Here is a 72,089-nt window from a genome sequence, read left to right as displayed (position 1 = left end):
AGATAAAAAAATTAAACCTAAACTTCATACTGGAATTGTTTTTAGAAAAATGAGTGTTGAATTTTACCTGTTACAATTAGTAATGAATTATTAGTACTTTAGGCTTTATCATTAAACTCCTGCTATTCTTCAAGTACTTGCACCTTGACTGTGATGGATGGAAGAGAAGTGATAAGGAAAAGGAATCTTGAACTAAGAACTCCATGAACGACCACCATTTTGTACAGGCAAGCATATCTGTTTAATGTAATTGCACTGATGCAGGTTTGTATGATGATAATCTTATTTTCTAGTGGTCAGACTCTGACTCTTGGGAGATAGTCAGATGTATAAGCTTAATTGTGATAACCACAAATACTACAAAAATAAATATTTGGACAAATAGCAAAGACCTTGGTGTATAAAGTGAAAGCAAAGCATTTTTCCATTAATTTTTCATAGAACACTTTTGAAGCAAAAATATCAGTAGTGTGACTTAGGAATAATATAGTTATTTGAGGGAGAAACATCTTTTAAATTCTTATTATTCCATGTTTGTTCATCTATACATAATTTTTCAAAAAGTGAGACATCACAATGAAAGATCTGAAAATAAATGACGATAATTTGCATCAACCAGTTACTTCAGTTTCTAGCAACCTGCATTTATCCATGTGGTCTCACATATACTAATTCAAATATTTCACAATCACTGCCAGCATTAGAAACGTTATATAGTAGCTCAGGCAAAAATACAATAAAGACTTTTTAGTTAGTTTTGGTGGTTGCGGTACTGGAGTTCTAAAATGAATAGATATGATTTTGGACAGGAGAGATCTCTTCCATTTCTCTTTTATTCTTCTACTTCATTATCTTCAAAGTGTGAACTATACTATCTTATTTTATATTAAATAATATTTTTAAGATATACTGTTCAATAAGAATGTATTCCTGTATTTTGACAAGAGTAGTAAGGTCTTCACTTAGTATCCATATGGGATTGATTCTAAGATCCCCACGGTTGCCATGGTTGTGGGTGCTCAAGTCCCTTATATAAAATGGCTTTGTATTTCCACAGAACTTCTGTAGACACTCCTATATACTCTAAAGTGTCTCTAGATTACTTATAATGTGTAATGCAGTGTAAATGCCATGTAAATAGCTTGCTGTACTGTACTGTTTAGAGAATAATAATAATTTGTAACTTTTTACTACAAATTTTTTTTTAAACATTTTTATCCACAGGTGGTGAATCCATGAAGGAGGAACATGCAGATGGCAAAGTTATAAATTCTATGCAAAGAATTTTCAATCCAGCTTAAAGTACGCAATGTTATATCCACCAGTTAATTTTAAAAAGGCACGCATATTATATTTAAGAAGTCCTAGAAGTTATTAAATCTCTTCCTTGACTTTAGAAATAAAAGTACTTTGGGTTTTATTGAAACCAAACATTCCTGCCTTCGCACAGCAAAAATACAACCTGAAACAATCGTCTTCTGCTCATTGCAATATTCTGCGTCAGTGTGATGTGGTCCCACCGCAGACATTTCAGTCCTTACATGGGTGGGTGTATTTGGTGTCAACTTCAGCACTAGGTACAGTTAATGATTTCTACTTAAAACCCTTAATACACTGCTACATTCAGAGTGGACATCTATGTAATGGTGTCTCTATAATTCTTGAAAGGTTGAAATGTAGAAAACAGTCAATATGCTGGAGATTTCTTCTATTTGAAGAATATCCACAGAACTGGTATGATCATGACACAAATTTCAATTTCAATTTCATATCTGCTTAACTCGATATGTATTTGCACTAACTTCATTTTTAAAAGCCATGATTATGTGACCAAGTCTACATAAAGTAACTTGAAGGAATTAACTTAAAATAGATTTTCCATTCTTCTTTATTCCTTCATCATTGTTATAATTATTATTTTCACACCAAATACTAAGTATTTAGTCACATTACCTTCTTATATACCTGCATTAAGGAACAGTAAAAGGTGGAATTAGTTCTCATGGAAACTTTAAAATTAGATAAAGTATATATATATTTTTGCCCTTTACCAAAGGGCTTCAAATTTTTCCTAAGGGCTGTATCTGAGATGTTTATATCAAAAGATCTCTTCCAAAGATATGCGGAAGTGAATTGAGTACCAGAGTTTACAATGTCATATTAGAGATATATATTTCCATTATTTGGTAAGATTAATAAAATATTTCACTGGAGAATACATAGTCCCTTTTGTTAAATTCTATGGCCTAGTTCATCAGTTCATAGCTCACTGCGGTCCTCCCCCACTATGAAAACCTCCCCTCCCTCCTTCGGCTATCCTTTACAGCACCCAAAGTGAAGACAGACATGTTTGTTGCAACGAACTGTTACAGATGGAACAGTTTTAACTGTACTGTGATCAGTTGTTAATATTTCAGGAAAGTTTTTATGCTTTCTGAAATAAACTGCATGTTTAAATCTTTCAGATTGCTGCACATTACATTAATTTACTTCAGTTCTTATCTTGTGTGACGATTGTACTGAAGTTTAAAATTTAGGCTATGCTTTTAATTAATTACCGAAGGTAAGAAATGTTAGGAGGAAAGCAGGAATGTTATGATTATGGTTATCTTTTTATGATCTGAAACATATGAATTGAGGTATCTCATTATTATTTTTCAAAGTAAAAGCGGTCTATGATTAACAAGGTCTACATTTCAATTTTTCACATCAGTAAGCACTTATTTATATAATATTTTTCTAATTTCTCATCACTTCCCTCTTCCTCTTAAAATTAAAAAAAAATTACTAGTAACTGGAAATAGGGCGCACATATCCAGGAAATGTAATTTGGCAATAAATGCTGTTTTGAAATACTCTGCATGGTTTGTGGATAAATATTTCTTTAATGTGTGTAATTACTGGATCAGCAGAATAAATGTGGTCATGTCCTTGTAATTAATACATTGTCAAAAGTTCATTTAAGTATAATAATTTTACTGGGAAAATGCTGTCTATGTGCTTCCTGCAATAATTTGTTAAATTAAGTGCAATAAATATAAAATTACCCTTAAGAATATATTTTTTCAAGTTCTCAATGCATGTTAAATAATGCTTTTAAGAAACTTGTGTGTGCAACTCTGTTATCTTAGGCCTTACTTCAATTAAAATTACTCAGTGATGTATATGGATATATACTGCTTCTATATATTACAATATGACTTTTCTAGAAATTTAACTTTGGGTTTAAAATACAATATAATATATGTTAGAAATCATGCTAATAAACAGCCAGGATTTTTGCAAACCGCCATGTGCTTGCCTTTAATGCAGGAAAGTATGACCATCTCCTTCTGTGGGAAGCTGAGCATTTATCCATGGAGAATGAAATCAAAGCAACAAGGATTTTAGAAGTGGAAGTGATCACCTCATGCCAACCCTTCATTTTATAGTCTTCTCTTACACAGCTCCAAGGTCTCACAGAAAGATGCTGGACGTTGTTATCTAAAACAGCTGTGGGTGTTCAAGGAGGACACTGATAAATTAAAGGTGCTTTGTTTATGATCTTCTGGTCAAACACCTATAGAGAATGTGGTTTACATTTACCTGTGAGGAGGATGTAGCTGAAAATTCTGTAAGTAAAGGGCAACGAGGAAATAAGAGACGTTCAACAGGGTTGGAAGCAAAATGCAGTGAGTGGTAGACAATGCTTGGAGTAAGCTAGGAAGTCTTTTCTTCCTTGTTCAACTAAATAACAGGTGAGGGATAAAAATAAATATAAATGGGGTAAAATGTGAAATAAAAGAGAAAATGGACATTTGCTAAATCAATAAGCATATGTTGCTGTATGATGTCAGATTTGATGGTATCTTCATGTCCTCTTTGCTTAGATTTTTTTGATAGAAAATAATATTGACAACCTGCAGCAATAAAAGCAGCAATTCATGTACACGCTATGTAGTCTCAGGCAGTTTCCCCAAGCATTTTAATGATCCTTTGTAATCAGCTTGTCAGTCCAAGATCTCTTCAGCTTTAGAAGAGGTGGTTGCTTTGCACTTAAATCCACATCTTACTATTCTATTGGTCCATTTTGACCCACAATGGATCCCATGTCCTCTTTAGCTTTTCCAAAGTATCACCAGATCAAACTTATTCAGTGTTGAGTGAAAAACTGTTGAATATAAAGGAGTTACTTAAACATCTTGGGGTGAAAAAGATTCTGAAATGAAATATTAGGCATTACTACACCTAGAAATACATCTACTGTTTTTCACCTAGTAAAACAGAGGTCTGTAGAACACTAGCCACTTCATGAAAAACTAGAGCTCTGCATTCTCATTCAGTGTCTGCATTTCTTTTACTCTTTTTTTTCTGTCTTGGGCTGCTTTTTCTCCTGTAATTATGCAGAACTACTCAGGTATTTGCTATTTACTAACTTCATGGGTCAATGGGTCAGTTTTAAACACCCAAGAAGCTTCCAAATGTCACGTCCCACTTCATAAGTTATACAATTCCCTAGGTATACAAAAATACCAAAGAATTTTTATTAATCTATTTCAGATATAACAAAATGTCTGAAGCAGGGTGTGTGTGAAGTAAAGAGGTTTGTTTGACTCGTAGTTTCAGAGACTGAAAGTCCAAGATCCAGATGAGGGTCAAATGATAGATGGCATTGTGGTGAAAGCTTGTGAAACAGGGAGGTCACAGGATAAGGACCTGGAGGGATTCGGGGACCAGGCTTGCACTAGTGTTACAGCTTGCTCCCTTGAGACTTGTTCCATGAAACCCACACTAACACCTGTGAAGGTCAGTTCCCCAGGGACCTACCTGCCTTACAATAGATGCTTTCTCTGAAAAGTTCGATAAATACCACCACACGTGGGGCAAACTTATAATGCAGGATCCTTTGGGGAATAGTAACATTCATGTACTAATGAAGAATTTAGATGCTAACTTAGAACTTTCTGGGAAGGTTTTGTATATGGTCACAGAACTTTGATATGAGTTAATAGAGTGTTGTACTATAGACCTAATGAAGTAGGCAAGTTAAAGTCAATGCTAATCAAGCTAAGCTTTCAGGTTCTTTCTTTCATGGGTCACTGGTGCTGACAGGTAGTAACCTTGGCAATGTGCTCGTGTAGTCATTTATTTGTTATATGATCATACAGTTTTGAATGTAAAATATTTTAACTGTAACAGATTAAAATGGTTCCCACTTCTCTAACTTCTTCTCCATTTCCTTCATACGAGGTCACATTATGCTATAGTTGCTGTAACCCAGGCAGGAATGTTGCTCTGAGGAATTTTATTTGGTGTACATTAACTTGGGTTTGGTGGTCTATAATCCTGTGTTTTATAGCCACTTATGTGAGGCTGTCAGATAACATTGTGGACATCAGTTAAATGTGAATTTCAAATGAGAAAAATGGGTAAAATTTTTAGTGTGTGTTTAAAAATTATATTTTTCATTTGAAATTCAAATTTAACTAGGCTTCCTTTATTTTTGTTTGCTAAATTTTAACCACCATGCAGTCCTATGTTTGCTTTCTGCCTGTAATTCTGATGAAGGGTATTTCAGATATCCTTCCTGGTAGTGGGTGGGATATCTCCACTAGCTACTATTGTCTACTTTTCATCTATGAAGACCCACCCAGAGATATAAGCTCAGAGGTCATGTTGCAAAATACCCAGGGCTGATGTTGCCCTGACATGAAAAGAATGTAAGTAGTGGAAGAGAAACATGGTTAAAATTTCCCAAATTAGAAGTTGTGCTGAGAAAACCTTTTCTAAATCTTGCAGCTCATATGTTAAGCAATGAAAAATAAAAATATCTGTGGTCATAGATTGCCTGTGCTCAATTCAGAACCCATTCTATTTCTATCATTTTTACCATAAAATTGTCTTTTTACCTCAGTGGAAAAAATAAGTTTGTTGTTAGAACTAAATGCTATAGCACGTGTAATAGAGTCTGCAAAAAACTGACAATAAATTTTTGGGAATAATAGTAATAATATATTGGGAATAACAGTATTACTATTATTACTGATGCTTTCATTAGGACACAAATGTACCTGATATCATTCAACAAATATAAATGAGAGTTTGTGAGTCTCAAAATGTCATGGATCAACTCAGAGTTGTTTTGTGAATGTCTGCATAAAGATAATAAGTTTTGTTCATGCCCCTCAGAGAAGAGTGCATAACTTCCAGTGTCTCTTATGGTACATGATAATTGTCTACTATTTCTTCAGTCTTCTCGATCTTGGGTTCTTTTCAAGTTTAAGAACAATAATGATTTAGAGTCAGTTACTAACTGCTTGATTTCAGCAGGCAGAGGGTCTGTGAAGGAAATTTTCAATTTAAAGAACTAAAGAAAGGCATACCTATGTCTTCTTCCTTTAAACTATAAAAACAATTCAAATAAACTAATTCCTTTTAAGACCACATTTATCAGGCTACCCTAACACTGCATACACAGTCTAGCCAGCTAATCCAATTATTCCTCATCAGAAGAAAACAGAAGTTCACAATTGGTCTGGAAGATTATGGGAAAGTTACATCTGAATTTATGAGAACCAAATACTAACTAACCCAGAAAATTGTTTATCAACTTCTCTGACACTCCTTAATTCAGCATAAAGATTTGGTGATCAAGCTTTCAAGGAAATGTGAGAAAAAAGTAGTCATCTCACAAACAAATGAAATCATCAGTGGACAAAAATGGAATAGATTATCCTGAGAGAAAAGATACGTTATGAAGGGAAAATCTGTGTTCCTGTACATTTGATATGTTGAACTCTTATCCCTCAAAAATACAGTGGTTAAAGTTGGGACTCTGGGGAGAAAATTTAGTTTAGAAGGGTCTACAAGGGTAGGAAGCATGGACTACAGGAAGTTCCATCAGTGAATATTTTCTACCATAGTCTTTATTTCACTTTAATTCTCAGCCAGAGCCGGTCCCAGTGCGTATGAAAAGAGAGCAGACTTCTTTACTCCCTTGCAAGCATCATCAGCACCGGGGCAAATGCTTAGCTAAGCTTCACATCGATCATTCTAGTTGGTGCGTATGGTAATTTTCTCTAAATTGGCTGGTTTTCGCAGGCTACTGTATCATCCTGAGATATTAAGTTTTTAAATCGGCTCTTCCCACCTCTTTTAAAGTTAGATGGCTGATTGCTGTCACATAATTTAATGATCTAGTCCAATCTATACAATGACTTGTAACATGGGCAAGATAATTGTAGATGAATTGCGTGCCATTAATCAGTTGGCTTTTTGTTCTTACGTGTCCCGTTGCTTATCATTCAAGGAAGAAAATTGTCTTTTGACACGGGTCCCGTCGCAGCCCTTTTACTGTCCAATAACATCAAGGCTGAGATTGCAAAAGATAAATGAGGATGATATAAGTGGGGTGGAACTTGGTTAAAAGGCTTGTTTTCATATGAATTGTTTGTGAAGAAATTAGAAATGTAGCTCTGTTATTGAGGAATGGGTTGTAGGAGTTTTACATATTTTAAAACATCAAAATAATTTTTAAAATAAATGCTCTCCTTGGAGGTACACCGATTTGTTTAAGAGAGCACCGATTATTGTAAAAAAAAAAAAGTAAAACACCAAAATTCTCTTCTCAGTGAGAATCCTCCGTTCCTGAGTCCCCAGTAAACAATGGCGGCGCTGACTAAGAAAGAGAATTTTCGTCAAGAGACAGCCGAGGCACGCTGCTCAGGACCGCGGTCTTCACAGGTGGGAGCCACGTCCTAATCTGTGCACTCCCACAGCTTGTCTCCACACTTAACATTCGTTACATGCTCTGATAGTGTCTCTTGAACTAAACCAGTCCATTCTGATCTGGTGAGTTTAACTACAATGAAAGAGTTATTGCTAGGAAAATAAATCAGTGTAAGACTTCTGGAGGGAGGGATAGTAGAGAAGAGAATGGTAACATTTCCAGTCGTGTAAGTTGAGCAATAGGCAGTCTGAATGCAAGGTAAAGGTAAAGGAGTAGTTCACGCCCTTGTTGAAGATAACAAAAATGTGGTATTTAAAACTGATACGATTATTAAATATTTGATTCACATAATTATGCTTTTATATATGCACACACCTGTGTATGCAAGGTTATGTATGTGTTTTTTCACTTTTTAATTTTAAGCTTCCTAGTTAGACTTCTGAAGGAACAATGTACAGTAATTTATTTCACTAATTCATCTCAGTACAGGGTGATGAAGGGAAACAGAGTTTTCTTCTCTCATTGGCTGACTTTCTTCATACTGTTTCAGATGTTCTTGTGTTCCTCTCTCCTGAATGTTTCCCCTGGTTTCCCCTGGGATGAAAATGTTTCCATGGGAATGCCTGTGAGTAGGGAAAGTGTGTTTCTGGATAATAACTTCATAGAGAACACTTAACCACTGGGAATAGACAGAGGGCTTCAAGAGTCATAGAAACAAAGCTGAAAAGAGGGAAATATTATTATGGGCTAATCCAAGAGAAAATAAAACATTGTTTACTTCTGACAGAAAAGTTTGAATATATGATATGTTACGAGTTTGAAATTTGTTAGTTTAAAACAAGTGTCTTCAGTAGAAACATCAACAAGCAAAGTTGAAAGCGTTGCCCCTAGTCTCCTCCGGTTGGATCCAAACCCTTAGAAACCTTTGCCTACTCACGCCTCCCACTGTGTTCCTTTAAACCCGCATTCTTCTGTCATCCTAAGATGGCGCCTCCTGACAAAAACCAGGTGATTATGCTGCTTCTTTTTCTTTTTATCGGTGCTTGGGTTTTTCAGTATGATGCATAACGTTACCCTGTTTAATAAGCAAAAACACAGTCATGCACTTAAATGAAAAGCAGGGCAGCAAGGCTAGCACACAGACATACAAGGAGCACTTCATCAAACACCAGGACATATGAATGTGTGAGAACGAATGATCAGGAGTAGGCTTTAAATCAATTTTATCTTCACTCTTTTAACATCCAGAAGAGTTGTTAGTTTTAAGCCAATTGTTATGCAACTTAATGAACTAATTAGGAAAATCAGTTGCAATAATATTATTGGTACAAACTGATCTGAATATAAAAAGTAGAATTAGAATTCTAATACTAAACTTTTCCAAGGAAACAGGCTCCATAATAATGCTATTATGAGGTTTGTTCCTTGTAAAATTAATCCAAGGTGGTTCTTCATTTACTGTGCTTGATTTGCAATCCATTCTTTTGTAACTGTGCTACACCACACAGATCTCCATGGGATATTTCTGCTGTGTGCATGTGTGTTTTGAGGTCTTCCAGATTAATTAATTTTTCCACCAACCCCATATAAACTGGCTCCAGTATCATTTTTCTAATTCTTTTGTCTCATCCCACTAATGAAAAGCTGACATCCAGAGATACAAAATACCAAGACCTCTGATCAGAGACCACTTCTCCTTCCAAGAGTACTACTGTCTGCGTGCATCATAGACAGAGTTAGGACACAGTGGGACAAATCCACAAATAATACAAAATGCGATCTAAATACAAAGGCGGGTCATAAATTCCGGAAGATATATGCTGGTTGTCATTCCTATCTTTCGTTCCCTATTTTTAGTATGAATGAAATCTTCTCTTCAGAGGTGACTGGGTAATTGTTTTGATATTTACATAATATAACCTTAGTTGTGAAATATTTATGCATGCAACTCAAGTTATCTCTTATAAAAGGAAACTGTTTAACCATACTGGACTAAGAGTATATAGGGTAAATGGGTGTCAAAGTGAAATTTATTTTATCTTCCAAGTACTGCTTTCTGTGATAAAATACAATTTGTATGATTGTGAAGTAGCATTGTTTATTTTTCCAGTCAAAAAGTCACTGTCAAAAGTATGTTTGGGGAGGGAAAAATAGCCTTAAAACAAATGTATCACAGAGAATATCTAAGTTGTTTTTAAAAAAACCTAGGGCAGCATGTTAAAAATGAACATTTCCAATACAATTTGTCACCCATGCATAAATCTTGCTGACATTTTCAGTCACTTTAATAGCCTGCCCATTTTATAAATCAGTATGAACTTGCACAGTTGCAAGAAGTGTGTATTTTGAACATCTCATTTGCATACTTTACCAAAAGCCAATGAGGCAGGGGGAACAGCACTGGTGATCATAATACGTGTTTGGGGAAAGGCAGAGAGATCACTAATGGCTTTGCCTTTAGGGATTTCTGTACTCCATAGGGGACGAAAATGAGAAATATTTTTCAAACAGCAGGGGTAAAGGTTTTAAAACTAGAAACACATGGGGTGATAAAGATGTTAGTGCCACAGGGCGCATAGCAGGAAAAATTTACAATGTAAAAACTGTAATTTCAGCATTAGGAAGTAATAATCGTGTTTCATCATTGTTATTAAAGCATGACCCTTAAAGTCACATAAATTAGATATAAGTTTCAAGAGAAGTTTATTAATCTTCAGCAGGAAAATATTAGGAAAGTTTATTATCAGATAAGATTTTCAGGGAGAGACGCATTGGTTTGATTGCATAGAGTGTGTGTGTGTGTGTGTGTGTGTGTGTGTGTGTGTGTGTGTATTCTTAAGGAAGTCTATCATTTTAAAAAGTAAGTAAAACTTTATCACTATGAACCAATGGGTATACACAGCACACACAGGTAGTAGTATTTTTTTTAATTAACAGTTTGAGGAGGGATTATGAGACACAGAGCCTGAGTACTGACCCATTCAGAGAAGTATACTTTTATGGAATAAAATATTACATGGAAACTAAAACTCATTTTAAACAAGACATTGCTCCGAAGGCATTCATGGAAAACTAGTGCTCCCAATATAACCATTAAATTAGTAATAGGTTTGGGCTGCTTCGAATATTGCAAAATATATCACTAAAGCATGAGGATTTATTAGTAGCTCCGTAGTAAAATTAATGAATAGTCACAACTTTGAGGAAGACAAGAGCCAGCAATTATCAGTAAGCATTAGTGATGGAGAACTCTTCATGTAAACAAAGTCATTTATTTGGGGCGAGATATACTGATTTGAAAACAGGTAGTTGATAAGAGAAATATTATCCTTTACCAACTTATAGTTCTTCCAAAAGTACATATTTAGAACTCATGAACTTAACCCATGTCTTTGTATTAGTAGGTAGAATATAATCTTGGTAAGCTAAATAGAAAAAAATGCTCCTAGACTGACTGCGCAATTCTCTTCAAGTATTTGATTTAATATTGATGGAATAGGGTGATTTTCATTAAAAAATTTGTAAGAGCAAATATCAAAATGGCAAATCTATTTTATCTTCCAAGAAAATTTTTTTTCTAATATTGCAAAATCAGAAGTATATATTTTGGTATACAAGTAAAACTTGTTTTGGGAAAACATGGAAAAAATATAAAACAAATATCAAAGTCATTTTGTTTTCTAGAGCACAAATATAGCCACTGTTAACATTCTTCTATGTACTAACCCACAACCCTTTCAATAATACATGTATATCCAAATATAACTTTCATTCTACACATATTATTGCATATAACTTTAAAAATATATGGCAATAGCATTATTTTCTGGCACATAAAACAAATGATCTATAGATCAGGAAAGTGTGGCCAAGTAGAAAGCACACAGATTTTGATAGAATGAAAATTCAGGATCATTTAGAATTAGATTAATTAAATGCAAAGGACTTCCAATAAGATATTAAGCTTGTGTAATAGACCTCATCTTAATAATTCCTTCTCCTGATTTATTCAATAACTCCTTCTCGCTCACAGATATTGCTTATATTGTTCTGTTATGAGTAATGATTTTAAACATTCTGTGATACATAGAAGTCTTCCACCCGGACTAAAGTGATATTCATCCGCTTTAAAAAGCAATGGCCATCTATAGCAGGGAGTTGACTGCTACTCCATACTCCACTGCAGAATCAGAAAGTAAATGATTTTTATTGCATTTTTTAATTTGCTGAAAAAAAAAAAAAAACTAGAAAGACTGTGGTAGGAAACTCATGAGACAACATAGAGATGCTGCCAGGACTGAGGCAATAAACTCTTAACTAAAAGCCTTAGTGCCAGAGACTTTCCTATTCCCAAGGAACTAAATTATAAGGGAAAGGAATACAGTGAGACAAGGTTGTTGAGTTTGCAGGAGGAAAGGACATGGAGTAGTCTATCACACAACACGGTCAGAGTGAGAAGAAGAAGAATCATGAAGCATAGTCATCGAATTGAGGGAACTATGCTAAGTACTTGAAAAAATTAATTAGAGTAAAATCTTCATACGTGGAGAAGATTGACAGTATGTAAACAGCAAAGAGATTAAATTTGCAATTTATCATCTTTATGGCTCACAGAACTTGAAAATCAACAGAAATAATGACAAAGGCATTGTATGCTTTAAGAAGAAATGATTAGGATTACTCTTTCTTCAAAAATCTTTCTTTATATACTTTTTCATTAGTCATATCTCCTCTGCTAATGCATATCAAATTTTTGTTTCAAGAAAATCTTCATTCTGTTCAGCAGAGTGATATCTTAAGTGTTGATGATTTATGCCCCCTGAGAAATTCACATTGCAGAATTTGACTACACATCAAGAAAACCATCCTACAGAGTGAAACCTGTATGGGAATATTCTGGGGACAATAATACAATTTTTTACATCTGTACGAAGAATTCTAAAATTTGTTACACTGCTGAGCTTTGAAATAAAAGCACCAAAGTAGAACTCTGTTTGTCTGTTGCTCTTGTGTCTGATACTTTAAATTAGATTTTCCGAATAGTTTTATTCTCTTTGTAAGATGAGGTAGGAGAAGTTGGGAATTGCAGTAGAGTCCTGAAGATCAGTGGTAATAATTTTATCAACAAAGCAGTTGGACAAGGAAAATCAACAGAGCACCAAGAGGGCAGGGAGGCTTCGAAGGCTTACTTTGTTCTCAGTGGGAATCTTTGTCAAAAAAAGAGGAGCTGGTAATGTATTTGGTGTAGTCTGATAGTTTTCAAAGATAATCTGTGCTCTGTTTTCTTCCACGGTGATCGAGCTGTGCATGGGATGTAACTGCCTAGGCAGACCGTTCAATTTCCAGCCACCTCTTCAGTTAAACCTGGCCACATGACTAAGCTTTCTTTAAGGGTGTATGAGTATGGCATTTGCTGCTCTTTAACAAATTACCGTGTGTCTCCTTTCGCACCCCCCTACCTCTTGCATTAGGAGGGAGAGCACTGATCATTTTGCCACTGACAACTCCATGTTGCAGGTGAAGGAGTTATTGTCAGTCTGTGTCTATAAGTGTGACAGAATCTCTGCTATCCCCAAATTCTACCTGGAGCTCCTTCCCTCTGCTTTGCAGCATGAACAGGAAGAAAAGTTTTTAGTGTTTCAGCCACTACAGATGGGGCCCATTCATTACAGTGATTTACTTTTCCTAATAGCACTCCTTTCCCAATAAATTTTCTCCTCTGTCATCAGAGGTATTTTCTATAAAGCACGTCTTTTCTCTCCCTGCTCAAAAATCTTCCCTGAACTTCTGTTGCTTACAGAATAAAATTAAAACGCTTTACTGTTCCTTTCACAAGATGTATCAAATGTTTTACATTTCTGCCACTTTCCTGCTATGCATTTTATAAATCACAAAGGTTTGTTTGGTTTCTATACGTTATCCTTTTTGTGCCTTTTGTGACTTTGATCATCCTACTTTCCCCCTCTAACCCTGCTGGTTCTTTATCTCTGACATATCCTGCATACATTGTTCTCAGAATCAAAACATGAAGAATTATTTACTAAAAATACACATAAAAAACAATATTTTTAAAAAATCTCAGGAGAACTGTGCTTCTGTATCAATTAGCATCTTCAGAGGAAACAGATGTCACCATCAAATTATGATTATTCAATTAATTAATAAACAGATTAATTCAAAGGACCAGTAGAGTTTAAGTAATTCCCCAAGGGACGGCAGATAAGTTGAAGTTCATAAGGGGTGTGTGGAACTCTGCCGTGCCCGGGCCTTAAGAGCGAAAGGAGAGCATTGCCCGCAAATCCAAAGACAGGGAGATACTGCTGCCGTGGAGCCGACTATTCCACAGGGCTGCAATGCACCAGCCTTCACTTACTGTTACTTCTTTTCCCTTTGCTACTTAATCTCCAGAACTGAGCTCATTAAATCTACCTACGAGGCACCCAGCAAGGGAGCTCTCTGAAATGGTCTGTATAGGAAAACCACAAAGGGTACAGTAGAGAAAAGGGGTGGAGAGGGACACAGAAAACCGCTCACACAGTGATTATATCTGTCTTTTGAATGCGGAAACTAGAAAAGCTATAGCTAGTAAGTGGGAGAGACAGGACTCAAAATAATTTTGTCTGAATCCAGAGGCCTTTCTACCTGCAGTAATGTGTGCTGAATTGTTTCCACTCGTAACTTGCAATATATCATGAAGAAGCTAAATTACGGACAAAGAGCAATACAGGGGCATAGGTGTCAGGACGTCAAGTTTGTCCCTCAGACTGTGGATGAAGTTTTACTTTTCTTCCTCCAAAGGTGTGAAAGGAGAAACCATGGATTCTTTTACTCTCTGAGTTATTTTACGGTGGGCCCTACCCCCTAGTGAAATGTGTAGGTGGCTATTACAGAAGCATCGCATAAGTGAAGACAGTATTAACGCTGCTGCTTGCACATCAGGCTTGTTCATCCCACATGCCTGCTCTTCATGGTGTTCACTGGGAACATCCCCCCACCTCTACTTTGGTATATGGGAAGAACTGGTAGAGGCTGTGTATGTTTGAACTGTAGAATTTTGGGAGTACTTTTATTTCTATTACTATTATACATTGTCATTATTTTTCAAGATGCAGATAGCATGAATATTACCACTGGTCATTCGTCATACTTCCATTCTAATTCTGAAAGTTCTGTTAAAATAAAACCTTGTCACGGCAAAGTGTAAAGTGATCAGAAAGTACTTTGGAAAAGATGAAACTTTTTTTTTTTCTTTTAGCTCTGCGTATGTAGAAATATTCTATAAAACTCCAGTGTCAGCATCCAAACACTCTAAGGGATGCCACCACGCATTCACAAAACCCCTTACATTATGCTGTGGGATCGTTTTCAGTCGTTGTTACTGCACTACAAAGGACGGCTTAATAACTCTGTCCAAACTCTATGATTACATATACTCAGATGCTAATTTGATATAATTGAATGTGCTGTTTTGTTGTGTTCTCCATTCAGTTTACGTGCAGAACTGTGGAGATTATATTTAATAGTGGTTATCCAGGGTAGAATAAACTGCACAGGTGCTCCCACCAGAATCACCCTTGTAAGTCACCTTTTCCATCAGCTGTTAACACTGTTAATGGTTCAGGCAGCTGCAATAGGAATGAGACATTTCCACAGTTCCTCTACTAGGGACAAATTCATTTAATCCCACGCTAAATGTTTTTCTATTTCTATGGCACATCTGTTTGTGTGGTACAATGTATATGCTTTTTAAAATGCAAAACATTTTCACTTTACTAAAATTATCTGTGAAAAGAAACTTGATAAATTCTTACGCATCTATGTGTGTCACTTAATTTCTAAATCCTCATGCATATAAGTTGTAAACATCGTTTATAATCAAAGCTAGCGATTTTGTGCTTTGAACTTTATGTTAATCCTGAATTCATTTTTTTCCTGTGTTTGGAAAGCTGTACAATTTCAATCACGTGTTTGTCTGCTATTTTGGGTTATTAACATGAGGTCACAATGAAATGTAATCTGTTACAAATAAAATAATCCTGCAGAAGACCCTGGACTGGAGTCTACTGGCAGGATTCAGTGGAACTTTTGAAGTTCCCTTGGAGAAAGATAGGTTTACTCTGTGTGCACATAAATGGAAGTGGACATGTGACCAAGGGGGCAGGGGTGGTACATTGTATTATCATTCCTACTCATTCACTTATCTTTAGCAGGAGGATTATGTATGTCTTGTGACTATTCAGCGCTCTCCATGTATACATTTGGGATTTGACTCACGTGATTATGGTGGCCTGATAAGTCTCACTGTCCACTATTAGCAAATGAGAGAACCCAGGGAAGTAGTCCTGTAATCCAAGTCTGAAGGCCGAAGCAGAGCACAAGTATTGTCCTATATCTGAGAGTCCAAAGATCTGAAAAGCAAAACCAATAAAGTGTGAGGTCTGGAAAAGGTGAGTATCCGAGCTCAAGGAGAAAAAGAGAATTTGCTTTTCCTGTAACATTTTGTTCTATTTTGTCTCTCAATAGACAGAAATATGCTTGCCCACATTGGTGGGGGCAACTTTCTTTTCTCATCTACAAGCAGAAATATTAATATTTTCAAAAGCACACAGAGTTAATATTTTACTATCTGCTTGGACACAGCTTATACCAGTCAAATTGACACATAAAATTAGCCATCATATTTTCCTGATGCCAGATAGTTGAAAGTGTCTCCTTTTAAGAGGTTATGTCCTCTTATGGCATCTGAGCAAAACGTAACATGAAAGTTTCAACATTTCAAATTTGATATAATTATTATAGCAACTGTCGCATTGCCATGAACATGATGAAAATATAGATTACATAATTGGGATGTACACATTTTTTTTTTGCATCATGGGATGAATTCTCTGATTTTTTATCCACTTTCTTCAAAACAGTCCCAACTAAAGTTAAAATAACCTTGTTTTATGAGATGCCCGCCTAGTTTATCTTTGGCATTTCAATAGCCGATGCATTTTGCAAGGCAGCTTGCTACTTCTTTCACTTTTTAATAATGTGGTTTGTAATGAGCTTAGCTCATCCTCCATACTACACTTGACCCTGAGGGGAACAAGGATAAAATATTAGTCTTCAAAACTAAAGATCCAAATTGTTCTATTGCAACATTACCCAAGAATGTACATTAGGAAAACTGTCAGGGGCTTTTAAGGTGTCAGCAAGGGCATTATCTGCATGGATAAATTATAAAGATTTCTTTCTCTTTTTTCTTTTACGCCAAAAAGTATAATCACCAGCTTGCATTCTGTATTGCTGAGCCTAATAAGCAAATAATAATGGTCAAATCTTCCTAAAGCACTTCCTTATTTATTTTGGCTTTACTTTTGTATTGCTTCATTTCTGTTTCTGAGTTTGTCTTAATTCATTCAACTTTTTATCTTCTGTATCCTACCCGCCCTTGTTTAACTAATCACTCAGCATGTACATTTATGACATTTTTATAGAAATTCAATTTCAATATACAAATGTTATATCATAGAGAGAAATATTATTTTAATGTTCTCCAGGAAAATTAATTTTTTAAGCATTTGCAAGGAATTAATTTTCAAGATACAGTGTGCTACAAAAAATTGGGGGTTTATATGAAAGTAGAAATGAATTGAAATGGTAATTTTCATGCATTGTTTATTATTTTAACTTGATAATAATGGAATCAAATATTTGTGTAGCTTTTCTTATGTGCCAGGCATAATTCTAAACCCATTGTATATGTTAACTCATTTAACCTTAAAGAATCCCAAGAGTGCTACTATTATTTCATCTATTTTCTACACCAAGAAAGTTAAACATATATAAAATAAACTTGTCTCTATTACACAACTAACAAGTGGTCCAGTTGTGAAACACAAAAGCTTTCTTACAAAGTACAACAGATAAATATTAACTTTAAAAGTTTGATTACTATGCAAATATTATTAGTTTTATAATAAATCAAAACACTTTCTACTTTTTGTAAGGAAAAGATCATGGCTCGGTAATCAAAATGTAATCTACATCCTATTATTTGGGGTAAAGATATGTAGCAAATTTGTGTTTACATTCAATATTAAAAGTGGTTTTGGTTGTTATCTTAAATTAGTTTAAGGTCCTTGATGTTTTACGTGTGGGCCTTACTTCTTAAATTAGGAGACTCTAAAAGGTACTGAGCATCACATATTTGTCTTACTAAGTCTACCCCATTGGTTCCTACCTTTAAAGCCTCTTGTAGGGAAGGGACACTGGCACCTTTCTTATATAAGTTCATTTTCCTCTGGTTTCTAAACCAGTCTTCCCATCTGGTATGATGAACTTGGACGTTTTTGATATGTTTTTCTTTTTCATAAATAAACCAATCATAGATTATGACAATCATTCAATTTCTCAAGAGAGGCCTTTTTAAAATATTCAAACTATTTTACTAGTAAAAAAAAATATATATATATATGTAAAGTATTATTATCTACTGAAATCTAGTCTACATTTTCCAGACCTCTCTTTTATTCCAATAACATTTCAACTTTGTGCAGAGCATAAAAGTCTGTATGTTCTATTTTTCTGCAATATTGCTACAGCTAGTTTCTTTGTCATTTGTCATATGTTTTCTCTACCTATATATTCTATTCCAGATTTATCCTGCCTCAACATTGATGGAAGATGCAGAGCTCTCAGAATGCTTTATACATAGAAAACACTTGGTGCAAAGAGGCAAAAGACACTAAAAATATGTTTGTAGAATTGAGTTGAGATATCCAACAAAGATTATTTGATGAAGAAATGTACTTATCAAAACTGATTTGAAAGGGACAAGTGTAATTGCAGAATGTATCAATAAAATGAAATTGCTTATCAAGTTTAACTGTAAGCATATACTGTTCAATGCTTCAATATCAATAGATTTAAAGATTTAAGTATTCTATTTTAGGTATTTATGCATATAAAAATGTATGAGGACAATATTCCTGTGACACTTTGGGTCAGAAAGTTATGAAAAATAAACAAACTTTAATGGTAAGGTATGTTTTTTGTTACCTTTGAAAAGCACTTGACAGATAACTAGAAGGAGAATATTCATGTAGAGAAATCATTTATTTCAATAGTGTAATGTGGCTAATTTCATTGATGATCAAGACAAGGTCATCAATTTTCATGATTAAGCTTTAAATTTTAAACCAGGATCAACAACGAATGGACTCTCACTGCAGAGAGTAATAAAATGATTAATACATATAAGCCAATTAACTATGATGTGATCCATAAATAACCAATATTCAACAACCTAAAGAGACAGTATTTTAAAAACCCACACTTAAAGAAGAAAAGTGAAAAGTGAATTGTCATTTTCTAGCCAATGGAGTAAATGTAACAGAGCATGGTACATCAAAAGGGTCTGCAAAGGGATAGACCCTGTATTTCTTCTTGTTCATTGCCTATAGGCGTTGAGAGAAAGTCTGCGGTATAAGGAATGCTGCAAATACGTGTTTGTGTGTAGGAAAAGGTTAGTTTCGAGTTCCAAGACAGTTGTGCTTCCTGATAGACAAAGCAAATAGGTCAAAGGAGAATCCTGGGGAAGCTAATATTTAAGTTTCAGGCAGTGATTTGCATGAGTCTGTCCATAAACTATCTTGAATTCTGATTCAGGTGTAAGAATTCTAAGAGGGTAATGTACACTCTACATAACTGGGTTATATTCCTAGAAGGTCATGAAGTGTGATTCCCAAATCTTCTGACCACGAGGATCAGTCTATAGCATTTAAAATGACTACATGCCTGGATCCCACTAGCAGACAAATTAAATCATAGTTGTGTGATATAAACATTAAAATGATTTTGCTGTTATTGCTTGGCTGGCTTTCTATTATCTGGTTTTGTGGTTTAAATTCCTGGTAATTCTGTAGATAACAAAGATTGTCAGCCACTGCTCAGCAATGCCTGGAGGGCACCTTGGAATTTTGTGGAAGTTGGAGGCTGGAGGCAAGTCTGAGACTGCATTTCCGCTGAGTAACTGTGGCCTCACAGGGGACGCTTTAGGTAGGAGGCCCTCTCCTTATTCAGACATTAGGCAGATGAGGAAAGTCCTTATCACTCTCAGGCAAGTTATTCTGATAAGATCAGGTTTCACAATTAGGGTAACAAAAGGAAATGAAAAAGAACTTGACTTTAGGGTATTAATGGGTCTGCCCTAGGTAAATCTTAATAAGAAGCTTCACATCAATGTTTCTTTCTTAAAACATCCTGATTCCTTTATGGCATTTACTTACTCCTGCATAGATTCAATAAGTAGTAGTCCATCAAGCTTTATTCTCTGGAATTTATCATTCCTTTCAAAACCATAGATGGCCTCTTGAAATGCTAATATTCTGTCTCCTGCCCCATATTCTGCTCCTTATGCTTTTACCTCAAGAATATAATTTATTTCTTATATATTTAAAAATATATGAATATTATATGAAGTCTTTACTTCTTGTTGGACTTGTGACTTTAGGTGATTTCACAATAACAGTTACCAGATTCATTCCAAAAGTCATACCATCCATTTAACTTTTTTCTTTATAGAAGTCATATTAAAGGAGAATTAACTACCCTAAAAGTGTAATATAATGAACGATTTCCACAGAAATTCAACAACAAAAATTAGAGAGGAAGGTGTCAAAAATGCATAGTTTGCTTTTATGGATGTTGCTGGCATGTCTAGGGAATCCCCTGGGGGTAGCAGGTGTTAATGAAATCTGCCATATCATCACCATGTTCAAAGACACATTTTCAGTGCTCTAGAGTCAACAGTGGCTCTCTAAATTCTGGCATTTTAATGAGCATTCATTATAATATATAAGTTAAATTGATTTAAGCATGTTAGAAATTTGTGTCAATATTTTAGCCTACTTCGTCATCCTTTAGACCAGTTAAACCATAATTATATTATTTAATTTTTAAATATTATTTAATAGTGTTTTCTATGTGCGGTAAATCTGTTTTCGTTCATTTCAATCATGTTTTTGTACTGTTGAGATGTGAGAAGATATGCACAAATCTGAAATCAATTTATTCATTTAACTAACAGGAAATGTAAGAAACAGTACTGTATTAGCTTTCATTGTATCACAATTGATTACAAGTTTAAGAGCTTAACACAACATAAGTCTATGGCCTTATGGTCCTATAAGTTAGAATAGTGTGCATGGTCATGATTCTTGTCAGAATTTTTAGAATCTTAAAAAAATGAAATCCTAATATTATTTGGGTCTGCAATCTCATCTGATGACTAGGATTATCTCCCTGGATTTCTTTGCATTCAATTTTTCCAGTGGAGCCCTCAACTCAAAAAACTGCCCAGTACTCTCTGACTTGTAAATACTCTAGAAAAGCACAGAAAATGCAGGGAAATGCTTCAGTCTTTCAGAAGTATGCTAACCCCAGTTACCAGGGTTACACCCCCACCATCTAAAAACTTCCTCATCTCTTAATACGATCTTGTGGGAGGTTAATATTTAAATGATACACAAGAAAGAAACTCCCAACCTGCTAGATATCTGTTTGGAGTGTGTGTTCTCTAAAATCAAAGGATGAATTTTAGAAAAAACACAGTTTAAGAGCAGAATATATTTATTGGGGGAAAGAAAGTTTCTGTCCCAGAGAGAGACAGAAGGGGTACAGGATGGGTTGCTAAGGAACCTGCCTTTTCTAGAGATTATTATAGAGCAGATCCACGATGCCAGGCGGGTGCAAGGTGGGAGACCTGGGGACTTGCAAGGTGGGCATGAGGTGTGACAAAACTATGGTCAGCCAATAAGATTACAAGTATAATTGCTCATGTAAAATTGATTAAATTAGGATCAAATGGAGAAGCGAGTCAGTACAAGTGCGCATGATTACAGAACAGGGGCCCTTCTAGTAGGGGATGGAGTTAGTGACTCTCACTGGCTTTCTCAAGGTGATAGAGACTTATGTAGAATATCAGTCCCAGATGTCTGTTCTTGGGGAGGAATGTGGGTGCATTTGTTTCATCTTTTGTCTTGAGTTCTGGCCCACAGCGAGATGCCTGTCTCCACACAGCTGCAAGGCATCTGGTCTTCTGCACTGGCTCCTTCGAGGATTTATCTGATTGCCTATAATATTTCTATCTAACTTAGCTGCCTACAAGAAAAGCACATGAATTTGAAGACAGTACAAATATTTAGGCCTTCGGTTAAAGGGGTCATTTGATTATGTCAGGGCTACACATAGTGATCTCACCTTTTATTAAAGTAAAATGATTAGAAACTTTTGTGTCTGAAAAGTTTCTTCACTTGTGCCATAAAAGTTATGAAAAGTTGTGTCTGAAAAGTTCCTGCATTTCTGTCATAAAACATAATCTAATCATGAGATGCTCACTCCTGCCTACGGCCCCATGATCACAGTTACAATACCAGGAGGTCTGGGAGGCAGAACAGCTAACCCAAGAGGGTGATTCACAAGTCTTAACATTTAATGTGAATTTCCGGTTGAGTTTTAGACTTGGCTGGGCTTTATATCCTTTTCTCCTTCTCTCTTTTGGAATGCAAAAGTCTATCCTATGCAGGTCTTACAACTGTGTTTTGGAAACACATTACATGATTCTTCCTCAGGCTCACACTTAGGACTTTGGGTGCAACATGGGTCATACCTGAACTTTCATTTGTATCTGATTTAGATCATATTTATGAAGGACTTTGGACTTCAGAGGTGAAGTCATCATCTTGGGACAGAATAAATACATTTTATATGTTAGAAGCTGGGCTAAGGGCGAATGTCATGAACTGGACATTAACGTTCCCCCTCACCCTGAATTCATACACTGCACCTAGAAGTGGCATTATTGAGTTGTATCTTTGACTACATAAGCAACTGACAAGCCATTTTCCAGGAGGGCTGTATTATTTTGCACATTCCATCCAGCAATGTAGCAACTTTCACTTTCTCAACATCTTTGCCAACACTCCATATTTTCAATCTTTAATTTTAACCAATTCTAGTTGTTATGTAGCAGCTGTAATTTGCATTTCCCCTAATGTCTAACAATGTTGAGAATCATTTCATGTACTGATGTGCAATCCATATGTCTAGTTCAGTAACGTGGCTGTTCAGTATTTCCCTCTGTTTTCCACTGGGTTCTTTGCCTTCTTCTTATTGTGCTATAAAATTTCATCATGTGTTTTGATATTTTTCCTTCATCAGATATTTATATCATAAAAATTACATGATAGATTGTTTTTACCCTTTTAAATAATTCTTATGTATCATGCTTATAACTTTGATATAGTTCAACTTGCATATACATGTGTGTAATACACACTATATTTATATATCTACCAATATATGTATTGAAGTATAAATGTAAAAACATAAGTATATGTGTAAGCAATATTTGCCTAACAGGAGGACATTAAGATTTTACATTATGTTTTTTTCTGGATTATTTACAGTTGTGCTGATTGCATTTTTCTTTGATGCACCAGAAGTTAATTGTTATATATAAGAAGGAGCCCATAACAATATTTCACACAGGCCTGTTTCATGGTTCTGTGCTGGGAAGGCCCAAAGGTCAGTGGTGAAACCTAGAAAGTCTGTGCCAGCAGGATGAAAGAGCTTTGCTAGCAGGCTGAGGGGTCTGAACTGGAGCAAGGAAGTGACGCTCAGAAGAACCGGAGCTCCCCCAAAAGGTACCACAGCCATCCTCTGCAACAGTGAGGTTCCGAGCTCCTCAGATGATCAGGATGGCGGAGTTACCATCAGGAAAGCCAATGCAGCAAGCTTCTCCTGGAGACCGGCAGCGCATCACCTTCCCCTCCGGAGCCAGGAAGAGACCCCTAAAGTGAGGACCAGAGCTCCCCCAAAGTGAATCGAAGCCATTCTCAGTGCCAACAAGGTCCCAAGGTCCTCAGAGGATGAAAACAGCCAAGTTCATCAGGAAAGCCAGCATGATGAGCTTCCCACAGCTTCTACCAGCTCCCAACAGCTTCTACCAGCTCCCAACAGCCTTCTTCTTCTTCTCCAGTTCTGCCTTTTATGCTGCTGGCAACAGTCCTCAGGTGGGCCTCACACACCCAGCGCCACACTTACTCAGTTCAGCTGGGGGTTATAAGTTGACCACCAGTTATCAACCCACTACAGCCCCTCAATCTGCTAGCACAGATCCTTCATCCCACTGGCACAGACTTTCTAGATTCCACCACTGACCGTGGGGCTTTCCCAATGCAGATCAATGAGACAGACCTGCATGAGACATTGTCATAGGCTCTAGGTCTCCAGTTGGACTCAAAATGGGGGGCATTGTTATGGGCGCCAGGTCTTCAGCTGGATTCACGCAGGACACTGCCGTGAGATCCAGGCCCTCAGCTGGATTCTTTGGTGTTTGCTGTGTGGACAGATTTGCTGCACTCTCTTTGTATATGATTCCTTGGGTGACTATTATTAAGTAATCTTATAAAATATGTGTCTTATATTGTATTGTTCCCCTTGCAAAACCCCTAACTACAACAGTATCTTTTTCATTTATTACCTCAAAACATTCTAGTTTTCCAAGCATTCCAGAACTCTAATCTCTCCCCTTTCAATTCAGTGCTGCCTATGTACACTTGGTCTACAAACAGCCGATAGCCAGCAGACTCTGGCAACTACAGGGATACCCTTATTTTTTCCTCATCGCTAAGATTTTTGTTTTAAAATAAGTATTTTCTCTTAAACTATTGGTGTAAGGTGGGAAAATACATTTTGTTTTGTTTCCAACTTTATTAAAATCAGAAGTGCCAAGTCATGAAGTTTAAATCATCATTTTATTCACCTCTTCAACAATTTTTGAATGAGTAGTGTATTTTCTTTTTTATGTGACTATGTCAGAGATTCTTATAATAGGAAAATCTATAGTCCCTATGAATGGCTGGGAATTTGCTTAGATTCTCACTTCAAGAGAACTTCTACTGTGCTCTGGATTACCCCATGTTTACTGTGGTTTTCTTCTTACTACATCTATAACTATTTTGTCTTAGAGGGAAAGCCGAGCTTAGACCATTTTAAAGATTCAATACTGAGCCCGGAGATATGGTTCAGTAGCACAGTGCCTGCCTGGCAAGTACAAGGTCTTAAGTTTGATTTCTGGTACCAAGAAAAAAAAACAAAAACAAAAACAAAAGATTTGATAAGGATATTTTAGGCTTTTTCTTCCTTCCTATCTCAACCTCCCTTTTTCTAGAACCAGTTGTCTTTTATTTCCAAGATGGGAGTATGGTGGGTACAGTAAATGTTCCCTGAAAGCTACTGCCTTTGCTATGGATTTACCAAAACTCCACTTGATAGATGTGTTGCTTAATCTTTGCTTCCATCACAGTCACTTGGAGATGCCTAAGGTTCTTTTCAGAGTTCTTGATTTACTGTATCTGTGGTGGAACCAATAAATTTACTTTTTTACCAAGTTCTCATACACTGTGGATGTTGCTATCCCACATTTTTAATATGAAACTACTTTAAAATAATAAAAGGCAGGTATACTGCTGTTGCTACCTTGCTCATATTTTCCCCAATACACTTAAACTTTCATGGCTAACTATCTATAGCCATGAGGTTCTCTGGACACTTGATCTACTTAGATGGAAACTACCTGGCAGGGGAAATGTTACATGTTATTCGATCACTTCCTACGCTTGCAGTGGTCACTTAGAAAGGCCGGAAACACGTGAGATTTTCTTAACTCGATTTGGACACTACAAGGAGAACCTCATCACTGTTATGCAAGTCATGGCTTAACCTTACAGAGACTTCATCCTTGCTTGGTGCTATTTGCATCCAGATATCTCCAAAAAGCCTCATGTTATTGGAGATGGGGCTTCTCAGAGGTAGCCAGACCTAGAGTATGTGATGGTGGAATTAGGGGAGTGTGGTTACTAAATTAGTCCACTGATTGGTTTGGCACTGTTCTGAGAGTGGATCCAGGGCAGGCCCTCCCTGGCTGTGAGTGCTACCTACCCTTAGAAAGGGTAGTCTGTATAGAAAATAATCCACAGGAAGAGGGCTACTGTGGTTGCTTGTGGCTTGCTGCTTGGTATTTTGCTGCTTTGCTGCAGGGGCTGTGAACTGTTTCCCCTCTGCGATGCCCTCTGCCTTCCCTGCTGCCTTAGAGCCAGCCAACTGTGGGCTGACACTTTTAACAACTGTGAGCTAAGCAAGCCTCTCCTTCTTTGACTGAGGGTGTTGGGTATTCTGGCTCAGCAATAAGAAAAGTAACCGAAACACTTGGATTCTGCCCTACCACCTCCTTTAGATTGGGTTTTTCTCTTCGTCAGGGCTGTTTTTTGATGAACTGTCCCGCAGTGGTCTGTGTGCAGCTGAGGCCCTCTCTGGGGGTCTGCGTTGTGGAAACCCAACTGAAGACACCAAGGATTTTACTTTTTATTTGCAAAAGTTTTATTCATATTTTGTTCAGTAAGGCCCAGCTTACTGTAAATTCTACCTTCAGGCAAAACTTAGGGAATGGCTTAACTTACCAGGGACTGTCATAAGAGGAGCATGAAAAGACTGACTTGCACCACTGGTTCCCTCAAACTCAGTTAGGTAGACAAAATAAAGCAGTAATTTAGACGTAGAATTACGCTCAGCATCAGGAGATATCGAAAGTGTTATTCCCTTGGGAGCCATCTTTTGTTTATAGAATTTGTTCTAAAGACTATATTTAAGCTAATAATTCTTGCTGAATGCCATATATTCCCTCTTCAGTGTATAGAAGGCTCATGAAATGTCAAGATGGTTAGGAAGGTTTCCATTGTTGTTGTTTTTTTGGTACTGGGGAAGTGAACTCATGACCTCTTGCTTGCCAGGCAGGTGCTTGCCCACTGAGCTCTATCCCTGGACTTAGGAAGGTTTTCATGTGAAGCCAAGTTACCTAGGTAGCTTTCTGTTCACGTTATGCAAGGTGAAGATTTCAGAGGTTTGCCTGTAAGGTAATTGACTGAATACTTGTCCCAGTAGGAAATTCTGACATTTTAAACCATTGGATTAGCACTCATACCAAGATATCCTCTGTGGAAGCAGTAATCATCATTTAAAGAACATAACTAAAATTAGAGTGGGAAAATAAACATAATTGAAGTGTAATAGTTTCTTTGTGATTATACGCATTTTTTTTATTTTTCAAGCTGCAGATTTTCTAGTAAAAACTAGTCCATTGAAGTCCAGTGCTTAGAGTCTTCACAAGCCATATTTAAGAAAGATTTCTCTAAAAATAAAAATAATATTAAAATAATCATAATATTTTCCAATTAGCCTATCATGTGTTTAATATGTGAAGAATTTTCAAAAGGTTATATAGAAAATGTTATAGTACTCATAGAAGGAAAAGTGCTGAGGATACACTGACTCTCATAATTAAACTGAAACTTACAGCTCAATTAAATTTAAACATCATTATGCATAAAGCACCAGAAGGTATCAAGAGACTAATAAAAAGAAGTGCTATTGATGTTAATAGGAAAGGTAAGAGATAATACAGATTGGACCAAGCACTGAGGATAGGGTCAGGAGAAATATGAATAATGCTAGAAGCTGCTATTCATTCCTTTCCTTAATGAGCTAAGAATGTATTCTTGCTATAAACAGTCAATTCACCTCCTCAAATATATTAACCCATGTTGAAATAAACACCATCAGTTATTATTTTATTTTGAGGGGGTTGGGTTGAAGACTTGGTAAGGTAAAAAATTGTGTATGGGTATGTGGGAGCTGGAGAAAAGAATACATCTATGACTTCCAAGATTTTTGTCTTCTTTACTCTTTTAAGACATATTTACGGAGACCAGTAAGTGGATCCAATGGAGGGTCATTTCAATGTTCAGGATTCAAGACACAGAAAATTTTTATGAAACACATCAGGTTAAATATTTACTTTAGAAGAAAGACTGTGATATAATTAAAAACTTTCTTTTCCAAAGAGTCAACACTGCAAAAATATTTAATTGATGTCAAACATAAAGATAGGATGTTATAATAATCACATAAAGATAGGATGCTATAAGAATCACATAATTACATTATGAGGTATAGTAATAATAACAAATGTACCTCTCTTTATGTTTTATATATTTTATGTATCGACGTCTAGGTCTCATTTTTCAACATGTTTAAAAGATTGCTGGATAAGGAAGTTTTAATCTTCTGGATCTGGACTTTTTTCATGTCCCAAAATATGTTGATGTTCAAAGTATTTTCTTTCTTAGAATTCTTTGAACTCTGATATTCTCTAGGAGGTGGTTTATAATGCAAAAACTATTCACAAAAATCTCATTCTTACCAATGAATTTTATTTAATCATAGAAAGAAATGGTACATTTCCTTTGCAGCATAAAAAATATCGTGCACATTTCTCTGAGTTGCATTTCTACTGCTTCCCACCAACTTGTTTTTTTTTTTTTGTATATTACTTTATCAGAGTTAGCTCCACACCATGGATATCTAGCTTCTAATTTCCAGTCTGTATGAAATTCAAATAATTCGTAGTAATTTTTAAATGTGCAGTAAATTTCTACCTGTGTACTAAAATATTTCTTCTGGATACTGTGTGTGTGTGTGTATGTGTGTGTGTGTGTGAGAGAGAGAGAGAGAGAGAGAGAGAGAGAGAGAGACATCTCAATTTTTCTCATAATAGGACTGATGCAACAATAATCCAGCTCCTAATTAAATATATTGGAATCAGTACTGTAGCCTCTTTTTCTGCTATTCCTGCATGAGGAAATTTTTATTTTTGTTTCATTTCTGTTGCAGGCTCTCTGTCCCTCTTCAAAAAGACAGATGTCTTCATTTTTTTGGAGAGCTTCCTTCTGTTACCAACGTCTGTGCTAATTTACTGTTATAAAAATTGAAAGAGGTTATAGAAAGAATATGGTAAGGTAAACAGTATACATATTTAATGTGGGAAGAAAAGCTAAACATCATCAAAATTATCATCCTATAAAAACAAGTTTTAAGGTTCTGATTTTAGTTTAACAAAAGCATCTACTCTTAACTAACTGGTGACATATATAAAACTTACAGCAGTCCTCAGTTTTATTTAACTTTATGCTGATTCTTTCGTGCTTTCAATGCTCCTTTCTTTGTTCTCTTCCTCATTTCTTCCTCACTTCCACCCTCAAATCATTCTCTTCACTCTTCTAATTTTCAGTGACTCTGACTTTAACTTAAGAACTCATAGATTCTGGAGAAACTACTTATTGTGTTACTTCAAATATGAAAATTTAACTGCATATTTTTGCACGTATATTTTTTTTCATGTATGTGTATTATTGCCTGATAACATGAGGGGAATTCTGGTTTGGCATATCTGTACATCTAAGTTACTACTCACCAGACAAAAATTGTAGTTTTAGATGTGGATTAGCTCAGGAAATTTTGAATGCCTATGCCAGCTATCCATGTTTATAATTGATATTTATTCTGAGAGAAGGCTGTGGCTTTTTATACTGGTAAAAAAACAATTACAAAGGCATGTAGTTGGAAATTTATTTGTAATTCATGAATAAAGTTATACTTGGTTGGATTCGCTTCAATGTCATATTTAGCTTTGATTAAGTCAAAATAATAAGTTTATTTTAGATAGGGAAAATATTTAAGAACACCCAAAACATGAACATGTTGCTCGGTTTCAAGAACATCACATGTTTAGATTTGTATTCTGACCATATTATTGTTAAAAATATCAGAGCACATCCAAGTCCTCACACTTCAGTGCTATGCTAACTCTTACTGTTCTTTGTTTCAGATTTTCTAATGAATTTTCTTTTTTTCATCTTCAAAAAATCTGAAAATGTTTTAGTGATATAGTAATAGAAATAAAAATAACCAAAATTAAAATAAACCAAAATTTGAATAACCAAAATTAAAATAAATTTTTCTTTATTAAAAATAACCAAAAATAATTCAACAATTTTTTAAAGGACAAGATTGATTTTGAAGCAGACCACCAGGGTCTGAAGTGGTTTGAAAATGGAGAGGAGAAATGGGAGGTCATACTTAATCACGTTAGGGTCGCAGTTAGAGCACACAGAAAACAGTTTCAAATATTCACAAAAAAATTAATATTATTGTACGCTAAAAGCCTTTCATATCTTGCCTAAAACAAATGTCAACCTTTCACAATATGTTGGGAATATTATTAAGGTGCTATATTTTAATCCATGGATATTAGAAAAATATGTTACATGTAAATATTCTTTTTTTATATAAATTTCATGAATATTTAAAAGGAACATCTAAATGCCTAAAAGCTAGTTGTATCACATATAAATTATATATATCATAAATTATACAAGTAAATTTTGTACATAAAATGTCTGTAGTATTTTTTTCTATGTTATACTGAGGAAAAGCCATATTTGAGGGAGAAACACAAAAACATATAAAAAAGAAAGTTACAGTCTCATAAACCAAATCTCTGAATTCTAATTTTCCCACCTAATATATTCTTAACTATACATTGGGAAGCTTTAAAATTTGGAAAAATCAGGTTACACTCATTTTCAAATCCTTTGCTAAAATATAGTCCTCTTAGAAGATCCTGTAAGATAACTTTCAGAGAACATTAGATATCGTTTTATAGTTAAAAACATTAAATACCTGCAGTAGTATTGAAAGTCCGAATATAGAAAATGTAGTATTGTTAGTAAGAATAATTTTTTCAATATTTCACGGACATTTTTTCATTATTTAAGTCCAATTTTTTTCAATGTCTGGCTTTTGGTAAAGTTAATACCACCACTTATATAAAATATTATGTATATTTTAATTCAAATATCTTTGGAAAAGCCAAAATGCTGATGGTTATGAATCTATTAGCACATTTTTGGATGATAAACATAGCCTGCTCTTTCCCATTTCTTTTTAATTCCTTTCAACGTGGCAATGAAATGTTTTTAATATTAAAACTTCATTTACCTAATTTATCTAAAAGTAATGAGGCAGGGAAACACCCGTAGTGAACATGCTTTTGCTCTGCTCTACCTTTTACACATAATCTGCTTTAATAATTTTGAATGAATTGAGTTGACATTTAAAGATAGTGACTTTAATTTTTAAAGTCAAAGTAATCACATAGGTTGGTTATTTTTATAAAGAATTGATCAGTTTGACTAGGTTAACTGTAAGTGTTAACTGATAATTCTTTTTTCTCTATTAAATTTTTACCTGGTCTCTAAAAATACTTGTAGTAGAGAAAATAAGGGCAGCACTACTCTTTTGTCAGTTGCCCTACTAATTTCACAGCTGCACATTTGGAAACATGTTGAGCGAAAATATTAGAATATTTGAAAGCCACATGGGATTATTAAAAACTGGAATGAATCCTCTAAATCTTTAAGACAACTGTTCATCAGTTGCTTTTTCTTAAAACAAAATCCTCTCTATCTTACTGGAAACCGGTAATTTACAGCTATTAATTCAAGCAAAGTTCCTTGAGAGTGGTCAGAGGACCCTACTGGAACACTGGGAAGGGAGAAATTAGCTAAATTCATCATTTGCTTTTATTTTTGCATTTTCATTCAATTAATTCCCCTTACTTGCCTAGCAAGGCTGAACTCATCTTAAATTCGTTCAGCTCAGTGTAAATCATGATGCCGGAAAGTCTTTCTCGGGACTATGAAGAATGTGGTCTGTGTGGAGGATGTTCTCTGTTAATTTTGGATGGGAAAGACAGAAGCATTTCACACACTCAGAGAAAAAGTAGCGAGCATTAAAAATTATCAAGGCTTGCTTTTTAGTTGATCTAAATGATGAGCTGAACAATTGCCACAGATTTACAAGTGCGGTTTGGAAATCTCATTCGGCCATCACACAGCCATGGCTGTGGGAACAACTGTCTTGTGCTGGACAGAGCGCTGGTAACCCCATGCTCACGTGGGGTCCCTGGTGTCAGAAAACAAGACAGAAAGGTAAAGCAAAGAAACATGATAGCAGTTTAAATAACAGAAAAATACTCTCTGAAGGAAGCCTATTTTCCTATATCTTTTTGTTCATAGATGTCAGAAATAATTCACAGGGTGTGCCATTGTTTTCACTGAAGAAAAATCAAAACACAAGCTACATATTATTATACAAATAAAATTAGTGATGAACTCAACTTTTTGTAATTGATTTATCTTCATGTTTTGTCTTGTTTTGATTTTTGCTTTTCTTCTTAATCCTCTCTAAAGTGAAATATCTGTCAAAATTTATTCTGTTATGTTAGAATTATACTGTAAATTGGATAAAACTATAATATAGGCAAATACCAGCAAACAGTTGAGAATAGCAAAAAGGAAAGCATGGAACTTCCTACTGAATCTCTTAATGTCAGTGTGCAGAGATTTTAGTTTTATGTTTTAGCATCACATAGCGTTGATTGAGAAGTGTCACTAGATCCTTGTACTTAAAAATCTGCCATCTTCCCCAGACTAGAAACATGAATACTTGCCACCAGACATGCTCAGAAGTAAGAACTGAACTAAATTAAATATAAAGATGTACTGGACATAGATGAGTGGATGGATGGATACATAGATAGGTAGGTAGGTAGATAGATAGATAGATAGATAGATAGATAGATAGATAGATAGATAGATAGAATTTTTTTCTTTTGCTTTCATGGACATTGGAAGACTCTTACAGTAAAACTATTTAGATAAATAAAATTTTAGCATCGTTAATGTAGAGAACTCTTATCACTTTCCATACTTTAAATTTCTGAGTCCTATATTATGTCTTCCCATTTATCTCTGAAGATAATGAATGTAACACTGTCCAGGGGTGTGTGGGTGGGTAATTAGGCAGATTGTAAAGACAGATACACCTCCCCAGCACTCAAGCAAATCACTCACTCTGGAGCACATGGAAAGCCATGACTGATCGACAAGATTTTCAGACAGTCTTGAAAGTGTCAGAATATTAAAAACGTTGTGAACTTACAGGAAATAATTTTTGAATGTATTTACATGCCCAAATCAATTTGTGAAATGTATTTGCAAACCCTCTGAAATATGCTTTCTTCATTTAGCAAATAATAGAAATTGTAGAAATAATTTTGATGTTGTTTCTGTCCTTAGAATTTGTATTTTCAGGTTGCCTAGAAATATTCAGAAAAGTTCAGAGAACTCTTATGTACAAGTTTTCAGTTCCACCCTTTCTGCCTCAAGTGCACACAAACAAAGCGGTAATCTATCTCGTTTATTTCTTTGAAAATGGTGTTCTTAAAGTACATCTTGCAGATAGATTATCTATCCCTCACAGCAAAGCTTCACAATGGGAGTCTAATAATTGCTCCTTTTCTAATTTCACTAAATGAGTTATAATTATTTTATGTCTGTTTTATGGTTACTGAATAGTATTAACCTAAACTCTAATTATAATATAGCTTTCAAAGAAATGTATGGACACCAAATTGATGAACAGCCCGCTTATGGAGGAACATTCCATAAAGCAGATACACAGCTAATAGTTTTAGGAATAGCATGTTAAAATTCAAGAGCACAATTCATTTGTGAATGAAGCAGCACATAAATTCATTGAGTTTATAACTTCTAAGATTAGACAGACAGATCTTGACATTGTGATTAATACAAATAAAATAAATTTACAGTCAAGCACAAAATTTCTATTGTTCAATATGTTTATAACCAATAATAGATACACATGCTCCATATTCTATTTAGAATGTGAGGCCATAGTACCTATTGAGTCATCTGGACTTACGGCAATCTTACCAAAAGAAATGATATTTCAATACAACAGAATATATTACTGACAAAGGCAGTTCCCCTAGAATGTTTAATAGCAACTTTTAATTTTTAAATCATTTTAAAATTGATTAATCTATAAATTTATCATAAAAGAATGAGCGATGTATGCTTCTAGTTTCTCTCATTTCTCTCCCTTGTTTCCGCCCTCCCCTCCTTCCTTCCTGACTTTATTTTGGCAACGTCTTACCATGTTGCCCAAGCTGGCCTTGAACACCTGGCCTTCAGCTTCAGCCTCCCAAATATTTGGGACCCCTGGCATATGTCACAGCAACAAGCCCAATTAGATACCTTAAATCTAAATACTAAAGCGAATAGCATGACTACCAATTATAAATTAGAGAATGTGCACATACAGAATGTGTGGATCCAATATACAGTGAGTACATTAGTAATACAAACTTTTCTTTTATTAAAATAAATTGCAATCTAAAAGAGGTTTCTCTTAGCCAGTAGAATACTTCTAGCTTGCCTTGCGAATATCAACTCATGTGCATATTGCATTCACCTTTCATTTTTTAGAGGAGGGGTTTGAGACAAAGTCTCATTATGTAGTTCAACCTGGCCTGGAACTCATTATGAAGCCCAGGATGACTCTGAACTCACAGAGATCTTCCTGCCTCAGCCTCCCAAACACTAGGATTGCAGATGTGCATCACCACACCCATCCAACATGCTTTTCATTGTATTTTTTAAAATTTTGAATGGACAGTGTTTACAGATTTATGGTCTATCTACATTTTAATTGTTTTAAAATTAACACATGTTTGCACTACAGCACATGGAGTCTTTTAAAATATTTAAAAAGCTCCAAAGCATCCAAATAAAAACATTAAAGATGTTGAACATATCTGGTGACTTCAGGCGCCTATACACAGTCTGAAAAAAAGAAACTGGAAAACTGTCTAAAATAAAATATGTAGTAAAAATGTTGTAGGATATTACATTTGTGTTGATTGTGCATGTTAAAAGGACTGCATCGGCCACCTCAGGAGTTCACCTGGTAATGTCAATTTCACAGGAATTTAGTCAGTTTCTCCTGTCCTTCTACCTATGGGGCACTGAGTGCCGTTCCTAAAATAAATGAGAATGCAAACCATGGCCGCACCTTTCATCAGGGGTTTCCAGTGAGTCTGGTAAGGATGTTCCATGTTATGAGACACGTAGGCAACTAAGTATTATCAATATTAATATTACATGGGTGAAAAACATGGAGCTATTAAGGTGAAATGGTTTCAATATCAAAACTTAAGAACTGAATATTATGAATACTATGAATCCCAGAATATCATCTCCATTGTCAGCAGCAAAATGTTTTCAGTCAGATGGCTATAAATTCCTATTCATCCTAATATCTTCCTAACACTTCTAATACTTCAGTATGGGGTTAACTGTTTCCCAAACGACTACCCTGAAGTTCAGTGTAGTCTGCCAAATATTTGCCAAAGTCCTGTGATATGCTAAACCCTGAGTCGGAGGGAGGTGGAGATAACAAGCATATAGGACCTAATGCTCAAGGGGCTGCCAACCTGGTTCTAAGACTGACGTAAACATTTCATTTTCAAGTGATGCAATAGCCCTGTGAAGATTTGTAGAGTAGGCACATGTAGCACAATATAAGAAGTCCAGAAAATCGTTTATAGAAGACGCAATGTCTGAACTGAAACAAAGGGTTTAGTCTTCAACAGTTGAGGAAGGGTTCAAAGAAAATGGGATTGTTCCAGCCTCAGGAGAACTCAGAATCTCTATTCTCTTACTGGTGAAACGATAGGATGGTTGTGGCTGCTTTGTTTACAAAAATAAAGAAAGTAAACAAAAGTTTACAAAAGTAAACAAAGGAGAGGAAAGTGTAGCGGAGGCAGGTAAAGGATAAGAACGTAGCACAGCCAGTGACCTGAATCCTCATCCACAATCCTAGGCAGCCTTGAAAACAGGCTTTCGATTCCCAGGCTGCACTCACTGTCAGATGCTTTGATCAAACATTTAATTTCGTTACGTAAAGGATGATGATGCCTGAATAATTGTGTTATGAAAATATCTGAATACAGTAGCTGTCAACTTCATGACCGAAACCATAGGAAGATATATTTGATGCTGTTGCTGAAGTATAATTTGGACTTTGAAGCATTTTCTTATTTAAGTTCTCCATATTTTTAAAGGCTGGACAAGTTGATTTGAAATCTGTGGCCCTGGGTTTCTTTTGTTGATATTACAGAAAAAAATGAAGTCAAGCGGCACTGTGACTTTTTGATATTGGTGTGGAGGCATACTTTGGATTTGGTGTGACCTTTTGACCTTTTTCTAGTTCACAACACCTTTCAAAGTGAGCTTCTTTAAATGGCTAATAATTTGTTTAGCTAATCCATTCCTACACCATCTATCTTCTGTTATAAATGCCCCATTTATACAGGAGAGAAACAATCTGATGGAGTTCTATAATATCAGCACTTCGCACTACTTGCCTTTTTTCTCACTTGCAAAGTAAGCTGGGTTATTTTCTCTCCACTAGATTGGCTATAAAACAACAGCTGGGTCTCTTGAGTTTATCATTTTTGCTCCCTTTACACCCTTTTGGCACCCTTATAAATTCAAAATGGGCTTCCATCTGCTAAAAGCTTTTCAACACGTTTGCTTTTAATCCTTTACCCTGAGTTCCAGTCCATACTGCACTGCTGTTCTTTTACTGTTCCTTTAATAATTTTATTTTTTAACAAAGCTCCTTCTACAGTACATGAACCACATATGAACCATGTGTTTACACACGGGCCCAGCTGCAGCTAATGAGAGACACACACTTGTCACACACGCTGGGACTTCACCTAAAAAAAAGAGACTTCATCCACCTGGATTTCCAGTTCAGCTGCAGCAGGCCACTGAGGCAGATTTATTGATTTGCTTTGTATCTTAATATTTAACAAGGCAAAACTATTGTACGATTATTTGCTTTGCATACTGCAGCTGTTAAAAGGACTGGAGGGAGGAGAAGCCATCAATCTGCTATGTTGATGTGGAAATGATATTATCTCATCCTAACACATTCCCCAGCGTGCTTCTGCTTTCCATTCTAAGTATGATCTGCATGTTTGAGGGTTATCATGGAGAATCACCAACTTGTACAAGATCATCAACTAAAAATGGCAGACATTAAACCAGAAACTGCCTCAAATTCATGTTTGCATAGACAGTAAATTTAACAGAGCAATTCTACGAGGAAGCACACATGTTCTTTATGGGTGTCATACTCCATTTCAACTCAAGATTGCCACCAAATGAAGCCAGTCCTGTACTCTGTGACAAAATCTACTGGCCTCTTTTTCTAAGATTAATATTGTTCCCAGCCATGCAGTTGGAATGTTCCTACCCGTGCATAACCACATTTGCTGTATAGTTTAGAATGCAGCCTTAGTTGAACCCCAGTAATGGTGAATAATGTATAACACTCATCTAATTCCCCAAAGAGTGTGCAATTAGCCCAAAAAAGTAGAGAGAGTCAGATGTAATTTTTCCTACTGTAAAGGATTCAGAAATTGCCTTACACTTACTTACTTGCTCAAGTTTTCTCTTCATGAATATGAAACAAAAATTGAAAAGGAAGTATGGTTAAATAAATTCCACAGAGCTTCAGGGGTCTGAAATCTACTATTTATGTTACTCCGGGAGCTGTTGGAATGATTGATTGATCTTTGTGTATCACTTAGACATATTTACCAGTATAGAGTATAGACCCTTCTCTTTTACTTCAAACACCAAGGCATGTAAAATATTTGAAAGATGTACTTAATTACCATTTAATGATTCATCTTACTTAATCTTGAGAACTCCTATAATCATATAACCACAGTCTATATATTCATTTCGTTTTCAAATATAGAGCTTTCTCCTCATTTTTCATATCTAAACTATTTTGACTGTGTATTTATTCTCTTGTGATATTCCGTCTTCTTCCCACTACCAAGTTTAGGACTCTCTGTCCTACGAGTTTCCGAAGTCTGTGGTTGGCAGAGTCACATGTAGAAACGGGAGGGTGGGAGGACCTTCAGTAAAGGAAAGCTACTCATGCTGTGGTAGCTGGGAAGCAGAGAGAGATGAGAATATACTCATTTAAGCTATCCTTCCTGCACCCTCCCCTCCTGACGAGGCCAAAACTTTTCACATGAGACTGTGAGTGACATTTCAGTTATAACAGAGAACATTCCACCCGGGTCTCCAACAGGCTCCTGCTCATCTCATTACATCAAGTGTATTTAGTCTATATAAAAGTTATCAATGTTGCCACATTTCTGGCACTGCTGTAAGTCGAAATCTATTTTCCTCTGAGTCTCAAGACACACATGTAGCTATGAATCTCTATAAGAATAAAAAATGAAGTTAGATCCTTTTAACATACAGTGTCACAGAGTAAATAGGGGAATAGACCTAAATAGGACCAAAGCAAGACCAAGACACGGCAGGGCAAACAGTAAATCCTGTACTATGTATCCAGCACCGCAGGCAGGTTGCAGAGATGTAAAGACTAACGACCCTGGGCAGTGGCCCTCTTATGCTCACACTGGTTGCACCTCACACGGCCTGGCACTTTGGGTGGCCCTGTTCACTCCCTGTGGCTCCTTTCAGCAGACAGTGCATGCTCTTGGTATCGCTAATCTCCTGCGATCTTTACTGTACTTTGAACTTCACTCTCATAGCCTCAAACATTACCCTCTCGTGGATTACTGAAAGGGACCATATACCTGTAACACATTTTTTTCTGAGCTCTCAGCCTTATTTTGTTTTTGTTTTTCTCTGTTTTTTAATTTATTTGTTTGTTTGTTTATTTATTTATTTATTTATTTATTTATTTATTTATTCTGAGACAGGATCTCTCTATGCAGTTCAGGCTGGCCTTGAGCTCACTTTGTAGCCCAGGCTAGTCTTGAACTTGCAACAATCCTCCTGCCTCAGCCTCCCGAGTGCTGGGATTATAGGCATGTACCACCATGCCTGGTTCTCAGCCTTATTTTCAAATCTGGATGAAAACCTCCATGAACCCATAATTCTGATATTTGACATTCCTGAAAAACAAACAAAAAAAAAGCAAACAAACAAACAAACAGACAAAACATAGCGCCGTGCAGATGATGCCAAAGTAAATAGCAGCCAGGACCCCCTTTGACCATGGCTACAGTGGCACCCAAGTGCCTAGGTGGCGGCACTCAGGGGCACACTCAGTGGCCTGCCATGAACAGGTATCCCAGAGCTGTTTTCCTCATATGAGTGACTTATGATTTTACACTTTTGAGCTAGTAAAGCATGGGGTCTTATTGATCCTTGAGATATCCTCAAAATATCTTTTTATTGTCCTAATGCAAAGCACTTGGCTTCACTTTAACGTTAATTGTTTTAGAAACCATGTTCTCCTCTGTCCCAAACTGTGTAGGCACCTCCACTCTGGCAAAATGGTAAACTTTAAAAATCATTTACCTCTACCGCTTGTTCTTAATTCTCACTATAGATCTGGCTAAAAGTAGCCAGCAGTACCCATGCCATCGTCTGAATGTTGAGCTGCCATAAAATTGCCTCTCCTAGATTAGTTTACTGTCCTTAATCTCAAGACTTTCACCTCAGGAAATGAGTTAAATATACACAATATTTCTACCAAAGTACAACATACTGTGTGAAGTCTAGTTGCCAGTGGAGACTTCTTTCCAATTGAAACTTAAACTCACCCTTACCTTTATAATTTTCTTTAGATTTCTGGTCTTCTGAGCTCCAAATAGAATCCCTCATCAAGCTCAGCATACAGCATTCGAGGGCTTCTCTAGCAAGCATTTATAAAAGTTTCTAAAGTCCTCTTGCCAACATTTCTGAAGACTTTTAAACAAAATCATCAGGTATAATCACAGCAAAAATTCCACTCCTTATATCAAAAGTTTGTGTTAGTCATTTTTTCTGAGACAAAATACCAGAAACACTCAACCTCAAGGAGTAGAGGGTTTTGGGGGGTTTTTTTTTGGCAAACAATTTTAGGAATTTTGATCCATGATTGACATGTTTAAAAATACTTAGGTTCTAAGGGAAGGAAGGGCCCAACACAGAGGAAATCTACTCACTTCTGGCAGCCAGGAAGTGTAGAGAAAGCCTCACTCCTCCAGTGATCACTCCTCCAGTGACCCATCCCTGCTGACCATGAGACTTTGGGGAGATACACTATTTAGGTCTAAACAAAAGCACTTCCCTGCTTTGCTTTTTGTGTACTTTATTCTTTTTAAAAATTCCATTTCAGTGGACTGAACATTTTACCTAAGATGCAATATGTGTTTGATATATGTCCCTGTGTTTGAATGTGTGTTTGTGACTAGGAACCTATAGGCAGAGGACTTTCGGAATGGCAGTGGCAACCTTGGTGAAACTTCTTTCTAGAAAAACAATCATGAGTAATGAACAACTTTTAGAAAAATCAATCATGTAATATCTCTGGAAATTGCAGTAACTACACAAAAGAAATATCGAATCAAGAAAATCTGTTAGATTTTTGAAAGAACAAGAATCCATAGCATTCAGTCCAAAACTAGATAGCTCCTTCTCCCTTCCCAGATCGGTATGATGGGAAGCCCTTTCTACTCAAGGGTCAATGAATTCCTTCTTCTCCTTCTTCCTGAGAAAGATCTATAGCAATCCCTAAGAAGAAAAAAAAAATGCCAGCATGTGAAACCCTCCTGGTACACAGACTGTCTTGTAAGCAAGAGTATATGAGAGGTCAAGAGTTCTCTTCTTCTGCTCAAATCCAACTCATAAAGCAGAAATTTTACCTTTGGTGTAACATGCTGAGAACATGGTAACCATGATTGCCTTCTCCACAGCTTTCGTGCTGTGCAGAGGTCCCTTGCAAAAAGTTGAAACAGCTGCTCCCTCCCGCCCCACACCAACTGCAGACGTCTGAAGTAAGCTGGTACTTTATACCCACTCCAGAACAGTGGTTCAGAGGGTTTGTGCATGCAAAGAGGCAATACAAGAAGAGACAGGAAAAAAACCTGATTTTCTCGTAGCAGTATATGGGGAAGTTCAAGCTTCATTGTGGTACTGGAAAGAGTTAGACTACAGAGGTAAGAAGTTCAGGTTATTATTTACATTGGAAGAACCAGCTAGACTTACTATAACAAATACAGACCATTAATAAACACTAGAGCAAATAATAAATATAATTAAAATCTTAGGGAAAAAGTCAAAAAATCCAAAAGTTGGTTCCCTTAGAACGTCTTTAAATTGGGCAGATTTTTAGCTGGATGGACCTGGTTTGGTCTTGGGGAGGGAGATTACTGAGCCTTGGACTGCTAAGATCTGAAATGAAGAGGAGATATCACTAATGGTAACTCACATAACATACATATTGTTGAAAAGCACAGAATACTGAAATACTCAAGAAGAAATACAAAATAAGAATAGATATATAGTAAGTAAAATGAATAGATTCATAATTCTAAAACATTAAAGGAAATCCCAGACCAGGGCTGCTTCACTTGTGAATTATACCAAATATTTAAATAAAAATTAATTTAGTTTCCTTATAAACTCTTCAGAAAGTGAGAATGTATCTCAATTCAGAGAATGAATACTAGCAAACCAAATTTTGCAACATGTGAGAAGAACTATATTTTGTAACCCAACTGGATTTATCCCAAGAATGCAAGATTGACTCACAGGAAAATCACCTGAGGTAATACAACTTATCAACAGGAAAGGATAAACAACCTCATCAACAGCTCAACAGACACAGAAAAAGTCTTTTAACAAAATACAACATAGTATGATACAAAAACACTAAACAAACTAGAAAAGAACTTTTTAAATTTGTAAAGGATATCTCACAAAAAAACAAACACAGAGCTGACGTTATAAGTAGTAACTATAGTAAATTCTTTGTTCCTCAAAGTGTAATTTATATCTGAATATATGCAATATTTCATCACCAAAAGTAGAAAACCCAAATGATCATTAATAAATGAATAAGTAAACAATCTGTGATATATTAACCCAATGGAATATCACTTAGTAATTAAAAGGAATTAAAAATTAATAAAGTGCAGATTGAGTAGCTTCTGAAAATGTACTCTAAATGAAAGAAATCAGTTCCTAAAGGCTCTCTATGTATGATTATTTGTATATGAAATATATATAATTGTCAAATTTATTGAGATAGAAAACAGATGAGTACTAACAGGAAGAAAAAAGATTTGGGAAAATATAAGTGTTAGTAAGTACAAGGTTCATTTGGGGGATGATAAAATTATCCTAAAATTAGATTATAATGAGGGTAGCACATCTCTGTGTAAATAAACTAAAAACTATTGATTTGTAAAATTTAACTGAATAAATTATATGGTAGGTAGACTGTATCTTAACAGAATCATGTAAAGCATTTGGATTGAGGGGTGCATTGTATGATTCTGTAAATTTACTAAAAATGTACTGAAATACCTGGAATGGGTGGGTACTATGGTAGGTAGATTATGGTATGTACAAAAACTAAAACTATTGCCTTATAATTGTATGTTCACTTAATTGAGATGATTTCATGTGGTAAGAGGAGAACCTAAAAAAAAGAATTTTGTCCGTAATCAAATGCACAGTATCTGTGCTGGAACTGCAATAAAATCCTCCCTATTCTGGTGGTATTATCTCTCTCCCTTTCACCCCCTTCTCTGTAGGTATACTGTTGACTATGTCAGGACATTATCCTATATCCTAGATAGGATTTTTCACTAAATCTTATTCAAACTAAATTCCTTTGCTGTAGGCTGAGGAAAACTACTTCTTTCCATTTTACTTTTGCCTTAGCTAGTTACGGAAGTCTGCATTTCCTCTAGATAGGTTATTTCTTCTTTAACATTCAAATAACTATATTCTATTGATAGAAAATAATGACTAATATTCAGTGAATGCTTAATAGTGCAAATCACTTTCTAAGTATGCTATAAATGCATTAATCCTTTTAATACAAACAGTGCAGCAGAAAAGAATAATATTATTCTTATACAAAGACAAGAGGGACCTATTCGCTTGCAATATCTGATTACTTGGGAAGCGCAGAGTCCACTGTTTTTCACTGAGTTGAAGGATCCACCCACTTCTATCCCATCTTGTGTCCTTCCAAGTAAACAAATTCCACGTTATTAGTGTAGTTCAGTTGCTAACTGAACCTTGATATTTCTTTGTCATCAGAATCATGCATAAACATCTCTGGTTGGCATGTGTGTATGTATTTAAAGGTGGGGTCAGCATGTTAGGATAAATCATTTTCTCTCCATAATTGAAGGGTAAAGACCAAGAATGAAAGTTCACCCACTTTTATGCCCTAACCTATTTAAGTTCAAAACTTTTCCATCAGCTTATTTCTACCAAATTTTTATATCCCAATATGCATGTTTCAGTGTTGAATTTCCGTTCAAATGAAACCTGAGGATTCTTATGAATCTCTTCTGAAATCATTCTCTGACTAGCAAGTCCGCCCCTTTTGTCCCCTGTCTATATATTTTTTCCAATGTGACTGCTTGCAGTGTTTCACTAATAGCCTTGAACCCCACTCTGTCCATACGCTGGCTGCTAGCCATCAAAAACATAGCTGGAGGGGGTGGGGGGAGTGAGCTGCCATGTTAAATCGCCTATTTCCCTCCCTCTGGGAAAGGACCTTAACCTCAAGCACTTTCAGTCAATCACAGTCCAAGAGAGAACCTTGAAAATGTTCTGCAACACTGATTGGTTCCATAAAATATGCTGGCTGGATGCAGAAGTTGAGTTTCTTTTAGCTTATTTCATAATAAAGGGCAATGCATGTGCAGTATTCATAGTAATTCAAATCTGACACAAATAATACAGCAAATAATTACAATGACCTTTAACTCACCTCAAATTTAAACAAAGGTTAAGCTGCCCTTTACGAAAGTAAATATTTTCTGTAGTCAAATAAATGCAGACACCTTTGGAGAGCAGAAAACATTGCCAAACAAAACGAATTTGAAAATGGTTACAACAGAATAATTTCAAAATATAAAGAACGCAGGACTTTTCAGCGTAAACAGCATCCAGACATGCCGGCATCTGCCATTATTAATTTACCTTATACTATTTTCAGTGGGCTTCCCCATATGTTTGCTGGGAACTGTTGCTTGAAATTTCTGTCTAGAAGGGCAGATTTCAAAGAGAAATAGTAAAACTTTGGGGAATTTAGCTCTTGTCTTCATACCCGAATGAGTAAACAATTTATATTTTATTCCATAAAGCTGAACAAAGCCTCAAATGTTTAAGTGGTTACCACACAAACCCTAAGTCTTAAAAAATAAACCAAGAAGACAATGCAAACTGAGCAAAGGAAGTAGCTGATAAGTTTACGCAGTTCTTATACCAGTGTTGAGCTGTTGGTCAGATAAGGGCCAGGTGTGCTTTTACACATTTTAATTTGTTTAGTCTATGTCTATTTCAAACAGCACTTACAAGAAACCCCCACAAAATTTAGGGGTGAACGAAGTCACGTACTTTAAAAGTCTTTAATTTTAAAAGCCTATTCAAAAGTTATGCCCTTTTTGAGGTCCAAACGCTAATGATATGCTGACTTTGAAAACTAAGACATCAGCTTGTGACTACAATTGGTACCACTTCCAAATTCTCCCTTCATTAAAATAAGGCCACCTGATTTAATTAGACATATTCAGCATGCCTATAATATTTTTGGTCACAATTTAAATTGCATATCTCAAATAAGGATTACATTTACGATTTAATAGGACAATAATTGTGTGTTCAAAGGAAAACTAACTTGATTTATTTTTGTTTCTCTCATGGCAGCTTTGCCAACTCTGTTATTAAGTAAAGACCTAAGACGTTCTGGGAGACCTAAATCAATGCGTTTATTTTTAGCCATTTAAGAACAAATTCCAAGTCTCAGGTCAACCTTCCAAGTCCCAAGTCCCATGGTTCTACTAACTGACTCTGAACTTTTTCTGTGTGTTCTCTACACTGTTCTTGAAGCTTATCTCTATTGAAGTACCTGACATTGACCTTGACAGAGAGAAATGACTTGGAAATGGGAAAGAAAACTACCTCTTAAGAACAATGAGAAACCAAATAGTGAAAAATGTTCTACACACTTGCTGTTGTGGAATACCTTCATATCTTTCATTGTTTTAGTGTACAACACTCGATGAAGAATCTTCTCCTTCTGTAATTTGAAGATCACACAATGTCCTGAAATTCCAAACTCTGAATCTCTCCCTCCTCTGATTCTTTCTTATGATAAAAGCGAAGTTACTCACCGGTATTTTGTTTTGTTTGACAACCTTGCTACTATGGAAACTTTTTCTGGAGGAAAGCTACGTATATAATTTTTGGGTTTGGAGGAAGACTCTTTGTGAAGTTTTGACCCCTTACTCGGAGTTGAAATAAACCAACTCCTTAGAGTTTCTGTTTTTTTCTATCTACAAACTTAAGAGGTCTAGGGCATCTTACTAAAAGAAGAGCTCCTAAGAAATTTAAGAATCAAGGCTACCTTATTGCTTCAAAATGGATGTTATAAGACAGAATTTGTGCCTTAAGGATTTTGGTTTCTTCTCAACATCCATGTACTTTCTTAACCTTTAAAATTGCTTATCCATCTGGTCTACTAACACTTAGTTGCTGTTCTCTACTGATTTTATTTTCTCTTCATGGATTTTAAAATACATGTATGACAGTTTGACATATTTCTGGCTGAAGACATACCTGACATCCTTGTGCTGAACCCACTTTTCTTTCTCTTAGCACATGGAATTAAGAAACTTGGACCATTGCTTCTCTACAAGCAAGAGTGTTTTCTTTCACAAGCAATGTGTACTTAAGAAAGAGTGGAAAAATTAAGTGCATTAAAGAATTGATAGAACCCTTGGAATCAGTGATATTTTGAAAAACCAGTGTTTGGTTGAGCAGCTGTAAGATTTGCCATGAAAATGATTCAGTTTTTCCTGAAGAAGGGTAGGTTTGTCACACTGGGCAAAGTTGGGGATTTCAAAGAAGTCATGGAAAGATTTATGCAGTTAGAGGCTTTTAAATCAGGCAACAAGATTTTTTCTAGCCAGCAAAAAGGAATGGCATTATAAGTAAAGAAAAAAATTGTCCAAAGACTGAAGATGTGGGAAGAACACAAAAGAGAGTCATTGAGTCTGGTGAAAACTACAAGAAGACCTGTACCACAGGATATCGTAGTGTTGTCCAAGGAGCAGAATAAGCATGGTCTATGCATAAGCCATGTAGCTTGCAAACCATAGGAGACAGGGTACAGCAACCAGAACCAGAAATACCAGTTTCTTGCAAATATGTGTGTGCTAGGGAGATGATGATAGAAATGAATAGAATTCTGAAACATGGGCAAAGAGGCATGAGTCATGCAGGAAGCAATGGAATATAAGAAAGGAGGGGGACCAGAATGCATTGTTCAATGCACTGATGTGCACATAATTGATAATGAAAATGCTACTAAATGCAGAAATATGTCTAAGACAGACTGGTGAGCAACTATTTTTTCATGTCTCAAGATATCACCTGACCTTTCTAAAAAGCACTTGTAAACTTCTAATCATGCAGTATAATCTCGGTAACTTCATATACTGACTTCATATACCATCTAATCATGCAATATAGTCTCGATAAGTTCTCTGTAACTTTATGATTTTATATGGGATTTTCTTTTCCTACCTCCAAAGACAAATAATCATTTTCTTTCTGCCATTACCCCTATGTTCTATATATACTTTCAACATGACTTAGCGCACTCTTTACAGTTATTTGGGAACATGTTTGTTTCCCTATTAAAAGAAACATTCATTAAAGGCAAGTTCCTTTTTTCATACTCTGCAAATTAAAAAATACAAGCACCATGTTTGATATGTTGATTAGTGTTTAGTACTAGTAAAAGGAATTTAATTTTGATTACTGCCCTGGCTTTAACTAAAGTGCTGTCTGCAAAGTTTACTCAGAGTAGAAAAAGTGAGTCCATTGGTTGAGTCAAGGAAATTTTCTTTTGTATGGTATCTGTTAGAATAAGGGAGAAATTCTTTTCTTTGACAATCATCTCTGAAAATAGTGCGTAAATTGTGCTTTAAAGAGACTGATTTTTCTGCACTCAATTACCAGAGATTAGGCTACTAGACCACTTATATAAGTCATTATTCTATAGCTGACAAGAATAAAGGAGCTTGGAAGAAATTCTCTCACCTTAACGTTTTGGAAAGGCACATCTATCCCAATCTCCCAGCATGCATTTTATCACATGAATGATACAAGCAAATCTTAAAACAGGGATTTTCTACCCTTTGGCTGTTATGAAGCTCAATGAGGTGCTGGCATTTCATCTTAAATACTTTTCTTGTACTTTGTATCCTTCGCTTTTTCACTTTACCTCTCCCCAGGAATCTTAGTATGATTTCAGTCCTTTCCCTGCACCTCAGTATTCTACTTTATTATCCTATAATTTTTAATAAACCATCTCAAATACACCTGGGAAGAGGCAGGTAATGCAATTAATAAGTAAAATAAACCCAGGCACGTTCGCCCTACTTACTACCTGCCTGCCGATACCACATAATACAAACCACATTGCACTGTTTAGGATGAATGAACGCAAAGGTCTCCAGTTCGTGCCCAACAGGCAGAATCTTGCCCACTGACATGTTTTGTGTGGCCCACATTGTGTGTTTAAAGTAGGAATTACTTGCCAAGCTCTGAGATTCAAAGTATTTTACACAGAATCTCATTTCTTCTTAAAGGGACCTCTGTTTCATGACAGCGATGTCTGATAGTAGCCACTCCTAAACCTTATCCAATATACTCTAATCCCTAACAGTCTATGTATTTCTGATGTATTTCACTTCCATTCCTTTCACCTATCTGACCTGCTAGATCCTATAAGGATCTTGCTCAGGGCTTCTGCATTAATCATAAGAGCAATTTACTTAAATAAGTCCTCATTATTCATTATCTTTTCCCTCTAATAATGGAATTATAGCAGTTTTGTCATCATGTTTTACCTTTCCTCCTTACTAATACGTAAGGGGCAACTAGAATTGTGTAGGTTAAGCCAGAAAAAGAATCTACTTGTTTGTTATATTTTCATCCATGCATTACATTTCTACATATCAGGAGATATTGAAGCCACGTCAATCCTCCAAATCACAGTCTTGAGTCTCGAAATACATGCTTACAACTGTGAGAACCTCTGTCTTAATAACTCTTATTTAACATGCTATTCTAACAAGCTTGGTTATTTTTTCATCAGACAAGAGAAGACAAGCAATAGAATTAAATACAAGCACAGTTGTAAAAGGAAAAGTAGCAGAATTCACACTGGTGCTTGGAGACTTCTGGGTCCAAAGCAAGCTAAATGTATAGTATACAGAATTATTACTTTGTGTGAAATTGAGCTTTTCTGTAAATGCTCCATTGTGTTCTTATCTCCTATTAAAGAAAGTGGGAGGAGCTACAAGTCTCGCAGCTTTGTTGATGTTCAGGAGATGTCTTCTATTAGCTTGTGATAGCCAGTGTTGTGTGTGTTTTCCCAGCTGTGCACTCGCTGATGTCATGTGTTCTATGCTGTGGCTTATTGCTAGAAAGGTGGCTATTAAACATTTTCTGACGCATCATTGTCCCATTATAGGACAGCAGACTTTTCCATGGCTTTGTACCTAAGCATGGGCTGTTGTCCATTTTTTCACCCTGAAATGTGTACATTTCCATTCCAGAACTGCAGAATTCCTATTAAATATTAATGCCCTTTTTATGTGTCAGATTTTTCATAAATTCTCCTCTAATGTAACTATTGATAAATTACAGCAAAATTCTTTCCTCCCCTTTTTATTTATAGTCTGATATTTTGTTTTTTTATATAGTGATTTACTTCTATGTGAGAATGTATGTGTGTATATATATTTATATATATATATATCCACAAGACCATTGTGGTTATCGACTACAGAGAGTGTGTATATGCTGTTGAGCGTAAGTCAAGGTTATTTCTTGGCAAATGAGTGGAATAGAAAATACTTCATTTTTTATCTATACTATCAACTAGTAAAGGCAGGGAATTACAAGGAAAAGGTACAAGATAAAATCACAGAGGATTTGGTTCTAGATCTCAGTAAAGGGAAAAAGTAATTGTACTGGAGAACAAATGTACATTTTTCTTTGTATACATAGGTGACCTGGCATTTTCTGAGTAAGTATAAGAACATATCTGATACTAGATACTTATTTTAAGGAAAAATTATTTATCAAGTTGTGTTTTAGCAACATTCAATGCTTACCCATGTTTTCTTACACTCTTTTTGGAATTTCTTAAATAGCAACCTAAAATTTATATGTAACACTAAATTTATATGTAACTAACACTAAATTGCATGTGACAGGTCACTGTTATTTAATAGAGACTAATAGCCACTATGTCTCCCAAGCTATTTTATTTATGTCTTTTTCTGTCAGTAAATAAATTCTAAATTTCTTGTCCAAATCATTTTCTTCTTCAGTAGTAAAGACAAAATGAAATAGGGGAAAAGGAAAATGAAGAAAAGGAAAAGAAAAAAATATATATATACTTATACACAAGATAGCTAAGATAGCTATACAGGGAGTTTCTCTTAGCTCATTGAAAAGAAAAGTTTGTGTTAATATTGTTTCAACAAAATATTATGCTGACATCTTGTACTCTGAATACTATGAAGACAATACACAATATATTAATTATTGTAACTCTCCTACTAACTGTTTTGAAATTCTGTTGTATTGTTATTTTTATTTTTTCTCTTTAAAATAAAAAAAATTTAAAAGAAGTAAAATGTGATTCTGGCAAAACACAGCTCATATATATTCAGAAAGTATGCTCAAGGAGCTTCATGGCTTATTACAAGCTTGGGATGTGAGGAAAATTCTGAGGCAAAGACTGTCTCAGTTTGTAGACATTTCTGTGTCATCACCAAGTTGGTTTCTTTTTTTTTCTTTGAATGTTCTTTGATTCTCCCTCTAACAGAAAAACAAGTCCATTCAGTAGCATCAAAGTGGATGTTGTCCGTAGCAATCTGGATGCGAGTCAGTGGCAGGGGCTCGCCTCAGTGTCTGTGGTTCAAGGGGGATGTCACTGCTCGGAGACAGCGCGAGCAGCCGGGAAGCAGGGGAAGTTGCTGAATGACCTCACAGCAGGAGAAGAGCGGTCAGCACTGTAAGAACCGTTTACATTGGCAGGACTCCACTTCTGGGGTGGTCCATAGTGACATTGTCAAGAATCTCTTTCATTAGGACTATGAATACTACAGGGGCACATTGGTTGAAAGGTGAAAAGTTGGAAACACTGCTGTTTTTCATGGCTGAGGATAAGGAGAGTTTATTTAGGGGCTTCTAAGACCAGTTTTTGAAAGAAAATACAAAACGCCTCCACGGTTTTTCATGAGCTCTCAAATGCAGCGTGGCACAGACTTTCTGGATTAACAAACTGCTCTTTCTGTCTTGTTTGGAAATGTGGCTTCCTCTTGGTGCTGTGTCCCCTCACCCACACCGCAGGAGATCTGAATTTACGGAGTGGAGAAGCTAGTGGTTCAGGCAACAGGTAGCAATAATTGCCTACACTGACAAAAACTAGTGTAAAATAATTGACATAAATTTTATCAAATGTATTGATTAGGGCTTTGCGGTCTTTCTACATGGAACTGAAGATGTGTTTCATTTAATGTAACAACCAAAAGAGATCTGAAGGATTATATATTTCCAGGCACACGTGTCTGTTAGCTTTGATTCTTTTCACTAGCAAAATCAACATCATTGATGATTGGATTCAATGAATCCTTTGTCACCATGTGCATTTTATTGTGTGTGTATTTTATTATACATTTTAGAAAAGCATATGGGAAAATTAACTGATAAATTGAACAGGAATTGTCAAGAGCAATTTAAAATTAATAGGGCAGGTCATATTTGTGAATAATTTACTTTTAATGTAATCTCAGTTCTAGCAAGTCATGAAAAAGAGATACCTAAAATTGTCTGCTACATATATCCATAAGTACCTCTTTCAAATTGTATGGCTGATACTTTAGTAGTTAAAAATATTAATGTTATGAAATCTTAAAATGTAATACATAGAAGCACCACAAAAATACTTACTTTATGTTATTGTCATATTTATTAATGGGCATAGTTTATCATTTGAAGTTTTTTATTTTTGTATTTAATTAGAAGTCAAATTTCAACTCACAAATTCATTTGGCATTTCATTTGGATAATTTAATCTTAACTAAAGTTATGCTTTTGCAATTAAAAAATAATATGTCATAGATAAATTTAAAAAGGCAGAATAATAGAAAGCAAAGGATACCCTTCAGAATATTTTATTGCTCTCTATTTACTGGTTTATGTCTGTTTTAATTTTCTATGCATAAATATGTTATATTCATGGATATTAAATAAGTACTTACTGTAAACAGTTAAGACATTATAGAAACTTATGCTAAAAAGTAAAAATTCCTCAACATTTCATTTCCACAACTAAAAATTTCAGTGGTTTGTTGTATAGTTTCAGCTGACTTTTCCTTTGGTTATAATGATATAGCTTAATATAAAGTTAGACCAGTATTTTTGATGGAATGGATCTATTTCTTAAGTTCCCCTTTTAAACTTTTAACCACAAAAACAAAGCAAAACATGTAGACTTCTAGGTGAATATATTCTATGTATTTTTAACATAATTATTACTTGTAGTTTTGTATTTTTATTTATCATGATAATTAGAAATGTTTTTTACAATTACATATATTAGTATATTTGTAACTTCACAATATACCCTTCTACTATTTAGATAAGCATTTTCATAACTGTGATGTCAACTTAATAGTCATTGTTGAACATAATGGATGAATACATATACATTTTTTATTACTCTCCACTCTTCCTCCTTCTCCTCCTTCTTCCTGAGTAAAGAATATAAGGTCTTACTCTTACTTCTACTTTTGGGTGTAGATTTATGATACACAGAACTCAAAAGATATCTTCAAATTTATAGGTACTACGTAAGTGCATGCACTATTGGAAACTCCTAAAAGACAACAGCCGGGATTGACTAAGCATTATATGTTATCACAAGTAAGGACTTTGCACTCACAATAACATTATTTAAAGCAATGAGTGAATGAGTCGGTATGTGGACTACAGCAATGTATAAATTCTGTCAGCGAAAGCCAGACCTAGCACATGGGACTGTTCTCAAGTTTTTCTGTTTCTGAGGTCCTCACTAGTTAATTCATCTCTTTTGGTATGTTAAAAGCTAGGCTAGTTGCCTAAGGTAGAGCGCAATTATATCCCTTTCCTCTACCATGACTGAACGCCAGAGACTGCTGTGAGAAAGTCCTTGGGATAGTTTTAGACAAAGTCATAGAAAAGAAATCAAAGTTTACTTGTTACTTGCTGTAATTTATTCTCCTTTTTTTTTTCTCCTGTGTTTTAAATCTAGGCGTACAATCATCTTAGTTTGCTTCTCTTCAGCCAAACCTGCTCTGGGCAGCGGAATATGGAAGTTTCAGTTTCATAAAGGTACACACGGATGACGATATGTCTGATGAAAGACCTCCACTTCTTTCTTATTTGCCCTTTGCCAAAAGAACGAGGTCCTGTGAGCAGGTATCCTTGGCTTGGGGTGGGGATATTTTGGTGTCTCAAATACTCAACTAATGCAGATTTTTGACCTTTTGTTTGCCAACTCATTTGTTTGGATCTGGAGCCAGTTCTTCCTGTACTTTCTTGTCGCTGAGACACACACCCCACCGACATCTGCAACTGAAAGGAAGAAGTTTGGCTCACAGCTCAACCCGTAGTCAGCTGGCTCCAGGACAGGCCCCGCCCCAGAGAGCCATGGTAGGGGAGAAAGAGCTCATCATGTGGTGGAGGGAAGAAGAGAGAGGTCGAGGGAGGAGTAAAGGAGATGGACCCTTCCAGGCAGTTCCTCGCAGTCACCTTCCCAAAGCACCATGAGTGCGCTCATGAGACTTTAACATTTTGGACATTCGAGCGGGAACGTTTCCGATGTGAACAACAGCTGTGGGAATATCAGCCCTGCCGCATATTCTGTGCACACTTTTCTCCCTGCACTTTACAGATCACGTCACTGCTATTGGCTCTATCTGTCAAAGGAAGTTTAACAGGATGCCAGCTTCAGATTTTCGTTCCCTGAGATTCCATAGAGGGTTGTTTTTCCAGTTATTACAGCTGACACTAATGTAACCTAAATGGCAATCTTTGGCATCTGTATGAGGCAGGCCAAAGGTGATTTTATTAAGGGGATTCCTAGACTTCGAATGCTGATACGAAACTTCTCCTATTGAAGGAAGCTCATGGAATGCAGAGAGGAGACTCTCTTAAAATCAGGGAACCTTGAAAACTGGAATTGATTTTAGAACCATCTTTCCATTATTTTTTCCTTTCATTCTACAGATGTTCAAAAATTAAATGTTGAATGATTTATTTTTTTGGTCAGACTTAAACATATTATGACAGGGGAGTGAAAATTGTCATAAAATAATTGGTGAGGGCTGGGGATATAGCTCAGTATCACAGTGACTGCCTGGCAAGTGTGAGGTCCTAAGTTTGATTCCCAGTACCAAAAAAATAGAATAAAATAAGCAAATAAATAAATAGAATAATTAGTGACAATTAGTCTATCTTATTTATAAATATTACTTAAAGTGACTATTTTTAAACTTTCTTGACCATAACACAAATACTACTGAGAAACACATAGATGTCAATTATTAATAGCAGGGAAATTGTTGTACATTGTAATAACATACATTATATATATATAGTATTTATATTTTAGATTTATAAGTTATATATCTTAGATTTATAATAGATTTGCACTGAGATGAAACACTGGAATCCTTTGATAGAATTACATTGTTAAATGCATGAGCTGTCATACATTGACATGATCAATATACTTGTAGTACTATAGATTTACCTTTCTTTCATTGATTCTGTAAGCACATAAATGGTAGAATGAATTCATTGTACTGTGCTAACACAGTTGATGAAAACAGATGAGTTTAAAATAGAAAAAGTTATGCATCATTCGAGAAAGGAAGGTGCTTAGGTAGATAACTCTCTGGTTACTTCCTGCTTTTTCCTTGTGTGTCAGGTTCTTTTTCTCAGGCATTTTTTAGGTGATTAGTTGCTATTCCATTATAGTTGTATTTTCTTCCAACGGAGGTGCTTTATCAAATGTTTCTCTTTCAGACTTAATATAAATGTATACCAAATACCATACATAGCACTCTATAGATGCATTTACTAAACTGGATTTGAATTATCTGCACTTCAGAGGAAACAAGTTAATATTTGTTAATACAAATGTTCATACGATTAAGACCCTATAGGTAGGAAAAAGAAATCTAATTTTCCCAGAAAACAGAACAAAGCAGAACAAAGTAAACTAAAATAAAAAAAAAAAATAGAAAAGAAAGAAGAGCTCAGTTGTGCTCTCTAGTTTGTATGATAGCATTCCGTGGGTCTCTGGGCTCCTACCAAGGTAAACTAAAATAAGGATTAACTGACTATTGCAAAGGCTAATTTACGGAAACCACATTAAGAGGTTCTGAACACAGCCCAGATAACAAAAATATTATGCATGTTGTTTACAGTAGAGTTAGTCAGTTTATTAGTTAGAGTGCTTCATTATGTATAAAAGATGCCGATGATAGTCTCCTAGTCAAAATAAACTGGCATAAAGTGTACTGCACATACAATTTGTGGGGAATAGTTACTTTGCTATTTATTTAATAATTGACCATAAATGGAGTCAAAGTGCAAAGGGAAAAACTAAAAAAGCAGCCCACTAAGGACTTTTTGAAAGATTGATAAATAATGTGGAATCTCAATTAGGCTGTAGAAGGAATGCAGATATTAAAAATTTGGTCAAGAATCTAATTAGCTGGAGGTAATTAAACAGTCTCACACGGGGTCATTAATCTTTTCCACAGACCTTTGATGTTTTGCACACTGTCTCCTAGTCATTAATAAAATTCATAACACTCCACTTTGTGCTGTTTTATCATCATGTTTTTTCTCCGTAAGAGCATAGAGCAAGTGTCATTGTATCACAAGGGCCTTACTTTAGTTAATTTCTTTTCCTCCCCCCACGCTTGTTAGGATTAACCATTTAATGACCCAAAGGAAAAGGAAAAGGCTCATTTAAGCTTGGCCTTAACTTTGGTAAATAATACAGTTTCATAACTTTGTCATCATTTTCTGAAATGAAGTCTTTATCTTTCCCATGCCAATGTCTACAAAGATAAATAGTGGTAGAAACTACCTGAAGATTTTTATAGTCACATATAAAGGTATAATTACTCAAAGAAGAGAATAATCATTTGGTTAAAACAATGACTCTAAATAGAAACTCTGAACGCAAATTGCACAGTGAACAACAAAGGAAGAGAATTTCAATAGTGTATTTTTCTGCTTAGTTTCAAAGTGATATAATATTCAGAACTGGCTGACAAGGAAAATAGAAAGACTCCTATTAGAAAATATGATTCTTGTGATTAGGAGAAAATATTTTCATGATTTTCATAAATGCAATATTTGTGTGCATGTTACTTTGTTTCAGTCTTTTAACAAAATATATTTCTGAAAAAAACATTTCACAGAATTGATTTTATTTGTCATAGAGCCTGTTACTCCAAAGACGCTGTACCTGTCCCCTGATAGACTATATTGAATTAGCAGACAATGTTGAAAGAGATGGAGTCATTGAGAACATTTGACTGCAGGGATAAAACTCTCACAAGGAAGACATAATATATAGGAAATGGCTTGTTCATCTGAAAATACCTGAAGACTTCAAAGGCATTCATTAAAGAAATCCATGGAAATAATGCCTACAGAATACTGAATACAGAAAATGCTATTTTATGCTGCATGATTGTTTTTGAAAGGGAGATTATTAAACCAAAAAAAAAAAAAGAGAGAGAGAGAGAAAGGAAGAAAAAAAAAGAGAAAATACTCACATGCCTATTTAATTAACTGAAATAATTTACAATTTTTTTTAACTTTAGGTACTTTTAGGTATTGTCCAATATTGTATTTTCTGTGTATGAAATTACAGCATATTTTCTTTTCCAAAATCAATTCTATTATCCAAATAATTATTACTTATCAGAATAAGTGATAATTTTCTTAATAGAATGGAAAATATTTGCAGAAAATTAAATTCTATTTTTAGAATATCATCCTAACACTTATTTTACTTATTCTAATGTCTAGACACATTTTCATTTGCTTAAACACTAACAGAAAATAAGTTTAGAAAAATATGTGCATTGTAAACAGCAATGTCATATTTAAGGCAGTGTCTTGATTTCATTAGCAGTACTCTGTGTAAGACTGACATACAACACAGGAGGCATAATATAGAGAGAACATATATCAGCTACATGTACCAGAAGGTGACACTCGAAAAATCTCTATGAAATCCCCAATCAAAAATAGAAACACTCACTCACATTGATTAAAATTTAATAGTGATTTGACTAATCTGGATGTTTGTTTTAAGCAATTACATAGTGAGGTTAATTGTTAAATTTGTACAGCTTTGTTCTTTCAATTCTCCAGAGAGAAACCTGAAACTGGTTGAAGGTAATGACTAAGGGAATGTAAATAAAATAGGAAAGTGTTTTTATAATTTTGAAGGGCTTCATATCATGCTGGAATAACAAAAATAAGTTTAGATCACCCTCGTAGAACTGGACCTCCTGTGATGGATTCTGCACTGATTGTTGTGGAGCAATTAACTGCTTGTGATGAGGTCCCAAATTGAAGACCTATATTTTTAAAAGGAAAATAACTAAATATCACAAAAAGTACATGGAATTTATTGACATTGTATTGAATATTGAATAAAAGTCTATATCAAGAAGTTTCTGTTCTACACAGATGTACACTTCTGCCTATGTTTGGAGTTGTGGCCATGTCATTTTTGTTGACTATTTTTCATAAGGAGATACTGTCTAAGAGAAAAAAATGAACGTTTGACCACATATTAATGTAATTTATCATTATGTGCCATATAAACCACATCTTAAAATGCAGGCTTAAAACAGTGATTTAACTATGAGTAAAAAAAGAAATTAAATATTTTATGACAGCATCAAAGTTCCATTTTCATGAGTAAATGGCTAAAATACATAAATATTGAAGCATTAAAATTGTTATTTTAATATTTAGCTGGTTTATATGCCATACTAGTTTTATGTAACTAGATGCTCATGTGTACTTTACATGGTCTGCTCAAAGATCTCGAGTATATAACTTCCTAGAAGATGAGATATTTCCTTTGTTAAATTTCTCTCACTTCTTATCCTAGCATTTTGTATACTTCTTTATGTGAGAAGAACCTAGGGACAGAAAAGGAGTGTTCAACTGCATGAGTATTTGACGTTAATACTATCTCCCTGTTGCCTGGTTAACTGTAAGGTCAGTCCCAAACAGCAGGTCATGGGGAAATATACAATTGTAGAATCATTATATCATTTCCTGTCCCGTTTCCTGTCAATTGTTCCTGCCACAAATGGCTATTCATGACCTATTTCCACGAAGTGATAGAAGAAGCTGAAGTCAAAATTACAGCGTAGAGTTAGATTTTTTCCTGAATGCAGTTATGAAATCTGGACTAAAGAGGGCAGGAGATACTCTGTATAAAAACAACAGAAGCCCAAGAACTCTGTAGGGGAAAGTCATACGTTCGTTTGAGTATATAATAAAGTGATTCATTTTCAGTACAATCTGTATAAATGCTTTAGTTACTTTCACACGGATTAACTGGGGCTTCAGTAACATTTGTAGTGGTGGGATTCCTTATACTGAGTGTCCAGACTACTTCACTGCATTTTATTAGATAGAATGTTTTTTTAAAACATTTAAAAACTTTCTAGCAGTTTCCTCCTAGATAAAATAGGAGCAAGGGACTTCATAGTGACCAGAAAACCTATCATTCACTTAGTTAAAAATAGGGTCTTTCTAAAGTTGACTTCAATCCTACTTTTTTAAACCCTTGACAACATAACTCACAAATGTATCTTCCTAAAAAGTGCTGTGAATTTTCACATACATACTGGTGATTACACTTCCAGTCTTTCTAGTGACAGGCTATGCCCTTCATTTTTCTTTTTGAAAACACATAAATTTATCTACCAAAATCAAGGATCTGAAATCAATCTACCTGTTGGGAAGTTAATGAATGAGAATGACTGTCGTGTGTAGGGAGGTATTCAAAAGAAACTGTTAAATACAAGTGGGACACTGTAACATTTTTCCTTCTTCACTTCTAAGTGGCATTTGTATTTTGTACACCTAATCTGACACCTTCAAAAATATATTCAAGTAATTGAGTAAACAAAAAAATGTTCTGAAAAAATGTCATTTTGTTTCTAATATGGGGGTATGTTTCAGTTTACTACTCTTTTGAGAATTTTATTTGAAATATTTTATTTTTTTCTTATATATCCTTAGAAAATTTTTAGTAATTATTGGGATATTTTAATTATTCTAACAAAAAGTGTTTTCTAAATTATTATATTTTATGTACAATTTAATTTCTGTTTATGGAAGGTGTTCTAATGGTTCCAAATGGCTTGTTTTTGCCAGGTAAATTTAAACACCAAAACAGTAAAAGTGCTTATGTTTATTAAAAGGATAAAATATTCAGGTAGCTGAATACAGTCACATTTATAGAGTTTAACACAGAATTTACATACCAGGAAAATTCAGATTGCTTCCATTTGGCTGAAGTTGTGAATTCCCCACCTCTGAGCACATCAGAAGTAAATATCGGTCCTGTACGTTTGGGACCTTCTAAGCACTGGATGCTTCTATTAGAGAGATGCTAGTGTAAACAGTGGCTGATATTACAGACTTATCTTCTGACTTTAGAGAAATAAAAGACATGATCGCTCCTGAAAATCCCAAGTACATAGGCTTTGTATCTCTCCAAGCCATGCCAGTAAATGACATTTTTTTCTTAAGTTATGATCAAATACTCTGAGGTACTCTCTAGTATCTGTAATGCCTTTTATTTTTCTACCTTACTGGGATCAGATTTCTGATTATTTGAGAATGGGAGGGAAGGAGGCCCTTCCTATTACAGAAGAAACAGCTATAAATTACTATAGTAATTTCAATGTTACAAACTCATGTAGAGAGATAAATATCTATGTGAGTTTCTAAATATAATGTGTGTTATTCAAAAATAGTTTATTCTTTTTTTTTATTTGTTTGTTTATTTTTGGTACTGGGAATTGAATTCAGGACCTTACCCTTGCTAGGAAAGTGCTTGTGCCACTGAGCTATATCCCTAGCCCCTAAAAATACTGATGTGAGGTTTTAATGCAAATTATTTTCCAGTGCATTTGATCTATCCCATAAACTAACTTTCTTTCTTTCTTCCTTTCTTTCTTTCTTTCTTTCTTTCTTTCTTTCTTTCTTTCTTTCTTTCTTTCTTTCTTTCTCTCTTTCTTTCTTTCTTTCTTTCTTTCTTTCTTTCTTTCTTTCTTTCTCTCTTTCTTTCTTTCTTTCTTTCTTTTTCAGTGCCAGGAATCAAATTCAGGACCTTGAACTTGCCAGGCAGGTGCTTGTGCTGTTAAGCTATATCACCAACCTTCCTATGAACTTTCAAAAGGAATTATAGTGGTAACGCTGCTGTTGAAAGTCTCCAAGCTTGACCATACCAGTACTTGGACAGCAATGTTTGAAAAAAATAATCTGTTTTGTGTTCATAACTTTGATTGATATTCACCTGAAAATCCTACTTGAAAATACCTGCACTGGCAGAGAGTGACTCACATGTCATGTCTCCCTGGGTACAAAAAGGGAGGACACTTCAATCTAAGCACTACTCTGGTCCAGAAAACATAATGTGCTTGTGGTAGTACGTTAAAAGACTCACCAGTGTGCTTGTGTGTGCGTGTGTGTGCACACGCACTTTATTTGCTTAAATTATCCTAACCATGCTCCAAAGAAAGTTAGTTAGACCATCAAGAAACCTAAGAGGAAAACTGTGAGAACATGCTAGAGTTAAAGAAAGGAATCATTGCAAAATTTTATTAAAATTCTGGGAAAAATAAACAAATGTATAATTTTGGGGCCTCAGAAACAATTATTTGGTTTTCCATTTTTTTAATGGAAAAAGATGTTCAGTTCTCCATCTTCTCTGTGTTCGAACACAAACGTGGAACACACTGAGTTCGATAACTGAGGTCTTACCGTATTCTGAATTTTGTAAGTAAATAAGATACTCCCATAAATTTGTTAATTATAAAATCTCAGACATCCATCAGTCTTTCTGGACAGCATGTGAGTTATTTTCTGTTTACAGATGTCCAGCATTTCTCGGAATTACTTTGTATGCTAAGGATGAAATGTTTCTGAATTTGAACTGTAAAAGTTTAGTAGAAATATAACATTGTCATACCTAGAAGAGGCCCCTGCAGTGTTTACAAGCTGTACAAGGCACTTCATGACATTCAGTGATCTCTAAATTTACACATTCTTTTTCACTTGTGGAAACATATTTTCCTGTGTTGAAGTTTAATTCACTTCAGGTCAGTAAATATTTATTGAGTGTCCACTTAGAAGATTTGAATATGGTAAATCAATCTGTTAGAATAAGCAAACATAGATTCTAGTACCTGACTTTCTCCTATAAAACATGGGAATAGTATAGTAACTACTGTGAGGTAGAAGAAAGGCAAAGATAGCATGAAAAATTGCTGTATGCAAACAAACAAAATGTGAGAAATTTAGGGAATGCTCTCAGGATTGTTGGGTGGTTTCAACTTTATAATGACTAAAAATAGGACTAGTTATATTATTAGACACTATCTATGGAAAATATCATTCTCCCTGTCTGTCTGTCTGCCTGTCTGTCTGTCTGTTTCTCTCTCTCTCTTTCAAACTTAGGTGCTGTACCACCTAGCACACTCCCAACCCTCATTATATTCTCCAATAAAAAATTAAATAAGCAATATTCAATAAAAATATTGAATTTGAAGCAAATGGTGTACCACCTTGAGAGAAAACATTAATTCGGTTGTTTAGTTTTACTTCTGGTCTTAGTTACTTTCTTGTTGCTAGGGAAACACACCCGACACCTGCAAGTTAAAGGAGGAAGCTTTATTAGGCACACAGTTTGCAGAAATTTCAGTCCGTCATCAGTTGATTCCAAGGCAGCATGGTAGAGGGGCATGGCAGAAGAAAAACCCATCATGACAAAGCAGAGAGGGAGAAGCTAAACTTCCTTCTTCTTTCCCTTTTTATTCCACCCAAGCCACAAGCCTATTGGTTGGTGCCACCCACCTCTAGGATGGGTCTTTCCTCTTTAATAGGTCCATTGTACACTCTCAGAACTCTGCTAAACTCATCAGTGGACCAATCCAGTGTCACACATCTGTGCCCCATTTGTCTCCCAAAAGCCTCACCTACAACAACGTGAGACTTTGGGGGAACTTCTAGATATAAGCCATAATACTTTCTGAGGACTTAAATTATATTTAATGTACAGGTACTATAAAAATATCTGAATCCTGTCAAATTGGCTGTCAAGCAGGAATAGCTGCTCTGGGGAAACACTAATTCTTTTTTCAAGTGTAGAGATTATACAAAGTTAATACAGCATTAACCTTCTCTTTTAATTACCTTTCTTTCATTGCTGAGACAAAATACTTGACATCCAAAGATAATAGGGGAAATGTTTACTTAGCTCACAGTTTGTAGAGGTTTCAGTCCATAACTGACTGGCTCCAAGCCAGGGTGGTACATGGCAGAGGGTAACAGTTCCTGACAGCAGAAGACAGCAAAAGCAACAACTGAACTTTAACAGCATCTTTCTGTACCTTTTATACTCCATCCAGGCTGCTGGATTTAGGGCAGTGCCAATCTAATCAGTGGACCAATCCAGCAACCACCCACCCTTAATCACAGCATCTCAACACTGCACCACCAGTCAGTCACACAGTCTAGATTCATCCACCTCTGAAAAATCTCTATGACCGCATAAGGGTTTGGGAGAATATCTGGACACAAGCCATAACATCTTTGATGTGATTACTTTAAATATACTTAGTACAGTGGTAGGTTACAAAACTAACTTCCTGCAATATTTTCAGATCTCATTTATATCTTTTTGTATTTCTCTTTGTCTGACATTCAATTTAGTTTTGTCCCAGTATTAGCACTGTAAATAATTCTGAAATAAACATGGGTATGTAGGTGTCTCGTGGATATCATTAGTTCTAGAGTAATAAATATCACAGTAATTTAATTATAGTCTGAAATTTATTATATATTTAAAAATAAAGGAGAAAAATTGGAGGTTCTCAATATTTTGTGGATACAGAAATGCTAATTACTTTGATTCATTATTCTTTGTATGAATGTAACAAATTACAATACTATACCCCAATAAATGCTAAATGCTGCAGATGTTATTTGTCACTTCAAAAAGAAAATTTAACAAAGTTGCTATCCTTTAATTGCCCTCTTATACTAACTCTGTGGTTTATAGGGAGGGTCACCTCCACCTAATAATATTTTTAAAATAATTGTATCAGCTCATATAGCTGTTGTATTAACAATTCATTTGTTTTAGTTCAAAGAAGGATAAAATAGAAGAATATGATTTCTGTTTAAGTATTCTCTATACAGAAAAGCACATGACTGTTGAGAAATATAAATTAGTGAGCCACATTTTATATTCTAAATATTTTTACCAGCACAACTTCACTCCTTTTTTGTATTTTACATTTTTATTGTAAAGAGAGAAGAACAAAACAAAATAACAGAAACAAAGACATAAGCAAAGCAATATAAAGCAACCACTGTTAAATTTCTATCACTCTTTTGAACTTGAAATATTTTTGTTGGCTGTTCTCTTGGGTTGACACCAGGTCCTCTCCTTTGCTGTGTATTAATGTTTGGAGCTGAACTCCTTGAAGAAAAGGAAAAAAGTATAACGCCATGTGTTTTGAGCATAGCCTCATGTAACAGGTAACTTGTCCCAATTTGTGTACTGAGTTGAGTCATCTTAGTTGATTCAGGCTTCTATAACACAATGTTTAGATGGGATAACTCAAAAACAGCAGCAACAACATACTGCTGACAGTGCTAGAGGATAGAAAGTCCGAGATGGGAGAATCGGAACATGCAGGACTCGGAACTTGCTCTACTTCAACGAGGGTGCACTGTCGCTGTGCCATTGCATAGTAGAAGGAATGCTGAGGCCCATTTTTTCACTTTGTTAAATTTTGTTTTTTAATTGACATTTGACATTTGTAGTAATTTATTTGGGTATAGTACTATATAGTTACTTGTGTACAAAGGAGAATGAGTCAAGGTGATTAGCATTTCTGTATCCACAAAGTATTGAGAACATCCACTTTTTCTCCTGTATTTTTAAATATATAATAAATTTTAGGGTATAATTAAATTATTGTGCCATTTAGTATGCTAGAACTAACAATATCCAGGAGATACCTACATACCCACGTTTATTTCTTTTTTTTGGGGGGGGGGTTTGGTTTTTCTCTGGTACCGGGAACCGAATTCACGACCTTGCACTTGCCAGGCAGGCGCTTTTGCCGCTGAGCTAAATCCCCAGCGCCCCCAGGTTTATTTCAGAATTATTTATAATAGCTAAGATATCAATCGAGTGGTCTACTGATGAATGAGTAGATAAACGTGGGGTGCGTATATAATGGAATATTATTCATCCAAGAAAAGGATGAAATTTTGTCAGGACATTACAAGTGAAATGAGCTGAGCCCAGAAAGATAAATACCACATTCTCTCACTCATTTGTAAAAGTTAAAAATAATGGTCTCGAAGGATGAAGTAGAATACAGCTTAGTGGAGAGTAGGAAGTGTATAGGGGTAGGTGGAGAGTTTGGGTAACAGGTTTCAAAGTATATTTAGATGTGAGATAATACAAATAGTTTTTCATATGCCTTTAAACAACCTTCACAATTGTGATAGCTATGGAAACAATGGTGAATGAGATACTATTGTCTTCAAAGATCTTTAGTTCAGTTCCAAGTGGATGCAATATATTATAGAATACCTTTTGCCGTCACTTTTCTATTTCATATTTTCTTTGTTCTTTTGTGTGCCTTCCAAATGTCCCCACACTTTGCCCTTTCCTTCAGCTTTTAAGCCACTATTTTCCTAACAAGTCATTACCTTTATAATTAGAGTACCAGAAATGTAAGTTCTCAGGGATTATTCCAATTTATTTTCTTCCTACCTAAACCTCACTTTCTTCAAGATGTTGTGCTGAAATACAAGAAGTAAAGCAACAGAATTAAGAGTTAATTCCTTGCTGCCTTTTGAAAAATATTATAATGTAACTGGGGGAAACAATTAAATGTGCCTATTGAAGCTACAGTACTTGAGAAGAAAATCATGAATTCAGATGAACGATTTCTTGATTTCAGTAGTTTCAATCCTATGAAGTGAATTGGATTTATTTCACTTTTTGACAATCGTTAAAAATTTCAAATGAGGTCTGTATAAAGACCAGTTGGAATGTAACCAGTTTACTTTTTTATTTTAAAGAGAATTTAAAAAAATAAAGAAATAACAACACAGACAAAACAAAACACAAAAACAATATAAAAGATTCAGGGTTTCAAAACAAAAAGTAATTTACTGTGGTATCATTTTAACTAGTTGCAGAAATGTAGTAGAAAAGTTTGCAGTTTGCCATGATTTTTGAGGAAAATAAGCTTCATAAACTTTATCTTGTATATATAGATTTGTTTCATCAACTTGATCTCACCTTTTAATTCATTATCAACTAACTTATTCAATATGCAAAAATATTCTACAAATATGAGGTCATTTTATATAACAAAGTATTTTAATGAAGAAATATTTAAACTGTTCCTATTAAATTTCATAGTGGGTTACAACAGACAAATAATGATTAAAAAGCATTGAAGGAAAAATTGGCCTACTGCATGTGAAGTTTTGTTTTCTAAAAATATTTATACATTTCACTAGAAACACAACCCTAAGATCACACAGGAAGAGTAAACATTTGAGCAGAAGTGTGAAAGTTTTGTTATCTGACTTTTCTTTTCATTATGCCCAGAAACAGAGGTCAGATTTATAATGATCTGTGTTCTCTTATATGATCCCAATATAAATAGAAGCATGAATAATTATACCTGAATCCTTAGATATGAGGAACTTTAGAGTCTTTGGGAGCTGTTTATATTCCCTGGACTTATTTGAGGGACATGTTTTTATTTTATTGTATTTTATTTTTTGGTTTTCTTCCGGTACCAGGAATCAAACTCATGACCTTGTGCTTGCCAGGCAGGTGCTTTGCCGCTGAGCTAAATCCCCAGCCCCTGAGGGACATGTTTTTAGAATGAGTCAGTCTGACATTTTGCTTGATTTTCTCTGTTGTGATATTTACTAATAGTTCCTGAATGCTATCAAATGAATGCAACACTGAATAAAACTCTGTTTATAGCCACTGAGCAAATATATTTTAATTTGGAATCAATCCATGGTCAAAAGTGGCCCAAGACTTTTAGAACAGTACAGTAGTATATTAGCATTTTCTGCAGCTGTTCCAGGATTGGGAAAGAGATAGAAGTAATTCTAAGATATAAAGAATGATACTAAACTACCCATACAGAAAGCGCACTGACAATCAGACCAAATGCTGATATATATATATAAGGTGACTGAATGGCAGTGGCAGTGTTTCTGAATGCTTAAAAATCAGACTCTCTTTCCATGTGAACCAAGAGTAAATTACATGACAAAGACTTGATTGTAAATATAAAAATATAGAATTTAGAGTTACTGTTCTTCTAGCAAGTAATATGATTAGGATTTTTTTGGAAACACCGTCTTGGTATGTAGCCCATGCTGGCCAAGAACTCACAGGGATCCTCCTGCCTCAGCATCTTGAATACTGGGATGGCAGGTGTGTGCCACCATGTCTGGCAACCACATGGTTTTTAAAACATGAGAAATAGTTATAAATACACACAATTTGGAAATAACTTGCTTCTGTACACATCTTAAACAGAATTCTCAGTACAATGCCTCCATAGAGTTAGTAGATTCAGAAAAATGTGCATATACAGATACGAACATATACAGACAAAACACAATAAAATGAGATCAGGTCTGGTGTATGACGCTCTAGGACAGGCAGACTTGCCAAAGAAGGAAATCCAAATGAGGCATACTTTGAATGATTGAGTGTTAGCATTTTAAAAATTTTGTGTCATAAAGCCAGGTTTACTGTGTCTTGGTTACTTTTCTCTCATTGCTGAGACAAAATACCTGACACCCCGAATTAAGGAAGGAAAGGTTTATTTAGCTCACAGTTTGTGGAGGTTTCAGTCCATACTCTGCTGGCTCCAAGGCAGAGTGGCACATGGCAGAGGGCAACTGTTCATGGTGATAGAAAACAGCAAAGGCAACAAGAGCAAAAGGGAGGTGTGGTGGCAAGCACCTCTTCCCCTCCCTTACATTGTATGTAAACTAATCACCCCAGGGCAGGTTTAACCCTCACACTCATAATTTCAACACTGGACCATGAATCAATCATAAACTGTAGAAGCTACCCCATGACTTCATGTGGCTTTGGGGAGACAGCCAGATACAAACCATAACATACTGCAAAGCACTTATCTTTACAGAATCCAAGGAATATTTAAGGGCCCTTTTTGTCAATCTAGCTCTTCCGGTTCCACCATAGGCTTGAGTGGCAGTAACTTAGATTACTAGGTGCACCTAGTAATAGCTTCCATTTGGCTAATTTGAAGTTAGTCAAAGAGTTTACTTTAAATCATTATAGCAATCTAGTTCAGAGGCAGGTGCAAACGGATCACCAAGCACTGTGAGACTTGATGTATTCCTTGGACAAAGGACCTAAACTTTCATCATCTTTTTAAAGGGTTTTTAAAATACATATCAGATTCAAGTTAGTTCTTAAGTCTACTGCATATGAATTTTTCTCTGTCTCTTATCATGTATATGGTGGCTTCAAAGGTCCATTTATGCTGCAGTTGCTTTGGGACATTTTTTCTGTAATTCAAAAAGTAGATACAAAAAATCCAGCTTGTGTTCATGGCTCCATGCCACCATCTCACAGATCTCTTCAGCTCTGTTCAGTTATGATTCGAACTGGGTAGATGATGGTGACTTTTAATAGCGATTTGAGGGCTCAGGAGAAAAACTTTATACACACATTCACACAAACACACACTTGCACACAAAGAAAAGGAAGCTATTAAGGACATGAGATTGCTGAAAGTTTTACTGACATTGATGCTGTGAAAAAAGGATTCCAAGATACCTCACACTTCTGATGCCCAAAGGCCCCTAACGAGAGAGCGAACAGAGGAATACACCGTGATTCAGAGTCATTTTATCTGACCCCTCTTTTGCCCAAATAAGGTCAAAAAGCCACCAGCTGACATTTTATTGAAAGGCTAACAAATATTTTGACTTTCAGAACACATTCCCACCCTGAAAAAAACTACGTAAGCTGAGTTCTGGCTTGCTAACATTCACTTCCTTTTATACCTATAACTTCCTGGTGAACATTAGAAACAGGTTTGAATTTTTCATAATAATATTTCCCTGAGAAAAGAGTTTGATAATTAAACTATTTTTTTTCCCTTAAGAGTCAGTATTTCCCTGCAGAGGAATAAGTCAGATTGAAAACTGATCCAAGGTTAAATCAAGTGCTACCTTTTATTTTTAAAAATGGTGTCCAAGCCAATCATTATGCTGTTTACACTTAAGAGAAACCATGAGCTCGGAATTATGAACAGTACTATCATCCTGTGAAATGTCAAGTGTCGTATTTCTCTTTTAAAAAAAAATTCAAAAAATTTTTTAATCTGACTCATGAAACTTTTTTCAGCAGTACCTTTAGAAATTGGAGATGGAATGGAATTGAGATCAACCAGAGTAGCCACTGTTACACAACCGCCAAACATCAAAGGAAGGGAATAAAGTAAAGTCTGTGTGCGTTAATTTGGATCTGTAAGAATAATGTCAATTCTTTTAAGCAAGAAACACCAAAAACACGCAGAACAAGAAGACTCGGGGGATAGATTTTCAATGTTGCGGAGATTAAGTAGAACAGAAACAGAGGGAGTGAAGGTCTGTTTCTTTCCTGTCGCGGAGATACAGTCCTCACCACCTGCTTGTAGGTGAACCGGTCCATAGTCCTCCTGCTCCAAAGCGGGGCGGCAGCGCAGAGGAGCACGGCAGAGGGGGAGCAGCTCAGGGGCTGGAGGCGGAAAGCAGAAGAAAGGAGGAGAGGAGAAGCGATCAACCCTCTAGGCCACGGTCCCCCGTGACCCACTTCTGACCAGATCACCCCTCTACCAGCTCATCAGTGGACTAATCCACTGACAACTGTCACGCCCCCACGATCCAAACCCAGTCTCCTCCCCGGAACCCTACACACAATCACACAGGACTTTGGGGGAATATCTACATAGAAAACATAAATGTGAAATTGTCACAAACTTTATTTCTTTACTTTTTTAAATTTGAGGTTGTGTATTTATGCTGTTACTAAATTGTATCTAAAACTGAATCTTTGTGATTCAAGTGTTTCCTGATACTTAAAGGTTTCTAAATTTGTAGAAATTAGAATATTCCTTCCTACACTTCACAGTTATACAGGCAGTACTGTATGTTCCATGGTTTGTATCTTTATGGATCAGTGTACGCATCAGATTGCCGTTCAGGTGAAAGAGATGTGTAGCCTATTCACAAAAAAGAACAATCGTTAAAAAGGAAATGCCTGGAAAAGCAATAGCACCTACAAAAAAATCCTAAATTTTAAAATTCATTTTACTCTTTTTTCATTTTTTATTATCAGGAATCAAACTCAGGAACTTGCACTTGCCAGGCAGGTGCTGTGCTACTGAGCTACATCCTTGGCCTGAAGTTGATTTTTCTTTGTGTTGTTTAGAGGAACAAACACACTGTTACTCACCTAATCACTACAAAGTGATGTCCATCACGTCTTTCAGGTTAGTCATGTTCCATCCATGTACTGACTTTTCTAGAACAAAAGAAATACTCAGTATAATGAATTCACTTTACAAAATAATGTATCTTCTCTGAAAGGATTTCATTTCTTATAAATAGAAGGTACATAGATAGATAATTTTGTATAGTACTGGAGTTTGGAAACAGGACCTTTACACTGAGCTATATCTCTAGCCTTCGTTTGATTTTTATGTTGAAAGTGGCTAAATTGCTGAATTGACCAGCCTAAAGGATAATATTTTTAACCTATCTATGAAATACAATAAGGATTTTAAAAAGATAATGTATGAACTGAGTGTGGTGGGGCACATGTATGTACCTCAGCCTCCTGGATGATGGGATTATACATATGCCCCTCCACACTCAGTTCATACATTATTTTATTTCATAGATAGGTTAAAAATATTATCCTTAGGTGGAAAGAAAAGAAAGTGAAGCAGGTAATGAGGCAGTGGCTTTCTTAAATTCACAGAATTAATCAAAGGTTTCCAGTTATTCTTTCTGTATAAAGTAAAATATTAATCAGAATAAATGTTGCTCATTCAATCCATATTTTAAGGATGACAGTATTATGTTTGTTTACAGATGAATAAAAGTTAAGCCAAGAGTTACTTAACTTGGCAGCATGTATGTACCTAGTCAGTGGTAATCTGAACTTCCAGCCTGGTTAGAGCCAACTTTAGAGACTATTGTTTAAAGGTTAATAGCCTCTGAGATGGTCTATTTTTTATACTCTCAACAGTACTACTCAATAGCTTCCTTTAATACTCTTTAGTGGAGAGAGGGTTGATAACTACTTGAACATAATTCAGTACAATCACAACAACAATTTGTAAAGAAATGGCAGCTTTGTAGTTCCTTTGAAAATGGTTACAAGTCATTGTTTCATTTATGTTCCATTGATTGTCACATAAAATAAAATCTGAGTGATACTGGTAAAATGGTATTGTGTCAGTACATAGTAGATGGCTATTTTTGATGGAAAAGAAGAACTGCTAATCTGAATAAATATATTAGAGATTTTTATCTTATTAAACACAAATTATATGTGCACAATGTTAAAATAAATATGAAACCATAATAATATAATAGAACTCTTGAGAAAACTAATTACATGAGGAAATATACATCTATTTATATATATTTACATATATGTGATAATTTTTGTCTTATATTACTCAAATTTGTTCTCTATCTTCTTTCTATAAATTCATGCCATACTCCTGTATATACTAGTAATTTTTTTTCTATATGGCTACACTTCAAAATGTTTCAGTATTTTCACTAACAACAGCAGTTTCATGTTGTATATTACAAATATAAATCACTTTTTGTGCATTAAACACATAAGGCTTGCTTAACATCAAGGATGCAACAGGACAGCACAAAAAGCCCCCATCTTATCAGACATCATGAATCCAATGCAGACAAATTACAGACTTAGAAAGAGCCTCCCTATTGGGTTAATAATATCCCTTAGTTATTGCAGACTGATCAGGTCTGAAATCTTACGAAGGAGTATACAGCAAAGGCTAAGTAGAAAGAGGCAAGTGGAATGATTTCAGGGCTCCAGGAGGATCAAAGCTCTTTCATAAAATCTGAGATTCTCTCAGGGCTAAAACCAAGATCTTCTCTGGGTGGCCCATATTTATCTGGTTATCAGAAGAAGGGGTGGAAGCACTCAAGAAGGGGGGAATTACTCAGGACTTCTCCAAGTAAGGTAGTAAATTAATCCTTAATAAGGATTAAATTAATCCACCCAGGAGTGAGATGCCTGAGGCCATAGTCTATCTAGTTGAGATCAGATCCAGGTGTCCTTGGCTGTGATCTTGTTGTAACCTTTGAGGTTTTCCAGCTTCATCCACCATTGTAGGTCTTAGTAGGTATTAGTGACTCACAGAGGTTCACTTACTATGAGTCCACCACACATTTCCAGACAAGGAGCCTAGGCCTTGGACAGATGCACAAGTGAATATGAAAAGCCAATTGAATAATTTAAGTCCTGCTCAGGGCTGTTTTGTAGTAGTCCCCATAACCTACCTACAGAGAAAGGGAGCACTGGGGATGTAGCTCAGTAAGAAGTCCTAAGTTCAACCCTCAGAATCATCTGCCCCTCAAAGGAGCCTCTTTCCATCACTGACAATCTAGTAAGCAGCAGCCATGAATTCCTGCATGGAGGAGCAAAAGTGTGGTCTTGAGATCATGTACATGGCACAGTATATGGCTAAGAGCTGAAAACTACAAGCTGGGAATGGGGCAAGAAAAATGAGAAAATTCTGATTCTGCAGCCTCCTTTCTATTTGTCTGCAATAAAGTCTTACTACTGAAGAAAGTGAAGTCTGTTGTGTCTCTCAATGTGCTCATGCAAAACAAACAAGCACACCAACAGCCCATGGTAACATCCTGAAAAATTACTCATTTTCCGGCATAGTATCATCCGTGTTTCTTCTGTTTTATATACTAAAATCAACAAGCAATAAAACTGTAAGAAAAAAAAAAGAGAAATTCACCCATTATAAGGTTATAAATGAGCCAAAAACAGATACAACCTAGATGTCACCAACATTAGACTAAACATAAAAAGCCATGATTAAAACAGTGAAGGCTCTGACAGAAAAGATGTACCACATGCAAAACAAACAGAAAAACTGAGCAAAGGTAAGAGGACTTGGCCAAACTCACTGAAAATAACAAAACAGAAAGTAAGAGTGAGCAGGAGTGAAAATAATCCTTTTAAAATTTTTAAAATTTTTTTTTACTTTACAGAGAATAATAAAAAAAAGCAATACACCAACAACATAGACAAAAAGAAAATGAAGCAAAAACAATAAAAATGATGCAGTGTTTCAGAATAAAATGATAGGAAATAACAGTGGTTGTTATATTACATATTGTTACCTTTTATAATGTCTACTCTCAAATAAATATAATAAAAATTGATAATTAGGCATAAAATCATCTTAATTAGTCACAATAAAGAGGAAAATAGGGTCCAAAAGGTGTAAGAAAATGAAACTGATGATCGTCCACAGCTGTATAAGACATGAAATGTTGTAACACCCAGAATTATAATCTACTGAGGAAGATAGAGAAATAGCGTAGCAGAAGGAAGATCTGAAAGATAATGTCTCAGAAATTTCCAGTATTAATGAAGACAAACTGCAAAAAAAGCAGAGACAGCTAAGCAGAAATTATTGGAAAGTATATACAAATGGATACACACACAAGCACACTACTTGGTGTATAATATTCAAATTGCTCAAACTAAAACCAAAGATAAAGAGAATATCTTGTAAGCACCCAGGGAAAAGAAAAATGATACTCACTGAGGAAAGGTGGGCAATATAGCTGACCTCTCAGAAATTATGCAAACCTGGGGATAATGAATTGACATCTTTAAAGTACTAAGATGAAAATATGATCAATTTCAAACCCTACATGTAGCAAATATACATTGCAAGAAATTTTTTTGGTTTTGACTTTTT

General features: G+C 35.4%; 1 long non-coding RNA gene across 1 annotated transcript in view; it reads left to right on the top strand.

Annotated features, from left to right (window-relative positions):
* Positions 1-173, top strand: part of LOC106149221 — a 6,684-nt gene extending 6,511 nt beyond the window's left edge. The window contains exon 3 of the long non-coding RNA XR_001235250.1: positions 135-173. This is a non-coding gene — a long non-coding RNA (uncharacterized LOC106149221). The remainder of the gene's footprint in view (positions 1-134) is intronic.
* The last annotated feature ends 71,916 nt before the right edge of the window (positions 174-72,089 follow it).

This window comes from Chinchilla lanigera, unplaced genomic scaffold, assembly GCF_000276665.1.
Source record: "Chinchilla lanigera isolate Chin_1 unplaced genomic scaffold, ChiLan1.0 scaffold00039, whole genome shotgun sequence".
NCBI classification, from domain to species: domain Eukaryota; kingdom Metazoa; phylum Chordata; class Mammalia; order Rodentia; family Chinchillidae; genus Chinchilla; species Chinchilla lanigera.
This window is presented reverse-complemented; position numbering and strand designations above follow the sequence as displayed.